Source organism: Erigeron canadensis, chromosome 7, assembly GCF_010389155.1.
Source record: "Erigeron canadensis isolate Cc75 chromosome 7, C_canadensis_v1, whole genome shotgun sequence".
Taxonomy (NCBI): domain Eukaryota; kingdom Viridiplantae; phylum Streptophyta; class Magnoliopsida; order Asterales; family Asteraceae; genus Erigeron; species Erigeron canadensis.
In genome coordinates, this window is record NC_057767.1 from 25,566,575 (window position 1) to 25,638,663 (window position 72,089).

Sequence of the window (72,089 nt, forward strand, 5' to 3'; positions counted from 1 at the left end):
GGATCCAACGTGGAAGGGTATCTGCTTGGACAATGAGTAGGTTAATTGAAATCGCATCACGGACCGGCTTTTTAACACTTGATACACGTGAAGATATGATGAATTCGGTTGAGCAGGAAAACGACAGAGATATTACTAATGAATTCGAAGCTATGGCTGCCGCTTATTTTTTATTTAGAAATGTAGCTAAACCCGGGTACAAGTAAGATTGGTCTAAATTCCATCTGTTTGTTAAAATTTCAGTCTATTATTCTTGATGCATCTCGATCATTATAAATATATTATATAATATATATATATATAGGGGAAAGATAATTTGAGACCAACTAAAAAAAGTCCAAAAAAGGACCATTGATTTTCGTAAGTTACACACCACCATCATGATCTACTATGATATACAAGACTTTTTTGTAAAAACAATAAGACTTTCAAGCGACGGGCCCACAGAAAAATCATGTGTAAGTTAACTTACACACTTACACATGTGTAAGTTACATATGTGTAAGTAACTTACACATGATTTTTTTATGGATCCATCGCCGGAAAGTCTTAGTATTTTTACAAAAAAGTCTTGTATATCGTAGTAGATCATCATGATGGTGTACAAAAATCAATGGTCCTAGTTGGTCCTAAAATAAGAGGTGGTCTCAAATTATCTCACTATATATATATATATATATATATCATATGAATTAGTTACATCGAAGAGGAAGATCTGCTGCGTTTTATGAACCGAGAGGATGTGGATATGGTGCTTCCAATGATAGGAGAAGAGGAAATTGGAAAGGTTAACCGGAAATCCGTTACGAATTGGGTGGTACTAACTCTGTCAAACTTTCACCATTCATTTAAAAATATCAGATTTTGATGTCAAAGTTATTTTATTCCGGCCCTTGATATTCATTCATCTGGGTTTTCAGGTAAGCTTGTATATGAAGGGAAAATATCTGGAGCATTCTCTAAATGACATAAAGGAAGCCATAAAGGAATTAAACAAGTTTGTTACTGGGCTTTTGGTAGTAGTCCTCATAATCCTTTGGGTTATACTCATGGGTATTGTTAAAACAGAGGTGTTGCTGTTCATCTCATCTCAGTTCTTACTCGCCGTTTTCACATTTGGGAGCTCTGCTAAATCAACGTTTGAAGCCATGATATTCGTGTTTGTGAAACACCCATTTGACGTTGGTGATCGTTGTGTCATTGATGGAGTCCAGGTAGGTAACTCACTACTGAACCTAATCCACCTGCAACAATTTAGTCATAAATACAGTGCCAAATTTATTGAATTATATAAACCTCCTATAGGTTGTCGTAGAAGAAGTGAGCATTTTGACTACCGTCTTTCTGAGATATGACAATGAGAAAATGTACTATCCGAATTCAATATTAGCTACAAAATGCATCAGCAATTTTAACCGAAGTCCTGATATGAGGGATACTGTGGAGTTCGATTTGGACATTTCCACTTCAGCTGAGAACATTTCAGCTCTAAAAGCTAAAATTAAAACGTATGTCAACTTATTCTACTTCTCTGATATCTCCCGTTAGTCTTGCTTTCATTCAAATTTGGCTAGTCTCTCTCTTCATCACACTTAATAACCAACTGGGTTGGATCAGTGCTTGGAGCTCATGCCTCTGAAAACAAAGGTCATGAGTTCGATCCTCATGCCCAGCAAGGCTGAAGGTCCTTTTCTACCTATGGTAGAACCTGGAAGCAGCCTCTCTACCTTTGGTAGAGGTAAGGCTGTCTACATATCAACCTCCCCCATACACCGTCGAAGACGGTATTGGGACCCAAAACCCGTGGAAGACGGCATTGGGAGTTACTTACTTACTTACTTTTCTCTCTTCATCACACTTAAATAATGCTGCCATTAATCAGGACTAGCTAGATGTCCAATAACTGTATGTATGTAATTATTATACATGGCCGGGGTGATCAAGGTAGATGTATTGAGAGATGATCATAACGAGGGCGGGGATTTAAACTTAACTTTTCTTGTTATAATATTTCATCATCTGATCGAATGATCTCGATATTAGGCTAGCTTGTTTTAGGTATAACATTATCCTCGATATAATAGTAGTGTGGTTTTATTTCCTATCAGGTACATAGATAGCAAGGATTTCATATGGCAACCACCGCACAGTTTTCAGGTTATGGAGATTGAAGACGCAAACAAGATAAAAATGAGACTGTACGTAACTCATACCATAAACTTTCAGAATTATGAGGAGAAAAGCAATAGAAGATCAAACCTAGTGCTGGAGCTGAAGAACATCTTCCAACAACTTGGAATCAAGTACCATATTCTTCCCCCAACACATGCTAATTAGCCACATACGTCGCGTGTGCATCTTCATCGGCGACACCTGTCGGCTGTCACATCATTGTAGTGAATCTTGATCAAATCTAATCATGTTTGTTAATTATCCCTTGCCTATTAATTTCCATGGTAATCACAATTAGTATTTCCCCTGGACATTTACAATGAATAAAAATTAAAAGTTCAAAACATGTTACTACTAATTAATTTTGCATGAAGAATTACATTGATGATCCTGTGAATTAACGTTGTCAATATTTGATTAGCACTTATATATATTACAACTTTCTAAAATCTTTAAATTAGGATTTCAAGTAGACTTTTCAATAAAATTTTGAATATAGCATTTTTAAATTTTGTTGGACTTGATTGTTCCAAGTCTTGTTAACCCAATGTTAGAAGGGTTATTAATTCGCTTATTTGTTATTAATCAAAAGCTGTACGTATTTAAGATATTTAATTGTTAATATGGTTAAAATAGGTTAAATAGTCATGACTTTTATACACACACAAATAGAAACGATAATTCATTGTTAACTGTCTTTAGAAATCTCTTATATTAATAAAACAAAATTGTTTTCAAAAACTTTTTTTAGAAAAAAAATGAAATGGTAAGTCATCATCTTTTGCTAACACAATATTTAAATAAATATAACATCATAATTTTTGTATTTTTATTTTCTTATTCTTTTTTTTTTACCTTAAACATGTTTACTTTCATTAACTATCTTAAACTTTCATCCATTTTTCTATCCTCATATAAATAATTTTTAAAACATATATACAATGATAAATGAATAGTCATCAACATTAACATTAAACTTTTTAAAGATTCTTTTTTTAAATTTTTTTGAACTTTTCAACTTTTGTCTTCTAATATTGATCTGAACAAAAAATGTCTGGGTCAGAACCGATTTAACTTCAAAAACCCGGGTTTAATTAGCTAGTAGTATAAAATAGATTAGTTTGTGTGTGTCATATATATACAATGTAAACGCTATTTTTAGTTCTTCTTAATATTATTTTTGTTTTGTTTTTTCTTTTAACAGCAAACTTTTACAATTAAATACCTCAGATAATCCTAAAATACCTTATGCCAAGACTAGATACTTGGTCTTTACTCGCAAAAACTTTTAGTAAGTAAGCTTATCCCAACATTGGCTCTTGTTAATCTTGTGAAACTATGATCTTATGGATCAAAGCCTAGGTCTCCAATTTTTCAAGAATTTTGATTCATTTTTTTGATCAAAATGATCAAAAGGCATTGTCAGTTCATACGGTTCTGAAACAAGGGAACAAGGAGTGACGACCTCAGAATTCAAACACCCCGTCTTTAAATTTTACCGAATTCAAATATATAAACAACCCTTTTTTATATAGATAATAACTAACATTATAACAAAAAAATTATATAAACATAATAAAATCATAATTTTAGAATTACATACCATAGTAGTTACATATTTACATTTTAGACGTTAATTAAAATGTAATCAAGTATATATTTACATTACAGTATAACACATCCTTTTAGTATATTATACATTATATTATATTATATTAAAAAAAGTTCAAAAATTTATTCCTCTTTTTAAAATTATGTCCCAATCGAGAATCGATTTGCACATCCTTTAGGCCTCTCCTGGGAACAAGAATGGGGAAAAGACACCAAGGTTCGGTTCCAATTAGGAATGGAATCGATGAATATCATAACGACCGTTTTGGTTCTATATTTCGGTCAGTGGAAGGCATATTCAGGTCAATGAAAAGAAACTATCGCATAGTTTAATTTTTAATCATATATTTGATAGATGATTTACTTTTTAGAGTTAATTACAAGATTGGTCCATGTGGTTTTATCCATTCTAGCAATGGGAGTTCTTTTTTGAGTATTGTTTCAATGGAGGTCTCTATTCTGAGTACTGTTTGCAAGATTGGCCCATTTTCAACCAAACCATTAACGAGTGTCGTCAAGTCCTCACATGGCAATCACGTGCATGGACAATAACGTCATTTCATACAATACAGAAGGGACGATCATTGCTAGTAAACTCGGAGAGGGATCCCCATTGCTAAATAGAAAAATCATAAGGACCAGTTTTGCAATTAACAATTTGAGATCTTTTTTAATTTAATAAAAGAGATTTTAATATACAATTGTTAGTACTTCAGATCCCTAATTAATGAAGATGTACCTTGTATAACTTCTTTTACTTTTTTTTTAAAAAAAACCTAACTGATATATAAACTTCCATTATTATTTATAGTTACGAAATTAGAGGTCTTAGTTTAGGAATTTAATATTACAAAAAATTAAACTTGTTCGAAAAATATAATTTAAATATCAATAATCATGAAAAGTTAAAGTATGTTAATAATTATATTTGGATTAAGTATTTATTAAGATTCATTTTTTATAGAAAAACTAAAAAGTTTAGTTTAATGATGAATTACAAAAGCGTGTAAAATAATAAGACAATTATTAATAGTAATATAACTTTTTTGGGTCCCTAGTTTTTAACGTAGTTTTAACTATGATACATGCAAAATTAACTTTAAGGGTTAATTAATTTTTTCAAATGGTTAATAAATAGTTGTTCAGTAGTTTTTTAGTATATATAAAATAAATGATGATAAGTATTATCAAGAGTTAATTGCAAGATTTATATAAAGAAAAGATAAATATTAATAACGATATGTATTATCAAGAGTTTATTGCAAGATTGTCCCCTATGGTTTTTACATTTTAACAATAGGGTCCCTTTAGCAATGCGGGTCCCTTCTATTTTATGTGAAAAGACGGTATTGCCCCTGTAGATGATGGCCACATAACGATCCTGTCAGAAAGGAACCAATCTTGTAAAAAAGTTTCAAAATAAGGACCCTCAACGATACTTAAAAAAAGGTCCACATTGCTAAAATATGTATATTACAAAGACCAATTTTACAATTAACTCCACATTTTAAGAGAAAATTACATTTTTCGTCTCCGAACTTGGCAGCTTTTGCAAATAATGTACTAAAGTGAAGAAATTACACTATTCGTCCCGGAACTTATCAATTTTTCGCAATTATTACTCCGCGGCAAAAACGCCGTCTATTTGGACCGTTAAATGAGGGGCAAAATCGTCATTTCACCATGTTCTTCTTCTTTAACACTTTTTTCTTCTTCTTGGTTTTCTTTTTCAAATCTAACCCTCTAAAACCAAAAACTAGAGCAAAAAATGTAATTAACTCCAATAATAATAAAAAACTAAATCAAATCTAAATCATAACTTTTCTTTGTTCAGGTGATGTTTGAGTCTATAAGTTTTTTCTTTGTTCATCCTTCCGTATGTTGCTTCCTTCTTTTTTTTTTCAATTACTCACACTATCCATACAAAATTATGTATATGTATATGTATATCTATATGTATAACTCCTATTTATTTTTGGTTTTTTTTGTTCTTCCCACAAGTCGCCAAATTAGAATTCCAAATCTATCTTTGAAGATCCTAATTCTCTCAAACAGGTTAACCTTAGTCCTTATACATCTTTCACCAAATTATATAACTACATTTTTCTTATTCAGTAGAATGAATACGGTTTTTATCCGGTTTTGTATATATTGGTTTAACGGTTTGTTTCCGGTTTTGTATCTGATTATTACGTGATTAATTGACGTATAATTACTTTTGAATTAGACTAGCATAGTACCCGCGCGATGCGGCGGCAGTCATGGCGGCAACGGTGTGATGGTTGGGCGACGATTGGGGATGGAGCGACGTGGAGTTGTGTATATAATTAATGTAAATGGTTAATGGACATATTTTAAAACATAAAGAATTCATAGTATAAATTAATCATTAATGTTAAGTAGGTAGTGTATTTGAAAGTATTTTAAGGGGTGCTAAGTGAAAATATTACATATTTTCAACATTACCAAAAATAAAAAAGGTTATTCTTTTTATAATATAGTATAGATAAATGTAACCTAACCATGTAGGTACTTGTCTTATAAACATGTACTTGTCTTATAAACATAATACTTGTTCAATCACATAATTAATTTAGTATTATTTCTGGCTTTCTATATATATAACAAACTTTTAGTTCATTTGTCACAATTTGCTTGCAGATCGACTACAAAGTCTCTTCCATATAATACTGATACTTCTTTGGCGACTTTTTCGTGTGATAAATCTTGACTTGTTGTAATTCAAGTTTTTCCTGGGAACCCACTTTGTTTTGCTCTTTTATTGTTAGTATTTCATTTTCTTTTCGTTTATTTTACTATAATAGTTTTTATCAATGTAGTATTGTTGTGAACTTAGATTATGTTTTTACAAGAAAAATATCACGGCTCCCAGGAATGTGATTTTTAATTTAGATTTGATTTGGTTTTGTTGTTATTATTATTGTCGTTAATTACATCTCTTGTTTTAATTTTTGGTTTTACTATGTTAGATCTAATAAAGAAAACCATGAAGAAGAAATTAAAAAGGGTTAAAGAAGAAGAATATGGTGAAATGACAAATTTGCCCCTCATTTAACGGTCAAAATAGACAACGTTTGGTCACGGAGTAATATTTGTGAAAAATTGACAAATTCCGAGACAACTAGTGTAATTTCTTCACTTTAGTATATTATTTGTAAAAGATGCCAAGTTCAGGGATGGAAAATGTAATTTTCTCAAATTTTAAATATAAATAAAATATAAACCTTGACAGAGAAGTGTTTCAAGTCAACCTTGCTCCTTTGACCCGTACAGTGATTTCAAACTGTATCATATATAAAGAAGTTTGTACAAAAATGATGTTCCAAAACCACTTGAACAAAATGTGTGTCGTATGTCAAGAATACAGGGAAAATCCCACAATTATTTTCAACCATTTCCCTCGACACCCGTAGATGCTTATTCAAGGAGGTATTAAGAACTCTTATGATGAGGAAAAATGAGGTGGTTAAAAACATTGTTATTAATTAGTATACAAAGATTAATATTCAATGCATCTTATATAGTTTCTTCCATTTTTACTTGAATATGTTGGGGATATGCTGTCAATAACGAACAAAACCGGATATTAAACAATCACTGAAGGCGCAATACACTTTCAGGTTGAATCAATTCGGTGTTATTCAACCGGATATAATCAATGATTAAGAATTTTCGGTATGATTTGTGTTTGAGTATGCGTGTGAAAACGAGAGAGCATTCTCTATGAATTCATAACAATAGAATCAGGATTCCTGGCCCTTAATTGCCTTAAAAGCGGTTGAAATCCGAAATTGCAGAATTGACAAAATTAGTCTCTCAAGTTTTGAAAATTAATTTTTTGAGACGTTTTTGCCATAGCAATTGCCAGGGAGGAGCCCCTTGAACCCCGCTCGACCCTCGTTCCTTACGGGCATCATAATAAATTCATATAAGCGTACACTTCGCACCACCATACTTATATGATGTATTATTATGACTAAAAGTAATAATTAACCTAATTACATTAAAATATCCAACCGAATGTATATTGATGGCTGATCCCCTCGTTCATTGCCTGTAGAATAACAAAAATAAATAAAAATAATCGAATTGTGTAGTCTAATGACTTGATAATAGTAAATTATTTCATTCAGGATGATATGATGCATATATATTACCTTCATATAGTTGTAGAGTGACAACGGGAATGACTATGCCCATATAAGATATTCCCGCTACGTAAAGTGGATATTTTAAAAACTTAGGATGGTCGATAAGAAACTGTGTATCAGAGATATATATATAACACGTAAAAACTGTTTTTGGCTAGCCATAATACTATCACTGCTAACACATGGTTTTTTTTGTTCGTGCATAAGAAAATCCAGTGCCATCAGGTATATATCGATAAATATTATACTCGCGGTCTACAAATGTAGAATGAACTAAACTTTCATTCACCAAGACAAATATAATAATTAGTTTCAAACTATAAAATATATACTAATTATAATTTTTTCGGATTCGGCTATGGGGATAAAAGATTTATGGTTTTCCATCCTCATTCTCATTCTCATCGGGGAATAAAATTACATGCATCATTATTCCCATCCCCATCAGGTCAACTCGAGGATTCCTCGATCAAACCGGATTTGAGTATCGGATTCCTCTCAGATGCGAGTATTTTTGCAATCTAAGGTACCAAGTCTTTTCCAAAGAGAGCCGTGCAGTGTCTCCCAACTTACACACTTGACCAAATTTCATTCAGTTTAGGAATTGACTTGAAGTCGTCTCTATATGAAATCTTAAATTTCCCCAACTACCTCCATCAATAACTATCAAGTTGTGAACATAATAATTCATAAAATCACACGAGATATCATTTTAAGAAAAATTAGCCCAACTTCATGTAATTCTTTTATTTGAGCTAATTACTCTTTTGTGTCGATTATTGGTTCGTTTGGCGAGAAAATGAGATTTTCAACAGCATGCGAGATTCCTTAGACAAGGTTTTCGAAGGCACAAACATATGTTTAGATGTTATTATAATGTTTTTTCTATAACCAAATTAAAATGTCTATATACTTTCACTTTCAAGTTTGAACAACCCAAACATGCAAAACTTAAATGTTAATTGTATATACATTTCTTTATATTTGACCGCAACCTGTCTGGCCATACATCCTTTTCCATCATTTATTTTCTCCTAATAAATGCATTTACCAAATCCTCGAAATTTCTACAAATTGTTTTATAAATTCCGTCATTTCTATTGTCAAAACAATTCACATTTTACTTGCTAAAAATTTCAAACTTTTGCCTCCTCCTTCCGTCATTCTAATTACTTGCTTGTTTTTTTAACAATATTTAGACATCACTTTATAAACTTTTTTTTAACAGCGAGTTAGTAGTTAGCATGGGTTATCCTGAATTAACTGTGTTTTGTAACCAATATCTCCTATCTCAAAATCCTTTTACAGAACTTGTGAACCTCACGAACCTCCATTCCAACTCTTTAACGGATTTCTGTGTTGATGTAAACCGAATTGAAATCGAGGCAGAGGCTGAGAGTGAGTATAGCCCAACTTGACCAAATTTCCAAAGCGAAACCCGACCATACACTTGACCAAATTTCATTCATTTGAGGAATTGACTTGAAGAGTTGAAGTCGTCTTTATATGTAATCTTCAATTTCCCCAACAACCTCCATAATTAACTTTCAACTTGTCAACATAATATTCATAATATCACACGAGCTATCATTCTAAAGCCCAACTTTATGTTATTCTTAAAGAACTGTTCTTTTGTATTTGCTAATTACTCTTTTTTATCGATTTGTTGATTCGTTTGGCGAGCAAATGGGATTTTCAACAGCAAGCAAGATTCCTTAGACAAGGTTTTATGTAATTATAATGTCTTTTTCTAACCAAAAATATATATAAACTTTAAGTTTCAAGTTTCAACAAACCAAATCTGCAAAACTTAAATGTTAATTGTATATACTTTTCTTTATATTTGACTGCAACCTGTCTGGTCATACATCCTTTTCAATCATTTATTTTTTCTTAATCTATGCATGTCTACTAGGTCAAGTGGTCAACTGCATTTGCCAGATCCTTGACATTTCTTCAAATTGTTTTATAAATTCCATTATTTCTATATATTGTCAAAACAATTCACATATTACTTGCTAAAACTTTCAAACTTTTGCCTCCTTTTTCGGTCATTCCACTTACTTGCTTGTTTTCTAAACAATTACTTGACATCACTTTACAATTAATTACATTGCCAAACTTTTTCGGAACAGCGAGTTAGTAGTTAACATTTTGCCAAGTTAACATGGGCTATCCTGAATTAACTGTGTTTTGTAACCAATATCTCCGGCCTCAAAATACTTTTACAGAACTTGTTAACCTCACCAACCTCCATTCGAACTCTTTAACGAATTTCTGTGGTGATGTAAACCGAATTGAAATCGAGGCAGAGGCTGAGAGTGAGTATAGCGAACCCATGGTGTTAATTGGGATGTACATTTCAGTAGCATCCATAATTTGCATATTAGCCATGGCACTCGATTTGTTCAACGGTTTCAGAAACAAAAACTTTTGGTTTCCTACTAAATATTTTCCACTCAACGCCGCCTCCATCACAGTTATAACAGTGGCTATGAAATTGCCCGTTGATATGACTAGTCCAATGCCCGGTCGGTTAGACCAAATTGGCAAGTTTGGAAGTCTTACATTTATGTTCACAATCATGTCTAACTTAATGCCTTCTTTGGCATCTATGGACAATAAGTCACTTGTTTCAAATATCGTAGCGTTATCCATTCTCGTTATCACACTCTCCGTGAATGCCATCATTCAGATTAGGACTCACGTAATCGGTCTTTATGATCTTGTTGGTTGTCGTAGCTGGTTTTCATTCTTCGTGAGTGTTCTCATGATAATCTTACCATACATCTATTTGTGTATGTTACTTTTCTTACTAATAATATTCATCTCTTCTGCTATAACAATTCCAACTTCAAAAAGAATTTTAGAAATCAAGTATCAAGCCATTAGAAAAACAATATTGGTGGATCAAAATCAACAACAAAACCACCTAATATCTAGTGTTGATGAGCTAAGATTACTTGTGAAAAAATATTGGATTATGGCAGAAACTGGTAGCCCTCAATTCGTGATGGCTAGTAATCCGTTATCCTCTGCTTGTAGCGTAATATGTGTTATTAGTTTGGTCTTGTACATCTTTGCGGTGTTGTTTTTAGTCTTGTTCCAAGGTGGTCCATACCTTAGTTTAACTAAAACCACATCAGTGTATAAATGGTCAATGATAGCCATTGTCGTTACACAGTTCATTGGAGTCTTCGTGGGTTCCATTGCCCCAATATTTCGATGTTTTACTTTCTTGAGCTTCAAATCATCTATTGCTAATAAGGAGAAGAGGAACCAGATTTTGGTTTTTAAAGTGGACAAGTATTGGACTCAAACGTTGTTTGAATGGAAAGAAAGTCGTATAATTAGTGTTTTGTCAAGTGGGCGTAGATCAAAAGCTCTGCTTCATAGATTGAAAAACCGTATTCTAAGGTTTTTCATTCGATTTCAAAGGGCAGTTGTAGTATTATGCAAAATAATACGGCTCCTTCCCTTTGGGGTTGCATTCCTTTTCATACACATTTTACGTATCTTCAACTCAGTGAAGAAGATGTTGTCGTTTAATAATACATCTACCAATGCCTCAAGCAGTAGTACTGCCGATTCACATGAAGACGACCTCAGCGAATATGTTTTGTTGCTCGAAGATAATATGCAGCTTGCTAAGAAAACTATGCAAGGAATATCAGATTCCATGAACCGGTTGATTCATAGAGCTGAGAAGAAACAAAATAAAAATCTTCTCAAGCTTCTTGAACAGTCTGCCGAAGAATATAATGCATCCAACGGAGTAGTGACGTTTGATAATGATGATCAAAATTTTCAATCTCAGATTTCCAACAATTGAACATGTTAATAGTTGGAGCTTACCAATAATAAGCTTAACATGCATCACTATTGCTTTACCAAATATTGAAAAAGACAGAGTTGATGATTTGTTCAAAAGTGTTGGTGAAGGTCTTTTGTACACTCACCTAGTGGAAAAAATCCTAAATAAGGAATCTATGTATGTGAATATTAGAAGGGCAACCTTGGAATTATGGCATGAGGTTGAAGTTAACCACAAGTGGTTAAACAACACTTTGGAGAGAAATGCTTATAAAGAAAAAACCCCAAGAGATATTATTACTTCATTTGCTCAAATTGCAGAAAATGTTCTGGATGAATTTATCAACACAAGTAGTACTAATGGAGATCATCTCATGGAGAACGAGAACCTTCCGCCAAAGGTTATCGTTGCCAACTCAATGTATCGTATTGCAAAAACGATTGAAAGCAACAACTCAAACATTGTTGATGAAGAGGAGTTGTTTACACAACTATGTGGCATGATTGCAGACATATTAGCTACATGCTTCACCAACATACCACGCGCCATATCTATGAGATGTCACGAAAGCACAGTAATAGAAGAACGAGAGGCTAGAGTTGCGGCCGCAATTGACTTTCTTGGACGGACTACAGAGATAATAGAAAGACTTGAAAATCGCCGACTACCGAACATGGATCATGAGAAGATGGCATATATCGACGAGTGGCGTCTTCACTTTAAGCGTCCTTAATTAGAAATTATAGTCTATATATCGATCGCATGGAGCAAGCTAAGGTAGTTTTCTTCAACTTAATTCAATATCTTGCGAAAAAAAGGAAAAAAAGTTCCTCCTATGTGTTTACTCTAATCTTTGTTTCTTTTTTCTCTCTTTAAAAGGTAATTTAGGTCAAGAAATGAACTGCTTAATGGACAATCTCAAACATGTGAGCTTCAAGAATAATGATATCCATTACCATATGTTTTTTTTTAGAATGTGTCTGTTACCTCTCTTTCTCCTTTTATTATGTTATATTTGCAAAATGCGTGTGTTATATTTTTAATTTTGTACCATCTTATATACAAATCAAAATACTTGTATTAATTATGCATTCTGGTATCTACAAAATAGTTTCATGTTTCGTTTAATTTGTTCTATGATTAGTTAAATTTACGTTTTTTAATGTAATCAAATCTTTAGATAAAGTAATATGAACCTTAATTTGAGGATTTGATGAAGACAACATTGGTAGATAAAGTACATGTGTCGTACGTCAATTAAAGGCGTATGGATCGATCCTAGAAAAACATTCGACCATTTATAAAGGGGAGAGGTGTAGTGTGGTTAATTTGGTAAATTGGTTAAATTAGTTAAAATTAAACCAATTAGGAGATGTCATGTGTCTTAGCCAAAAACTTGTCAATACTAACCGAAATCTTGCCAATTTTGTGAGTGTAGTGCCAACATTTGCCAATTTGGACCAAAACAAAAAAAAAAACCCCAAAAAACGGCCACTTGGACCAAAACCCAAAAAAAAAGACGCTCCCAACGTTCAAAATCAAGCCCCCAACGTTCACTTGCATCGGCCAAAACTAGCCGATGAAACTAGCCAATCTTGCCGATTAAACTTGTCGAGCCAGATGCTATAGTGTAGCCGATTTGCCGATTCTTGCTGATGGTTTTTGCCGATAAAACTAGCCGACTACACCCTTGTCCCTAAGGGTGAGTGAAATGAGATTGGTGAAAGAAAGTGAAAGCCAATGAACGGTTAAGGATGGTCGGTAAAATCAAACGGTGAAGCCTGCTCGGTGGAATGGTTCACCGACTATTTTTCTCTAACATTCTTGTTATATTCACTTTTGTTGTTTTCTTGGGTTGAAGAAGAGAAACCAAAAGCAAACAAAGTAAAGACTAAAGAGTACGTGTCTACTAGCCAGTGGTGAGGCTTAACTCCATGTCTCCATCCCACTTTAAAAACTTATCTTATCTTTTTTTCTTTTTTTTTTCTTGAAAGTCCCATTCTATATATTTGCTTATTTATAAATTTCTTATCTATCACTTAAACATTAAACTAAATAACTATTTATATTAATATTAAAAAACACAAATAGATTAATAAAATCTAAAAAATATAAAATAAAAATAATAAATTGAATTTAGGGGGTAAATTGATAATTTTTAAAACTTAAAAAAATATTTCATCGATTATTATCATATTAGTATGTTATTTATAATTTAAATATATTGTGTAAATGTATTGTATTTTTAATTGAAAAAAGGTATGGATCAAATATTAGGTGAATGATTAAGGAAAAAAATAGAAGGTGAAAAAGATGAGAAGGTAATGCTGATGTGACAGAAAAAAATTGTAGGTGAAAGAATGGACAGTTATGAATGTTCTAAGGAGTTGGATAACGGGCATGCCATCTCACACTCTCACTGTTTCATACATTTTTCAAAAAAAAGTTGCGGCTCAGCCCAGTAAAAATGGACAGCCCAATCTGAAGAGCCAATCCCATTACAACACTGGTCCAGAGTAGTGCGTTTACAACCCAAATATATTTAACTAATCCAAATATCCAATTACCAAAGTAATCAAGCTTTATATCTCATTTCATTTCGCAACAAAATTTCATTCTACTTAATGCTTAACACTATAAGTCTAAAATATACTAGTACATAGTTGCCTTCTAAATGTCAGTATATGGTTTTGTTAAAGAAAGTGGTCAGTAAATTTCTTGTAATTGACGAATTTAAGTTAGAAGTTGAAAACATATATTATAGATAAACAATTTCATCAAAGTTCCGAACACAATTATTGGGGTCAAGGTTACAAGCCAATTCAACTACCGTGCCAATGTTGAAATCTGAGAGTATTATGATCTCGATGATGGTTCATATCGCCTAGCCCTAGAACACTAATAATAAGTAATAAAAAGTTAATGAAATTTTTTATGTTATGACGCATTCACTATATCCTTTTCTATCACACACTACTACTAATTCCTATCAACATTATATGATCAAGCTACCAACGTTATATCATGAAATCCTCCATCATTATTCAAAAATTCACTAATTTCATACAATGACCTCATCAATACATCACTAACTGCTAGTTCGGAAACCATTTTTTTTTATCTTTAATCTCATAGATCAATGTGATGTGAGAGAGAGAAAAATATAAAATTTTCGCTTACGATTAAAATCACGGATCCAGCATCACGAGTCTCACACAATGGTGTGCACTCGTGATAAAGAAATCGCGAGTCCTGAAAGAACAGCATCACAATGACCCACCAAACTACTTGCCAATGGCATCCAACCAAACTTGTCGGCTACCAATGACCCACCAATTATGAAACAACCGAACACAAACCAAAATTCTTTGACAACCATATTTTCGATATTGTCACAATCAGGAATATAGTTAACGATTAGTATCTTTTCAAAAAGAAATTCGTGTACACAACCTAGAGGTCAAGCTATCGTTTTAAAAGTGATTGTACACGATTGAAAGCAATATTCACTTTATCTTTGGACCGATCTCAAGTAGTACATGTACCCGCAAAATACGTAGGCCCATTAGAGAGACTTCTGGAAGTAGTGTGGGGGATCCAGACTTTTTGACAAGTGAGGGCTAAAAAGAAATTTCTTAGCAAGGGTATATATATATATATATATTTTATATATATATTTTTATATATATCTATACTATATTATAAAGCATATTTTTTCAGATTTTTAACATTGAAGTAAAATTTTTAATATTGATTTTAAGTACATCCTCAAAGTACACCTCTCATCTATTTTATATTTATCTAAAATAACCATAATACCCTTTCTCTCTTCTCAAATCTCAAATTCTCAACCAATCATCTTTTTGCTCTCTCCTCCATAAATCATTTATTCCTCCAATTCATTCAAAATCTTTTATCTAAAATATCATACGTCGATAAATTATAAAAATTGTATGGGTGTTCTTAAAATTTCATGCTCTTTCATTAAAGATGTCATTCGATATACTTTCGACGAATTTTTAAATCCGAGGGCGGAGGGCGTAGGCATTTGACTATCACACTCTCTGACCTAGCTATCACCCCCACCATCTCACCGCCGCAACGCGCAGGTACTTACTCTCGTATTTATTTAAGGTTGAGTTCTTTTTTCAATTTTAACCAAGATCAAGGATAAAATATATGTATATCAAATTCCATTGTCGGACTGCAAATCGTTGGGGTCGTCTCCCCCGCGGCTAATGCTTTGGACCCGCCTATGTCTGGAAGATACAAAAAAGTCTTGGATTCGAGCTCTACTTCCAGCAGCATGTCTTATTGTGCCTAAAGATACATGAGATCATCATGATGTCGCCTCCAATTTACGCCTTTTGGAAATCTCCTTAGACCGTTTTTGGAGATATCAAGCTTGTGGCACGACATTGTTTTACTTCTTAAATGGTCCTTTTAATTTGCGACTAGATCTAACATCTCCGCTCGTAATATTGCTAAGTGGGCTTAGATTTTCTCAAAACTTATTCTATTTCTCAAAATATAATCTGTACGTAAATTTAGTAAATGCTCTAGTGTCTGCAATGCACAATCTAATATAAACCTCCGTGTTTTAATCAAAATAATTCTTTTTTTTTTAAAGATTAGTTCTCATAAGTTCATAATGAACAAATTTTCATATTTTAATAGAAGCTATTAGATATTACAATTATTGTTGTAAAAATTCTTATGATTTTTTTTTTTTTGAACAGCGAGTTGATAATGGTAGTTAACAGTTAACATTCGAGACACCACAGTGACATCCAATTGGGCAGTATGCAGGGTGCGAACCATACATGCCTGGGATGAAACCCATAACTCTCAAAAACCCTCTTAATAATTCAAATCTACAAATGTATGAAGTGTGATTTAAATCATGGTGGATTTATTCAAAGTTAAAGACCGTACTAATCACATGTATCAAATATATCAAAATTAACGACATGTGTCAAAAAAAAATGGACGTGTATCTTTGAACTGTAAAGTTGAAACAACACTAGTTAGCATAATTTGAGATGCAATAGGTAGAAAGTAGAATTGCACATCTACGATTTTTTCCGACTTATATACATTTTTATGAATGTGTATCCAACTTTTTAACACATACATAAGATGCATAAAACAAAATCTAACGATTTATGGTTATACATGTGAATATTTTTAAACGCTAAGTTTAAAAGTATTACTCCGTATTATTATTGATCCAAACTCTTGTGACACGTATATATAAAAGTAACTATGTGAGACTTTTGTAGGATCGAATCTATTGTCTTAATTGGATAGTTTTATGTTCCCTCTGGAACTGGAAAATCACTTCGTGATCTTTGAATATATTATTAAAGGGTCCAATGTCATTGTTTTAACTTTAACCAACAAACAAGGTGAGAGTTCATGAAAAAAATAAGTTTCAATATGTAGATATACGGACAATATTCTTGGTAAAAAGCACTAAAAATAGGTTTGATATAGTCTTTGGGGTTGTTTGAGATACAACAAATACTCCAATATGTTATGTACGTAAAAGTTTTAAATACTAAAGAATGGTGTTCGTTGGTTAACTTGTTATAAAGAAAACAACAAAATAAATGTTCGAGACGTACATAGTAGTTTTATTAACCGGTGATGCATATGAAAGTCAACAATGTATGATGGCTCGAAACAAGAATGAGTTTTTTCAAACAATTGTTTATAACTTTATATCCTTTTAAAATTGGATAAGTTATTTTCTTTTCCTTTTATTTTTTTTGTTCAATAAGACACGGTACCCTTCCGGATTATTGAAAGGTTATGTTTGGTACTTCTTATTATCCTTCCATAATTTTAACATAGTTTTAAATGATCACTATGTCTTCTCTTTATTTTCTTGTTTTTCCATTTTCTGTGGGGTTTTTTTAAATTACATGTAACGGCTCATGATTTACATCTCGAGCCTATTGTGCCTGAGGGACTTCACCAGTTTATAACAAGTTGTCTCCTGATGTCGAATATCGATTGACTGTTTATATATATATATATATATAATACCAAAATACATTAAATAATCCTTAATCACACCGTTGTCAAGAATTGAACTTTGATTTTTATCCTAAAAGACAAAGATCTCTGCCGAATACGCTAACAGTACATTATTATCGTCTTTCTTTAACTAAAAACTATGAGATATAGACATTTAGTGTAGCACATGCTGATAATTTTAGAATAGATAGTGATTTCAAGTGATCAATATTTATCCGAAATTGGAGGCATTAAATTAAAACGTAACTATGACTATGTTATTTCAACTTACTTGATTAAATTTTTTTAAATTATTTTTTACATCAATAACTTACTACTCGTCACCATCATCATCACAACTTATCACCATCACCATCGTCATCGCAACACGCAGAAATATCAATATCAAGTTTGTTAACAACATGTTTTTAATGACGACAATAAGCTAGGAAGACAATTTATATTAGACACATACCGCACGTGGGATATTGGTTCCCGGCTCCACACGGTGACACAGTACCATGTGTTAGAAAAAAAAATACTGTTGACCAAAAGAGAATTGTCCCAGTTCTGTTAATCTGTTGCTTGGTCAACAAAGGGAAAGAAAACCAAACGTATTCATAAAGTTTTAGTCAAGATCACAAACATTTACTGTGTAGAATTCAAGATTATTTGTAACGGTTCTAACTTTTAACTCATTATAACAACATAGCTTAAAAATGAGATTCTTCCTATTCAGACTCGAATAAAAACGTATAAAACCATTGTGAAAAGAAGAGTTTATTGCTACGAGAGTAAACGACCATCACCCCTATTGTTTTATACAGAAAAGCATTTTTCGCGCCTCCAAGATCATCTCCATGCATATAAAATTTGTCATAAAAATAAGACGCAAAAAACTGTGTATTACACAACATTTTCCTTAATACTTTTGTTGACAACTAAGTATCAAACCAATTCTGAGTACTGTAAGTCTGTAAATCATTAGGGGAAATGCTATAACCAATATCTCTCTATCTTTTCAAAAGTTGAATCAGACCCATAAAATGCATGCTTATTGTGTGTTTGCACTTGAAAAGTCTTGTTTTCTGTTTAACTCTACCAACTCTCATTTCTTGATGCTATTTCATCTGATTAACGGCGTCTGTTGTGGTTGCTCCCAGGCCTAACATTCTGATGATTTCTTATGGGTAAACCCTTGGGCTTTGGCAGATCTTGTAGTTCCATCACTTGTATTGTTCTCTGTTTTTTTACTGCTCAAAACAAAGTGGCAAAATAGGCAGGTCATGTAAGTTGGGTAATACTTGAGATGTCAAAACAGGTTGGGTCAGGTCATGCAAACCGGCAAAATACTCTTTTATCCAACTTATAAACTTTGTAGACATTTAATATGCTAAATACGATCACGAAAACTATACCATTACAAAAATAACCTAGACTTTCTCAAACAAAACAGTTTTATCAGGGTTTTTTTTTAACATCAGGTTTTTAGTTTTTATGTCTATGAACACACCTGGAACGACTTTCAGCCTGTATGACTCATTCAACCCATTTGACTATGTGCTTTCGGTACAGATTTAACATAATGCACTTGACTCTCATTAAAGATAAAACATAACCCAATTAGCCTGTTTGGACGGAATTGGTTTGAAACTGCCATCCCTAGTTAATCTTATAGTTCAAAGAAGGAAATACATACCATTCTCCGCTTGTTGATACCGTTCTTGGAGCTTTCTCTTTGCAGCTTCAAATTTGTCTTGAGTTGTGACTTCCCCCGATTGCCTTTGGTTCTGTTCATCAAATAAAAAATCCAATGCTTGAGCTGTGTAATACTAGTAAATTTGGAAGAAATTAATTTCAACTTGTTTTAATTAGTTTGGTATCCGGTCACTTACATTTTGTTGAGGTCTCTTTGGAACATTTTCCAACTTTCTTTCCATGTTAGGTTTGGTCTGTCTTGCTGGTCCAGATTCGGTAGCCAAAGGTTTGATTGGCTTCACAATAGTTGGTTGTTTCTTCTTTAATTTTGTGTTGGGCTCATCCTTACGAACAGTAGTTGGGACATTTGATGGTTTTTGCTGATTCCCTTTCGGCCCATTATAGTTCTTGTTGAATCCCCCACTGTTTCCAGGATCTAAAACAAACGAGAGAACAGTGAGTGGAGAATTCAATAATGAACCAAATAGGAAAAGGTTTACAAGTATCCGTAAATTCAACTCACTTCCGTACTCTTCCACTCCGTCAAAGAACTATAAACCCCAACAGTAAAGAAATGAGCCCACTTAGTCAGAAAAATCCACAACGTAAAAACACATATAAGCAGATATCAAAAAATAAGAGTTGCAGTTGCATATATACCTCAGATAGCTCCATTGACGAGTGAGGATAAAAGAAAGCCAGATCATCAAGAGGAGGAGACGGAAGGCCTTCTTCTTCATCAAGAACAGACGGGTTTAGTGACTCTGGAGTAGCTTCAGAAACCACTGTCTTTTCTGTAGCCCTAACCCATTCATCCACCATATCTTTCCATAATCTGCATTTTTACTTGTTCATCAAATACGCAATAACTAGAAGTATAAATGAAAGCAAACAGAACTTTTGGCGATAGAAGTGAATAAATGGGAACTAAAATAAGCCGACACGCATGAGCTATGAAACTAATGGGGTGTTTATCCAAATACCCATTGGAAAGAGCATTTAACTCGAAATAGGTAAACATTGTATATTATAAGCATAACCATCTACGTCATTATGTGCTAAAACGTTACTAGCATTAAAAGTGGAATCTTTCAGCTATTACATGTGAACAAAAATAAGCATTTGAAGAGCATAAATCAACTTTACGCGCTCTTTCCTTATGGTGTGATTCAAATCAAACTAAATATCCATAAACTAACCGTTACGCATACATTAAATTACATTTATTACTATGAAAGCGAAGTACGAGAAAATCATACTTAATGAGCGTCGTTGCAATGCTGCTAACATCCTTTGATGCATGTTTCCGAAGAACATTGACAGATTTTCCAATCTCAGTTGCCTGAAGTAAGTAACATGCATATTATCAACATATACAAATACGTACGACATCAATAAAACTTTAAATTCTACTGTCATATGCACCAATATAGTAGGGTTATATCCGAACCTTAAGAGTTTCTACAGATATATCCATCAACTGAAGCTTCCTCAACGAGTTATACAACACTGATTCAGACTGTCAACAACAAAGATTACTATCAAACACTTTTCGACCTTTCTATAAACACAAACTATGTCCCCAAAGTACTAAATTTTTCACTTTTATGCAAAATCAAGTTCTATGTACAAGATGATCAAATAATGCATATACACAAATAAATCTAAATTCAAGAAACCAAATTAGAAAAGTAAGAACCTCATCTTGACTGCTATCAACAATCTCTTTGATCCTCAAAACTTCACCAAAAATTTGAGATTCAGCTTCAATTTCATCATTCAAAGCTTCTGCAACTCTATAATTATAATCACCAACTTGATGATCATCACACACATTAACATTTTTACAATTATCATCATCATTTATCGAAAATCCGACACCTATATCGACTTTATCACATCCAATACACTTGATCAATTTACAAGAATACAAAGTTTGTGCAATACAATCTCTCTTAAATCTAAATTCTTTTGGATAATCTGAAGCAGCTACTAAAATTGCTTTGTTTATTATTTCAAATATATCACCATTTGATGACTTAAAATAATCCCTCCAATAATCCATTCTTTCACCAGATTTTGAAGCTGCCATTTTTTACCAAAATTCAAAAAAAGATCAAAAACCCGGATATAATGTTGATTTTTTAACTATACCCACTTATCAAAATCCAATTTTTAAGATAATTTGATAACACCCACAAAATTATAACCACTTTTTATATATAAAAAAAAAACTAAAAACTAAAAATTAAAACAAAAAAAAAAAGTTTTTTTCAAGTATACCCAGTAATTAATATCAAAACTTTTTACCAGCTTGATAACACCCACAAAATTGAAAAGTGAAAATGAAACAGATTGGATTTATTTTTGTGAAAAAAACTGAATATTTATTTGACTTATTATGTATACATTAATAATAATATATTTATGTATATATATATATATATATTTAAATTTAGATATGTATATGTATATATTGACGGGGTTTATGTAAAGAATTGATAAAAGGATGGAACAGATATTGCAAAATCCAAAATCGATGATGAAGAAAAGATTGTTGTGAGATTATGAGAGATTTTTTGTTTGCCCTTATTGGATTTCTTGGAAGAAAGAATAAATATAATATTACGTTATTATATTATATATTATATAAGATTAAAAAATAAGGTATGTTTTGATGGACTTTTTGTTGTTGTTTAACTTTTTATTTTTGAAATATTGATTTTACTCTTTTTGGACAGTTAAGACAGAAATAACGAAAAGTGGTAAAAACTAGAAAGTAGTATCTTTACTTTGAAAACATTTTTACTTTCACTGTCACACTTACCAGACTACCAGTATCCTGTTTTGTAGCTACTTGTTTTGTTGGACTGTTAAAACTTTTTAGTTAAAAATAAATATATTCATTGTCTAGAATTTCAAAGTGACTTTTTGTTTGGGATTTACAATATATCAAATACACCATCAGTAATTTGTCCTTAATAATTAGGCATTTAATCTTCTCATAAAAGTTTTTAAGTTCGAAACATCATGGCATGATCAAAAATCTGTTCAGAAATGATGATAAAAATAATATGGTTGATTTCGTTCATATTAAGTCAATATGAGTATATGACTCATTAAGTAATCCATATAGAAAAAATCGTATTCATTAATCTGTTTACCATTTTAAAGCACCAAATAATTATTTCATGAAACTTTTTTATCTCACGTTGGTTTAATTGGTATTCATCCTACTTATAATAAATGAACTATGAGCATCATATTATGTGCATGATATTTTTGAGGTGAAAGAAATCAACTAATTAAATTATTAAACATAAATGCACCTTTGGTTGTGAATATTTTCTCAAGAAATCAACTTGAGTCAAATTAAAAAAAAAATCATGATCTTTAAATAAAAATCACAAGCTAAAATTTAAAAATGATATTTAAATCTTGATTTTTGATTTTTATCTAAGAGTCAAAGATACACTTGAGGTAATCCCCACCCTTACATCATGGTATTGATTTTTAATTTTGTTAGGTTCTTAATTCACTAGTTTAAGGTGTATATGTAAGCTACTTGTTAATTTTTTAGAATATTGACAGTGAAGCTTTATTATTTTCTGACATTTTCCTTTATCTCATACATATAAAAACCCCATGAAAGATAATAAATAATTTACCATATAAGACAAAAAAAAGTGCTTCTCATCACTCCCTCCACTCACGAGTAAACTTCTACCCGCTTTCATCCCCTCACTCGCACGGTGAGAGAGGAACTTCTCTCCCCGCATTCGTTGCCAACCCCTATATCAATCAAATTCACCGTTGTTGTTAAAAAAGTAAACCGTCTATGCAAATAGGCATGGCTTTTCGAAAAGCTTACTCACAGTGACCATGTAATTTCAAGTTTTATTGATCAAAACATTTTGCATTTAGTTGACATTGTGGATGGTGGATTGGTGGTTGGATTATTTAGTATCGTTTGAAGACATTTCCATTGTGTTTTTCTAGTTGTGTACTTGTGTATATGCCTTGTCAAGTCGTCAAAGTTGTCCTCTTTTATAAGACGGTTAGTCAATATTTGACAAGAGAGGATATTTCATACAATGATAAATCCCTACAAATTCTATAGATTACGCAATATAGATTATGAGCCCTTACACTTGATTCAAGAAAAAAAATAACCCAGTAACTTATCACAAAGTTGTCCTTTTATACTCAAAAATAGATAATCGGTGAACCGAGTATTATAAATTAAACGAAATGTCGATTTAACCTTAAAAACTGCTTATAATTAAATTAATTGACAGACTATAAGGATTAAACTGATGATCAAATTTTAAAACATTGTATATAACGGTTCATTACCTCGAACAAATTTCCATAACAAAACATAAAGTATCGAGCATCGACCATCGCTCACTTCACAAATAAGATAGTAGCGTAAAACTGTGAATGCAATGGAGTATTACGAGCTTCAATAATCCAAAATCATCTCCACCATATAATCCAATAATGGGCCTACTATACCTTCTTACTGGATACCCTACCTAACCCAACATAATCCATTTTCCTTCTGAAAAATGACTAAAAATCAATTAAAACATGCTTCTTGTTCTTATTTTTCTCCGCCACATATTATATAAATTTAATAAAGGTATCATGTTTGATTAATGTATCATTGTATCATAATTGTGTTTTTATGGGCATTTGTATAAAAAAATTACTCTATATACTTTTTAAAAGAGTATCTATAACCCTTTATAAAAGACTAGATGGATGCCCGCACGATGCAGCGGCGATGATGATAACGATGTGACGGTAGAGACAATGGGTGATGGTGACGACGAATAAGATGGGTTATCAATATCAATATGTAAACACACCAATCAAAAATCACCCACTTTTCTTTATTTATCAACATGTAAACAAATTTGTCTACCCGTATTTCAAAAAAAAAAAAATGAATTGTAAGTTATTATATACAAAGCTAAATAATCAACCAACTATCGATAATCTTATTCTAGTTTAGTTGCATCATCATGGAACCTCGCTTTCATTTCTATATATCTATTGACAGCCTCTTTATATCCATTGGTATCTTACCGAGAAAAGCAAAGTTACTTTTAGACATTCTAGATATTTTTGAATATACAATTGTGGAAATAAGTAGTTCTACAGAGGTTTTTTTTTTCCAGTATTAGCCAGGGCATATTTGTCTAAGCAGTTCGTAACAGTTCTTAATGGAAGTATACATGTAATAAGTTGGAGGGTAGATTGGACATTTCAGGTTCTTACTCCTTTAAAGCCAGTTTGTTTTATAAGGGAGTATAGATATATAATTTTCCTATTTTAAGAAAGTTAACAATTTTTTATACCCAAAATACTCTTATTTCTTAATCTTAATTCCCTATACATCTAATCTATACTTTTACACCATCTAATAAAAAACAACCATCTCTTTAAATGTTACATAGGGAAATAATCTAAAATAACATTAATAATTAAATTACACTACCAGTCATTTATATTTTAAAATAACTTCATTGACCATTTAAATCAATTATTTTTAAATCAATTATCAATACCACTTGACGCCGCCTCCACCAACAACAGTTGCTCCCGCCACCACACCATCACCGCTACGACCACCGTCGCATTGCACGGGTACCGTGTTAGTACTATATAAAAAGTATATCAAATTGTAAGGAGGTTCTGTTAAAACTTGTTTTGAAACAAATTGTGTAATTTCATTATTTTCCTAAGTCTAATTACACTATCTAAAATTTCTTTTATCTTTTCTTTCAGATATGTTTGCTTTAATTATTATAGTTTGAGACAAAGAAGAAAATTTATTTTTGGGGATAAAAGCCAAAAGTAAATAATCCACGTATAAAAAGTGAGTTAGTGAGTGGTAGGGGAGCGACCATTCATGGATTGTCGTTTATGTTCTTGTCAATCATCAATCATGTGCCTCATGTGTGGCTGGAAAAGAATCAAAATGTTACATATGAGTGATATGACTAACTAGATTATAATTTTATGTATGCATGTAATTAAACTCGTATAATATCGTTAAAATATTTAAATACATATTTTTGTAGTGATAAAAATCTTCTTAAGAATATATAAAAATTTGAATTCTATAATATAAAAGTGTCAAAGCTTAATATCCAATCAAAACAAACTTTAGTAGTATTGTTATTGCAATAGTTACGCTTATATATGGATTTAATTAAGATTGCTATATGTTAACTATATTTTGATCGATCTTGATTATCTATAGATTGATAAAACTTATTAATAATAAAAAACTAACAGCATTATAATCATAGCAGTTCTCTCAAATACACAGACAAAATAATTAGATCACTCAAAAGAAAAAAAGAAAACATTATTTTCTGTTCTTTTTGACAAAAAAATAATTTTCCAAATTTGAGACCACTAGTATTTGGAGTATTGCGTTAACTAATTGATAGCAATTCCTTTTTCTTTTCTTTATTTTTTTTTTCTTATTTACCTTGTTCACCACATTTTTCACCTCCTAATCTCCTATATTGTTCTAATTCTAAGCTCATTTAACCAGTGGGAAATGTCCACACTAAACAAACATTTGCCCATCTACCATGAAAATCAAGTTACTACAATTCATGAACTAAAGCAACCAATTAATTACCTAACCAAGAAACCAACTACTATTGGATTGGGATACATTCAAATTAAAATAAGCGATCATGCTGTCTCACAATGAGGTTCTTTCTCGTACGAACATGACAAGGTAAGTGAAGTCATTTAGCACAGGAATTGTAGCGCGCACTAAACCAATAAGCTAGCTAGACTTCCTACAATACATTGTACATTTAGAACAACAAATGAAACCTTATTTACAAAAATATCTAGGTACAATTAAAGAAATAAAGGGAGGGCTTGGATCTTATCGTTTACATCAATCAAAACAATAGAAGATATAAATGACATTTGGATAACATGGTAGGCTTAATTACCTTATTGGAAGAAGCTACAACAATTGATGGGTCAAATATGGACATCATCTGGGTTCATTCACAGGGTACAATGATCGAATTTGGTCTGAACTATTGTAACTTGATAATTCTATTGACTCTATATATGGATTTATCGAGTCACCATAAAGGTCTGAATGTTGGCCCTCACTCATTGGAATAGAATCATCTTCGTTACATTGTTTAACCCATGGTTGGCCCGTTGATTTCCTAAAACGCTCTAGCTCCATAGCTACTTCCTTCATTGTTGGTCTGTCGTAGCCATTCATATTGAGGCACCGCTTGACAAGTGAAGCAATAGCTTGGAGTTGCTCTAGAGAACCCTCTCTAACCACTCGTGGATCTAGAATTCGAAATAACTTATTTTCACTCAAAGCATTGAGAAAATATGTTGCTAAGCTTCTTTCCACTTGACTCCGCTCTATGCAAAGTGGCTTCTTACCTGTTAGGAGCTCTAGAAGCACAACTCCGAAGCTATAAACATCACTCTTATCTGTTAATTGACTTGTATGAAAGTATTCCGGATCTAGATAACCCAATGTCCCTTGAACTAATGTAGTCACTTGTGCTTCATCCAAGGGTACCAATCTTGAAGCCCCAAAGTCTGAAATTTTAGTAACTAGGTTTCGATCTAATAATATGTTAGCGGATTTCACATCTCTATGAATGATGGGCTTTGATGCCGCTGAGTGAAGGTAAGCAAGTGCTCCAGCTGACTCAATGGCTATTCTTAAACGGTTATTCCAAGATAACCAACTCATTCCACCATCAGTGTGGATATGATGGAAGAGTGTACCATTGGAAACACACTCATACACTAGTAATGGGACTTCGCTTTCCAAGCAACAACCTAAAAGCTTGACAACATTTCGATGATTAATTTGAGTAAGAATGACCACCTCATTGATGAACTGTTCAATTTGGCTCTCATCCATAACTCGTGATTTCTTGATGGCGACAATACTTCCATCAGGTAAGATCCCTTTATATACCGTTCCATAGCCACCGCGTCCAAGAATCCTATCGTTCGCAAAGTTTTTCGTTGCTTTTTCTAGCTCTTCCGTAGAGAAGATTTTTGTTGACTGGTTGACACTGCCACCCTCATTAGAACTAATTTGCTGGTTCAACAACATACCACCATTTTTTAGAAAGTACTTTTCCCTCAACTTAATAACCTTTCTTTTTTGGTGGCTGAAATACATCCACCCCATTCCTACAAATACAGATAAGAACCCAAACCCCATTCCTGCATAAACATTTAGTTAGTACATATGTTTAGACAAAACTCAATGTTTTCTAGTTAATCATTTATTTGTCTTATGAAAGCATGGATTAGTTCCCTTACCAAGGGACAGCTTAAGTGCCGGAGATTTTGAGTTCCTAGCAATGCAACCTGTACCATTCTTTCTCCCGTCTCCTTCATATCCGTGAGGGCATGAACAGTTAAAACTCCCAAGAAGATTAGTACATGTCCCAGCACACGGATTGTTGTCAGCATCTGAGCACTCATCAATATCTGAGTGATGAAAAAGATATAAATCCAACAACCCTTCAACTTTTAAGACTTAAACTTCTATTTAATTTTTAACAAATACAAAACTAAGTAAACTTAAACATACCATGACAACCAGGAGATAGGTATGGATTGCCTTGAAAACCATTCTTACATTTGCACTTATATCCTCCATTCCCTTTCTTAAAGTCCACACAAACACTGTTTTCTTGGCAGTAGTAATCGCTAGTGTTTTTATAGTCATTACAAGTTCTACTACCAATCGCCCAATTTAGCACCACGGGGACAATCTCTATCGTCCGGTTGACAAAATTTAGGTCTGTTAAATCTGATGAACCTTGAAATGTAAAAGCATTTTCCTCTCCAACAAATGCATAGCCACATTTGTTAAATGACCAGACGTCTGTATGGTTGTTATAATTTGGGTATACATTTGATAGGTAAGTGGTTAAACCCGTGGGCAAACTCATCGCACAACACCCCATTCCTGCAATAAAAAGAGCATAGGAAAATCAGAATAACACTCTTTAATTTTTTCCAACACAATAATAACATCTGCAATATTCTTTCCTAACTAATTTCTCCATAAATGGTAGGAACATTATTCACAAATATATATTCAATTTACATAGAAGAAAATAGAATGCATAATCTAATTTACATAAACTGAAAGTAAATCACTAAGAAAATAACAATGAAATGGGAACTGGGTGAGGGTTTATGTTTAAGAAAGCTCCCTTAAAACATATTTCAGGCCATCCAGGCCGGTGAACGTGTCTGTGTACAACAGTCGAAGTATTATGTAATATATACGTACCAAGGTCATCCAAGTACCAAGAAATAAACTTCGAAACAAGAGAGCGCAAGAAGGACAAAGAAAGGAATGTGTGTTATTGATAGTGTAAAATGATAGATATGATGCTTTTATTGCATGATCAACTAGCCAAAACAAAAGATGGCTCTAAAGCAGCTCGCAGCGATACGAGCATGCTAAGTGAATGTGTGGGACAACACCACCCAACTTAGATGAAAAACCTCTCACATCTTAATTTCTTATTCCATAAAAATTAGAGGCCCCATCATTTATTCATTAATGTTAAAATATTAATATGTGAGAGGTTTTTACCCAACTTAGGTGTGTGATAACCCCACATTCACTTTTCTCTCTCTCTCTCTCTATATATATATATATAAAACATGATCATTTGTTGATACCAGTTACTCACTAGGACGGTTTGAAAATAAGGGTCACTACTATGCGACATCTACCCTAAATTGTTTATGAAATTACTATTTAAGATCCTTTTTCAAAGTTTTGTAGCTAATCCATCGCCAAATGTGTACTTATGTCAACAGTGTGAGATGGATTACTATATATTGATCGATCCCTCTCGCGTGTTTGGAAAACATATGTTTAGGGATAAATTGCTAACACATGTGGTGTTGTAGCCAAGTAGCTTATTCATCTCTAGCACGAATAAAAGACTGAAGTAATTAAATTATCAATAATATTATTTATGTAGATTTGTTTTTTTTTACTTCTCTAGGCAATTGGGCTACCAACTTATGTAGATATAATTTGAACTTATATAGATATAAATTGAACTTATGCAGATATTATTTCGCTCATTTTAGATGGATTGGTGGTACCTAGCTAGATCTAAGAATAGAGTGTTACTTAACTGTGAATGGAATTCAATACCCAAAAGGATGAAGATTCTTTAAAGTTAGATACAAGTTGATAGGTTAAAAGTTCATTGATTAAAATCAAAGGTTAAGATTTAAAGTTGATCATTTATGAGGTCAATAATAGGACACCCTCTCTCATGGAGACCAGGGTTTGAATCTTGAGGCAAGTATATAATTAGCTGTCATGCCTATGAATCTGGAGTAACTTAGGACGCTTAAGAGCTCTGTGTAGTTTTATTGGTCAGCTAAGTGGTGACCTTTTGCCAGAGGGTCACTCCGTACAGAGAACCTGGACGACCTGTTTGTTGACCATTCAGTAAAAAAATTTGAAGTTAATTAGTATAGCACATTATTGGACACTACACCACTATATAGTTCTACTAATTAGTTTGAGTAGTAAATAAATCAAAACCTGTACAAGAACCCGCAGAAACATCTTCAAATTTGGAGCAGATTGTCACACATCCACTGGTAAAGCTCTTTCCATCAATCTTTTTCACGGGGGATACAAACGAGTAGTCGTCGCACCCAATGGCAAACACTTTGTTCAAGTCAGAAAACGTAAAGCAGGAGTCATGCACCGTAAGTCCACTGACTTTGCTACTTATCATAGCACCAGTTTGATTGTAGCACTTGGAAGCAATGGTGTTTTTGACCCTCACATACTCCTCTGATATATGTACCACCTCTACTCGGTGAAGACCATCTTCCGTTCCAGTGTATCCAAATATATCGCCGGGCAAGAAGGCTTTGGGTGGAGTGAATGACGTGTTGCATATGATATCAAAAGTAAGGATTAATGGAGCAACCCGGATTTGATGCTATGCCAAACGGGTATGGTATGGTGAGGTTGCCGCATTTACTTGGGCAGCCCGGAAGGGTAATATTGTTGATGGTTGCAGCCTCCAGCCATAATGGGAGGTTGGATAGATACAGGATTATTAGGAATAGTAGTATATGCATTTTTGCTGTTAATTGGCAAAAGGTGATGATCAAAATGCCAAGTTGTAGCATATATAGAAGTTAATTGGTTCATATATTAATTAATAGTATTAGTTGGTTTTAATGTCCTTTCTTATCATTCTGTTTTTCTCTTTGTTTAATACATATTGAAGTTTGATTTGCTGATTTTTACTAATGTAGAAAATGTTTGGTGTGGCTTGGCATATACGTTGAAAGTTCAAAACACATTTGACATTTAACAAAAGAAAGAAGATGCCCCTCTCTTGTCATATATGCAGTAGACCTATTTTTAAAAAGCATAAAATAGTTAGACTTAGAGGATTAATCATTATTCTTAACTAATCTTCACACCTCCTCTTTCCCTTGGGAGAGACTTGGTCAAACACACCATATTAATCTAATCAATATAATTTCTATGTCACATCGCCGGTTCGTTTTTATACATATATGAGCATGGTACCCGTGCAATGTAACGACAGTAATGGTAAAGGCGGTCTGCTTTATTAGGTATTTTGGGTAGTTACGTAAAGAAAAAAAACAAAAAAGTCCAAAGGCAAATAAGGTATTTCAAAAACAGAAATATTTAATAGAGGGATTTGCTTTATTAGGGAGTAGATTTACTATCTAATAAAACAAATTATCCTTTTTTTTCTCTTTAAACTTTCGGCCTTTAAAAAACCAAAAATACCATTCTCCTTTATTTACTAATTAAAACATCTCTATCTAATATATCTATAATACCATTAATGAAATAATTTATAATATAGATCCCTCAACCCGCAAAAAAACTACACTACCATCTTTAACATCAATTACTTTTACATTCACCATTATCGCCGCCCCCACCGCCATCCCCTGCCGCCCCACCACCGTCACCACCACCACCTCCGCCACCCGTCGTATCCCACCACCGCCGTATTGCGCGGAAATTTGTAGTAGTACAATATTTATCTTTTCAAAAAAAATACGAGTAGCTCTTTAGTTAACTTTTCTAATTTACTAGATATTGTTGATTCCAAAGGTCATATATAGATGACAATTTCTTTATAATATATATAGATATAGATGTGCACTAGTGACTAGTTTATTGTTTTGCAGTAGTATATTACTGTATAATTAATACTTCATTCTTGTTTAATACATATGTCCATAGACTTCTTCCCACATTAGTCGATAAAACATAGATTGGTTTCTCCAACAACAATAACAACGATATTCGATCAATCCTAATAAGAATGGATGACCAATAATAGTATACGCATGATAATCGAACTCATGACCTCTGTCTCCAGAGACAAGGGCTCCAACCACTGATCCAACCTAGTTGGTTCAATAATAGTATACTAAAAACACTAATAATAAATTAAAACTAATTAAAACTCCAAATTAATATACCAATGCTACATTATCCTTCATGACGATGTAGTCATGGAAACATTGAGAGATTGCGACGGTGTTTGTGGTTCGAGGGCAAACAAAAATTTAGTTTTGTGCACGGTTTTGAAATGGCGATGGAGGGACTTGGCTTTGTGAACGAACTAACATCAACATAACCGAAGGACATGGAAGGGGGATTTTTCTTGCGATTTTGTTCATTACCCGGTTTGAACCTCTAATAATGGAGGTTTTGTAAAAGAGGTTCATTATTCAATTCTTTATGTAGCACTAGCTGCTCTAACCTTACCATTATTTCACCAAGTCCATAGAATGTCATATCAAGCATGTTTTTTCAAAGGGAAGTGATATTTGTACCACTAACTTTTATTGAGCATCACAACATACAAGTTTTATAGCTAACTATACAAGTCAGTAATTCATAGTGTGGTAAATCTATTGAAAGAAATGGTATTAATATCACTTTCCTTTTTCAAACCCTGTATTATTCTAAATTAATTTGAATCTCGTTTAAATAATGAGTATGTCCCCACTAAAACAGGCATTTGCCATAATTTCTATCGTGTCAATATTTATGAACTAAAACAAACAACTCATTACCTAAACAAGAAACCAACTACCATTAGAATTGGGATACATGCATTGAAATCAAATCAATATTAGAGGTTCGGTTATGTTGTCTTTGCAAAGAGAGTCTTTCTTGAATGGACATGACAAGATAAGTGAAGTCATTCACAACCAGCAAGCACCGGGAGGTACTTACTAGACCAATAAGCTAGACTTGTACGACGCATTGCACGATTAGAACAATAAATGTAATCTTATTTAGAAAAAATCTTGGTACAAAGAGATAAAAAGGGAGGATTTGGTTCTATCACTTAACATCAATCAAAATGACAAAAGCCATAAAAGACATTTGGATAAAATGGTAGGCTTAGTTACCTTATTACAAAAAAGGTAGGAGAAATGGATATCATCTAGGTTCATTCACAGGGTACAATGATCGAATTTGGTCCGAACTATTGTAACTTGATAATTCTATGGACTCCATATATGGATTTATCGAGTCACCATAAAGGTCAGAATGTTGGCCCTCACTCATTCGAATAGAATCATCTTCGTTACCTTGTTTAACCCATGGTTGTCCCGTTGATTTCCTAAAACGCTCTAGCTCCATAGCTACTTCCTTCATTGTTGGTCTGTCGTAGCCATTCATATTGAGGCACCGCTTGACAAGTGAAGCAATAGCTTGGAGTTGCTCCAGTGAACCCTCTCTAACCACTCGTGGGTCTAGAATTCGAAATAACTTATTTTCACTCAAAGCATTGAGAAAATATGTTGCTAAGCTTCTTTCCACTTGACTCCGCTCTATGCAAAGTGGCTTCTTACCTGTTAGGAGCTCTAGAAGCACAACTCCGAAGCTATAAACATCACTCTTATCTGTTAATTGACTTGTATGAAAGTATTCCGGATCTAGATAACCCAATGTCCCTTGAACTAATGTAGTCACTTGTGCTTGATCCAAGGGTACCAATCTTGAAGCCCCAAAGTCTGAAATTTTGGTAACTAGGTTTTGATCTAATAATATGTTAGCGGATTTCACATCTCTATGAATGATGGGCTTTGATGCCGCTGAGTGAAGGTAAGCAAGTGCTCCAGCTGACTCAACGGCTATTCTTAAACGGTTATTCCAAGATAACCAACTCATTCCCCCATCAGTGTGGATATGATGGAAGAGTGTACCATTGGAAACACACTCATACACTAGTAATGGGACTTCGCTTTCCAAGCAACAACCTAAAAGCTTGACAACATTTCGATGATTAATTTGAGTAAGAATGACCACCTCATTGATGAACTGTTCAATTTGGCTCTCATCCATAACTCGTGATTTCTTGATGGCGACAATACTTCCATCAGGTAAGATCCCTTTATATACCGTTCCATAGCCACCGCGCCCAAGAATCCTATCGTTCGCAAAGTTTTTCGTTGCTTTTTCTAGCTCTTCCGTAGAGAAGATTTTTGTTGACTGGTTGACACTGCCACCCTCATTAGAACTAATTTGCTGGTTCAACAACATACCACCATTTTTTAGAAAGTACTTTTCCCTCAACTTAATAACCTTTCTTTTTGGTGGCTGAAATACATCCACCCCATTCCTACAAATACAGATAAGAACCCAAACCCCATTCCTGCATAAACATTTAGTTAGTACATATGTTTAGACAAAACTCAATGTTTTCAAGTTAATCATTTATTTGTCTTATGAAAGCATGGATTAGTTCCCTTACCAAGAGACAGCTTAAGTGCCGGAGATTTTGAATTCCTAGCAATGCAACCTGTACCATTCTTTCTCCCGTCTCCTTCATATCCGTGAGGGCATGAACAGTTAAAACTCCCAAGAAGATTAGTACATGTCCCAGCACACGGATTGTTGTTAGGATCTGAACACTCGTCGATATCTGAGTGATGAAAAATGTATAAATCGAGCAACTAACCCTTAAACTTTTAATTAAGACTTAAACTTCTATTTAACTTACAACTAAAAAATCAAGTACGTTAAACTTAAACATACCATGACAACCGGGAGATAGATATGGATTGCCTTGATAACCATTCTTACATGAACACTTATATCCTCCGTTCCCTTTCTTAAAGTCCACACAAACACTATTTTCCTGACAATGGTAATCAAGAGTGTTTTTATACTCGCTACAACTTCTACTACCAATCACCCAATTTAGCACCACTGGCACAGTCTCTATAGTCCGGTTGACAAAGTTCGGGTCTGTCAAATCTGATGAACCTTGAAATGTAAAAGCATTTTGCTCTCCGAGGAAAGTATATCCACATTTGTTAAATGACCAGGCGTCCACGTGTTTACTGAGTGAGTATACATTTGATAGGTAAGTGGTTAAACCTATGGGCAAGCTCGTCGCGCAACACCCCATCCCTGGGAAAATCAGATTAACTCTTAATACAATTTTTTTTTTTTAACACAATAACAACATCAGGAGTTTTTTTTGTAAATGATGTATTCATGATTTGAACTTGGTTAATATAATCCCATTAGAAGCAATTAAATGAGAAAGCAATAACATTTTTGAACTTTGTTTTGGAAAAGTAATAGTATATTGCCATTGCATGTGCTAAATATTACTCAGATTTCATAAACTTTTAAAGCTAGATCTATCCACTAACAATCTTATTATATGACTCTAATTTGAAAGTTATATGTTGAACCATGCCTTTTATAAAGTTAATTAGTAGTAAAGAAACACTTATATTATTATACATTACTATTGTAACGTGTAAGTAAGTAACTAAGTTACACCAAATGACCCAATATCATTTTCCATACATTTTGAGTTCAAATACCGTCTTACCGCCACCTAAGGTATGTAGGAGACTGTCCAAGTTCTACTTAAGGTAGAAAAGGGCCTCCGGCCTTGCGAGAAGTAAGGATGGTATCCTTGACCTCTGTCTCCTGAGTCAAAGGTGTTAACCACTTGAGTCAAGCATTGCTAACTTATTTTGAGTATTGAATAAATCATTACCTGTACAAGAACCGGCGGAAACATCTTCGATTTTGGAGCAGATTGTCACACATCCGCTGCTGAAGTTCTTTCCTTCAATCCCTGACACAGGGGAGACAAACGAGTAGTCATCGCACCCAATGGCATACACTTTGTTCAACTCAGACGACAACGTTAAGTAGGATTTATCCACCACAAGCCCACTAGGATTGGAAGTGATCATGCCACCAGTTTGATTGTAGCACTTGGTAGCAATGGTGTTTTTGATCCTCACATGCTCATCTGATATATGTACCACCTCTACTTGGTGAAAGTTATCTTTTCCAGTGTATGTAAATAAATTGCCAGGCAAGAAGGCTTTGGGTGGATTGAAGGATGTGTTGCATGTGATATCGAAGTAGGGATTAATGGAGCAACCCGGATTGGAAGCTATGCCGAACGGGTATGGTATGGTGAGGTTGCCGCATTTACTTGGGCAGCCCGGAAGGGTGATATTGTTGATGGTTGCAGCCTGCCATATTGGGAGGTTGGATAGATACAGGATTATTAGGAATACTAGTATATGCATTTTTGTTGTTAATTGGCAAAGGGACATGATCAAAATGCCAAGTTGTAGCATAGAAGTATAGTAGGACCATATTTTATAGTCTTAATTAGTTGGTGACAGTTTTGTCTTCCTTATCATTCTATTTGTCTAATAGATATCTATCTGAATATATACAATATGAAAGATATCTACTTCTTATTATTATAACATATTGACAATGTTAGCTTTGAGGATTTTGTTTTGTTTTTTTTTTAAGGCTACATTTTATTAAATATAAGCTAGCGAGATAATACAAATGATGAGTAACGTTTTACAATTCAAAATGACAATTATTTATGATGTTTTGAGCCATTGATGTACTGATTTTACTAAAAAAAAATGTTCAAGCTAGGTTGAAATTAATACTTTAATCATTTTTAGATAAACTGATTGTATCATACACCTAGCTAGTTAAGTTAATTACACATACTATACTAAACTTTAATTTGCTGGTACTTATTAATGTAGAGAATGTTAGGTGTGGCATATATGTTAGAAAGTTCAAAACACAGTTGACATTTAACAAAGAAGATGCCCTTCTCTTGCCATATATGCAACAGGCCTATTTTTAAATAACATCAAATAGTTGACTTTAATACGTTTACTTTGGAATCCTAACGACTTTTGTGAGTCTAAGATTGTGTTGTGGACATTACATGCCATATCATATGATAATTCTTAACTAATCCACACACCCCTCTTTCTCTCGGTAGGGAATTGGTCAAATACAATATAATTGTAATAATCAATATAATATATTTGTCACATTAGCCCTTACACGTCCTTAATTACAAGTTACAATACCAATTTTTCCAAAAAATTAGTTTTTTTTAGCTATTAGCATTAATAATTAACTAGATATTCGTGATTCCAAAGATTAAACGAGTAGATGATAATTCCTTTTAGAGAATATATATAGAAGGTCACTAGCATATTAATATATTATTTTAGTATGATAGTACTAATAAAAACTATTGTTTAATACGTACATTTGTTCATAGACTTCTTCCCACACCCATTAATAAAACATAGATTATTTTCTATTATAGTGATATTCGATCCCATTAAAAATGGATGATCAATAATTGTTTACAAAGGAAACTAATAGTAATCAATTAAAACTATAATACATCTTTTATGATAATGTAGTCATGGAAACATTGAGATAGGGATGAGCAAAATGCCAAAATTATCAAAATATTGAAACCAAACTTGTATTCAACCGATACCGATGTCATACTGAAACCATCCAATGATTGACAGATTGCCACAATGAATGTGGTTCTAGAAAAAAAAAAGTTAGGCTTGCTATTTTTAGGATTGCAATGGAGCAATTTGGTTTTGTCACTTTATTTGTGGGCCAACTAATATCAAGTATCAACGTAATCGTAGGACATGGAAATGGTACTTTTATTGAGATTTTGACGATATTCATCCCTTAAAGAACTTCCAACGGAGATTTATAAAAGAGGTTCATTCTTTATGTAGTATTGGTTGCTATAAACTTACCATTATCTTACCAAGTCCATAGAAGTTCGTATTCAAAACGGTTTTTTAATTTCATTGACGTGAACCACATATAGAGAAAGAATATGAGACCACTAACTCTATAAGTTTTAACCTTTCAAATTTTATTTTAGTAAGTAGTCACTATAGTATTTTTATTAAACAGATAAAAATTTAAGTATGTTGGGATAGGACTTCTAGAAAGTTTATATTTTGTAGAAATAAGTTCATATAACTAAAAAAAAATTGGAACGAATTGCATTTTTGGTCCTTGTGTTATCACACCTTTTGCAAGTTTGATACAAAAAAGTGAAAAGTCGCGAAACGTATCCCTGTCATATCACACCTGTTGCAATTTTGGTCCAAAAGTAACGTGCCGTTAGAATTCAGCCGTTAATGCCCCCATGTGTTTGTCACATGGGGGGTAGTTTCGTCCATTTATTGCTCATAGGACCATTTCTACAAAAAGTATGATTTTCTCTGTTTTTCAGCCGCCGGCCATTTTAAGCTAAATCCGGCCATTTTTGGCCGGAATTTGATCTTGTTTTTCACACCATCTTGTTCCTTTTTCAATTCTCTACAAATCCATGTAACATATCATGTCTCAATCACGAAAAAAGAAAGGAAAAAGGAAGAAAACTGATGAAGAAATCTTGGAAGAATTGAGAAATAATATCAAACATATGTACAAGATTTTGAAGCCAATAAAAAATATGTTCAATCAATTTACAATCTTAGATCTTCATCCACACTCTTGAAGCATGTTGATTCAATCCAAACAGCCTCGTTTTCTAATCAATTCGATTAAGCCATTATGTTGCCTCCCAGATTTGCACATCCGCCGCCTGTTACCATTCAGCCGCCACTTATTCCGGCCGTCCATGAATAACTGAAGATAGGGTAGGCTTTAATCGGGGATAGGAGGGCTTCAAGATCGAAATCTGGTGCTAGGTCGATCGAATTTAGGGTTCTTAATAACAAAACCCTAATTGAAAACCCCAATTTTGAAGATGCCGCCGCTGCTGAGCAAGCCCCACCATTTTTGGCCTCCTCTGGGACAAATTCCGATCAAAATAAGAATGGGGAGGGGGCGATTAAAGGTGGGGATGATTCAATATCAGAAACAAATGCTCAATCGATCGATCTTGGGGCTGTGTAAACCGAAACCCCAAATCAAAACAAAAGCTAACTTGCAACCAAAAGAAATTAACCAATTGTTTTTTTATTCATTTAAAAATCATTGTTTATCATGTTTCATTATCAGTAAATCATGAAAATCATCAACTACTTGGTTTTATGACTTGCATTAGTTTTATGGATTATGATCTTTTAAAATTGATTAAATTTTACCTATAAGGTTGGATCAATTTTAGCCATTAGAATCCAATGGTTAAGATTAAAATGTGATGTTAAAATCTTGACCATTGGATTTAATCAATGATTAGAGAATCTCAATCTTTGTTTTATATCAACCTAATTTGTATGCTTAATAATCGACATAATTATAGGATGGTGACATGAAAAAAAATCAAGAGGCAAGATTATGAAAAGATAATTAGTGGAATTCATATGTCAAGTTTTTAAGATTTTAGGTTTACTTAGGCATATGAGTTAGGTTGATTAATGATTTTCTTTTTATCTATGTCATTAGGACATATGAATCTTCATACATCCTTTATAAATTTTTATAAATCAGTTTATCATAATTAAATAATCAAGATCTAGATGTTTATCTAATTTTATTTTTTTACAACAATTTTAGGGATGAAGTAATTTTCATAAAATAATAAATTTGCTTTTTATTGCAAAAACAAAACATTTAAGATTTATCCTGCTTCATTCTTGAGTTTTATTTTGAAGTGATAAGAAAAGAAAGGGCAAGAAACTTTGTGTTTTTACATTTTTGAGTATTTGTTTTAAAAGAAAAGGAAAGGAAAGAAAGAGAAAAAGAGGGTGTTTTGGTCTATAATTTTTCCGGCCACTTTTGGCAAGAATTGTAAGGAAAGTTGGTAAATTTATTATTATACCCCTCAAACTTTTATATGAGTTTTAATTTTAAGGGTATAAATGTAAAATTGTATCTTTTTATCCTTTCTTTTCTTTTTTTTCTAACTCAAGAATACATTGAACTCAACTTTTTTTTCTTTTCTTTGATTTTTCTTTAAACGAATGTCTTTTTTAATATATTTTTTTTTTCATTCCTTATCCAATCTTTTCTTATAAAAAAATCTCGAGAATACAGTTTAAATGTTATGTTTTTTTCCTCTTACAAGTCTTTTAAAAAAAAAAAAATTAGGAACGCCATCATCACCCACACACCAAATCTCCTGTACAAACCATAACATAAACACCAGCAACCATTTTGGCAAAGCTAAAAAACCAAGATGGGAATAGAAATCCCACATCCAAACACTTGCATAAGAGGCTGTTGCACCAGTGACTCAATCCCTCTTCATCTCCCTCCTTCTTCTTTCTCACTCTCACTTCCTCCTATTGCCCGAGGTACATATATATATATATATACACACACACATTCATTACACATATGTATAGATACACACTTAATAATATTAACATATCAAGAAACCCCCATTTTGCAGGAGCTGAAAGTGTTGTTTATGAAGCCACATTAGATGGTGAAAAAGTTGCTGTTAAGAAACCCATTTTGTCTACTTCAGATGACATCAATAAGTTTCATAAAGAATTGCAAATTTTATGGTGAAGTTCTCCCCCTTTTTTATTTTCTTTAAGTCTTTCATATATCTATAATATATGTATAGGTGCATAACTAGATACTAAGTTTATAGACCTTGTTATGAAGTTTCATTAAGTTGGAATCTTATATCTGTTAAAAGGGTTTGGAGAATATGTGTCTATGTACACTAGGATTGGTGGTAAATTTTGAGACCCATAATAAATCTTGTAGCTTTATGCGTGGGTCGCGCTTTAGGTACATCCCCGTAGATGACCCATAATAAATCTTGTAGCTTTATGCGTGGGTCGCGCTTTAGGTACACCCCCGTAGATGCTATTACTCTTGGTGGTAAATTTTGAGACCCATAAAAAATCTGGTAGCTTTATGCGCGGGTCACGCTTTAGGTACACCCTCGTCGATGCTATTAACCTATTACTCTTGGTGGTAAATTTTAAGACAAAAGATTTTGGTAGCTTCACCTTCACACAGGGGTCGCACTTTATGTACACCCTCATAGATGTTGTTACTATTGGTGGTAAACTTTGAGGTCCTAAAATATTTTGAGGCTATCTGCTGCCACACCCTGTAAGACGGCATTATGGTAAAGTTTGAGACTTTGAGGTCCCGAGGCTATGTACAGTCATACTTGTCGCATGTCCTGAATGATCCCCGTAATTGTAAATTTTGAGGTCCAATAAGCTGGATGTTTACCTTTTGTAATTGAAATTTATAAGTAAGTTAAGGTTGTATGGTTAAAACAGAGTTGTAGGCCAACTGTTTGATTTACTTGAAAACAGAATATGTTATAAAAAAGAGTTGCTGGTATACGTTTGTAATATTTTTGTATGATTTGGAATGTGAAGCAAGTTAAATCATCAAAGCATTGCAAGATTAGTGGCAGCACATGCAAGGCCACCAAACTACATGTTTTTCTTTAAGTTATACGAGTGTGGAAGTCTTTCACAGAAGCTACATGTTGAGGAATGGATTCCAAGTATTGACCAAGCGCTCATGATCACCAGAGATCTAGGTAAAATCAAATACTGGAAGTCCATTTTTTTTTTTATATTTGTAATTTACTATTTTGGGCATATTAAAGTTATCAAGACAATGTCTTTTTGTGGCTTGCAAGTAGTATGTTTATAGTCATATAAGATCTTATTTTTCCCCTTTACAAGTTTATTGGATCTTATTCTTAACTCTAATACACTCACATGGTATACTTATTCAACTCCCACAACATTGCGAGATCACTTATTTGATCCCACAAATTGGGAAACGACATCTCTCACTCTTAGCATACACTACAAATAACATGAGTACTTTTACCTTCGTTTTTAATTTGGTAATAATCTGACATTAAGGAACATTACTAGAAACCATTATACTTTCAAAATTGCTTATTTTGGAATATTTACAGAAAAGCCTGTAAAATGATGATATCACTGAATGGGGTCTTGAAAGCAGGATGGTTATAAAGTACTTTTTTAAAAGTTGAATTGGTTTTCACAAAGTTGGATAGTAAGGTTTTTTTGAGGGGGACATCATATAATGCTCTTTATGCTTTCTCTTTTGCAGCAAATGCCTTGCAGTATCTTCACAACATTGGAATTTTACATCGAGATGTGAAGCCAGCGAATGTTCTTGTAAGTTATAATAGCCAACATTATCTTAGATGTTCAATAATCTAGTGACAGTCTAGTTACTTCTTAATGATTCTTGTAAAAGGTTTTATTTTGGTTTAATATAAGTCTGATTTTGTTGCAGCTTGACAACAGTATGAGGCCACATCTTGCGGACTTCGGTTTATCTGAATACAAGCAAGATCTTAAGCAAGTCACGGTAGAGAATTGGAGATCATCAGGCAAGCCAACTGGTGGTTTTCATAAGAAGAACATGGTTGGCACTCTTATTTACATGGCACCTGAAGTATTGAGGAAGGAGATTCATACCGAAAAATCAGATGTATATAGCTTTGGAATATCAGTCAAGTAAGAATCCTATGACAACATGTATCACCTTTTTTAACATAGTAATTCCATTTTGCTCTAGCCATATATTTGAAATTAGTAGTTATGCAAAACCTATTCCGGTATTAATAGCTTTTCTGGACTCTTCTTCGCAGTACTCAAGTATTTGATTATATATTTTTAGTTTCTCAAGATGCAGAACTTGTAATTTTACTGGACATCTTATAAATGGGAATTTTTCAAGTTTCATGGGGCTTTAGAGATATTTTCATATTGTACACAATTAATGGATGATCACAAAGGAAATACTAAGACAAGGCTTTAGAATAACATGTTTTAGGAAAAAGAAGTACAATACGTGTAGATTGCCATCATTTCTTTTAGTAGGTTTACGTCATTGCTTTAAATATATATATATTTAATGTTACCTTAAGATCATGACATATTTGGTGAGCAAAGGCATCCTTCAAAATTAGAGGCTGATCGTTCATTGATCGTATTCATTGGCATCATTTGAATAGGAATATATGTGTAATAAGCTGCAGTTGTGTGGCTACATAACAACAAACAAATTTTCATGGCACTATTTGTTAGTCTGTTGTTTGTATTAATAAAGATTTAAGAAAACATCTTCTAATCTAATACTCTCTTATTCTATTAATTAATTCACCATATTTCATTTTGGACCTGCCTTTATAGAATCAAGTTTTACCAATTTTGGACCGGAACTAAGAACCTGTTTTGCTTCAGGTTAGATCGCACTAATCATAGACATATCACCCCTTTTAAGTTGTAATATCCATGTATCGATTCATAATCTAACGAAGATATGTCTACGTTAACGTTCTGTTTAAATGGAAGGGTTTTTTTTTTTTGGGAAAATCCACTTTTACCCTACTTTATTTACTTCTCTTTATATATATGAGAACTTTATTGGGTAGAAAATAAACTTTAATATCTATCAATTATATGTTACTTTTTGAAGTAAACTACTACTGAGCAATATACTTGAGATTTTAGAGACCATATTAAGTTATCATTCTCTCATATATGAATAGAAATGCAAAACTTCAAGCTTAACCCATTGTAGTGAACTTCTCACAGGTGTTGTCCCATATACGGATCTTCGCACTGAAGCACAGGTTAGTAAGCTAAATTTTACATCATTTTATTGCTGGAACAATCAAATAGGTGCAAGTCACAAATTCCATTTTAATTGCATTCAACTTATATACTCGATTTGTACATAAGTGATTATAATATTTTTTTCTAGTCGTAATTAACCCATTAATTTCTTATAAACCGTTCAGCTACACATCCATCTTTTCGCCTCTTCTATATATACTGAACTGCATATTCAATACTTCAATTTTCTTCTTTTTTTAAGTTATCCTAACGATATGCTTTATAAGCAGGCTCATACTGTTCTGGAAATGAACTATACTGAGCAGCAACTTACCGCAGCTGTCGTGTCTGAAGGGCTTAGACCTGCTCTTGCACGAATTGAATTGGGTGTTTCGGCAAGATTGCTGTCTCTGATTGAAAAATGCTGGGATGCGGACACCGAAAACAGGCCTTCATTTGATGATATAGTCACAGAAATTGATCTCATTATCGGGGATAGTAAGACCTTCACGGTGCAAGATAATGTCATCTCCGAATCATCCACAAACTCAAGTCAATTTTGTCAAGAGGATGTCAACTGGTTTATTAAGGGTGAAAATATTTTGAAGACTGTTAATGATAGTGGCCTAGGTGTCAGAAGCTGGATGGATTATTCAGATAATTCTTCATTATACCTTCCGGTTCTATCCTGGGGTTCTTTTGCAACATGTGGAAGAAGGGAGACGATGGAAGATACACACTTTCTTATGCCTCATGTGTGGAATGAAGAAGATATCCATGTCTTTGGAATCTTTGATGGTCATCGAGGTGCACACAAATAATATGGGTTCAACTATGATTGCTTTTTGAGTATTTGGTGCATATAGATTCAAGGTGACATATTTGACCTATTCATGTATAAATGGGCCAGTTCAGGTTATGTGTAACCTCTAACTAGGTAAAGCGAGTTAAAAAAAGTCATTTAAGAAGGAAAAATGTTAAATGGGTCAAAGTTCACCCAGAAGGCATTGTTAAGGGCTAAACTCACCTAATTATGACGTATTTTTGAAAATTGTTCGTTTTGGATCATGTACTTCTTTATTCTTCATTTGGGTAACCCAAATATTTATAAATGTAAAATAGTAACGGAACTTTTTAAAAGTGCCCATTTAAATCACTGTCACTGTACTCTTGATGATTTTTAAAATGGTACCTGAGTTTTATAAAACCATGCACGTCTATACACAAATGTCACATGCTACGTGAGAATTTAGTGACTCAAAGGAACATAAAGAAGTATATGAGACAAAATGAATGTCCGGGAAGTATATTATACTTTGGTGAGTTTAGCTCTTTTTTAAATCTAAAATTACATGACGTGTTTCGACTTGTATATCAAATTACCAGTCATGACCCAAACTCATTTTGCCCATTCTACAAGCTGCTCAGCCCAATCACTTGCCACCTCCAATATATCTCTTAGTGCTCAATGTGAGGTTAGGCACCTAGGCACTTAGATCTCCTTTTATATGCAAGACCTAGGGTAAATGAGGAAACTAATACAAGTTACTTTAACACTTGAATATTTTTAGACAATAGATATCTCTACATTGGTTATTTCCATTTACTATTACCCTGTGTACTTTGTAGAAGGGGTTAAAAAAAGGGGGTAGTTAAAACATTTCATGTTCCTATATAAATAATGACATTTGATCCTAAATCTGAAATAGATAGCTTTATTGATTTACTTGTCGGGATAGTGTGGCAGAATTAACAACATTAGTTGATATGTATGTGGAACTGTAGGGATTGATAATATGGGCACTGGAGCATGCGTTTTTCATATTATGATGTCATACAGATGGAATCTAAGTAGGAAAAGTTAAGGAACTGCTGTCAAGCTACCAAGTACTAATTGATAACCTTTTTAATTTTTTTGTAGAATTAACTTATTGCTCTCTTTGCTATCTAAATACTAATTAAACATTTGTAATCAATATGGTATTTTATTTCAGCAGAAACAGTTTTGCTTTCTTTATTCTTAGTGAATACTTATGGTAAATATTTCATTGTATAACAAGTGTTCATCTTTATCAACATTGGTCGCCTGCAGAATTAGCAACACATATAGATATGTGCATGGACTTGTAAGGGCCGGAATATGGGCATCAGGTCATGCTTTTTTCATATGATGATGTCATACGTTGAAATCTGTGTAGTGAAACTTCAGGAACTGCATTTGGCTGCTAATTGAGAATACCTTTATAGATAGAATAACTCTAGTTCTTACTCTTCGTTATGTATATTTAAATAATCATCTGAAATTAATTTAGCACCTAAATCTATGTGTTCAACCAATAAGATTTGCTTTCCTTATTTTTTACTTGAATACATATGATAATGATTTGGCTGTATAACAAGTGCTCATAATATTGACATTGGGTGCACGCAGGTGCTGCAGCTGCAGAATTTTCTGTTCGGGCCCTACCAAGACTATTGGAAACTCTGGATTGTGACACCAGGTCTGTATTAGAATGTCAAAATGACAGGTCAGTGTGTCAGTCAGATTGTGTAACAGGTCAAAAATGTCGATTTTTGGCTCAGGTTGATACGGGTCAGTCTTGTTGTTCCAGGCCGGAAAACTATATGTCCAAAATTGTTGGTGTATATATTAGATAGTGACTGCATCAAATATGAGTTCAAAAGTTCATTTGAATATGAATTTAGTTTTTCGAATTAAATGATGCAGGATGTTCACCCATAAAAGTATGCTTTGAGGCAACTTTCTTTTATATCTAATATTGGTTTTCCCTATAAGACATAACACATAACGCATACCTATGTAAAAGGTTTTGTATGGTTATACTCGCATGTTGAGAAGATCTAGTACTTCACTTGTTTCTGGATGAAAATATAGCTCTAACTTGTACTAATGACAACACAGTCCCACTGACGCACTCAAACACGCATTCATCAACACAGATGTCGCATTCAGAGAGGAATTGGATTCTCTGCGTAAACCTAGGGGGGTTATCCAGAGAGACTATCATCCTGGTTGTACTGCAATTGCTGCTCTTTTAATTCAAAATAGGCTTTTGGTTGCTAATGCTGGTGATTGCAGGGCAATCTTATGTCGAGGAGGTTGCCCTTATCCTCTAAGTAAGGTTGTCATTTGTTCCTTCCTAAGTTGTAACTGATGCTAAAAAATCTTGGTTAACATATGCTGCAGATTATAACAATTTAAGTGTTATTTTCTTTTAAGGATCATGTTGCTAGCTGTATTCAAGAAAGAGAACGGATCACAGGTGTAGGTGGTCAAGTCAAATGGCATTTTGATACATGGAGGGTTGGCGCTGCTGCCCTACAGGTTAATTTCCAACCATTTTATTACTTAATCTGTCGATTCAGAACGGGCGAAATAGGTAAAAAGTAAGTTATACATGAATCGAGTCAAAAGTCGTCTAAAGTTTTCTCTTAATTGATATTATTAAAAGTTAGATTATAACGGAAATAATAAAACTTTGATAATCATATTTCACACACTAAAAATTTATTATGGAAATTGAACAATTGGACAAGTGTGCCAAAGCCAACCCTACCTATCTTGCAATATACCAAAAGTTACTCCTTTTGATCCATTACCCAATCATGCGACCCACTCATTTTGCACACCTCTACCTAGTTATGCCGTATTGTTTTTCTTGAATCAGTCTTGATGCATCTGAAATTGCTTTCATTGTCATTAATCTCAAAACTGCTTTGATATTGCTATCCAAATGAAGAATTCTAAAAATCAATAAACCACTTGCTAAATTTCTGATAGACGCTTTTAAGTGAGTGTTGATTTCCTGATCTGGCGATATGCATAGAGTTTATTCATGTTCGATATCTTTAGCATTTAAGTATCGACGCCTACGATCTTGTGATGATGTCCTTTGATTCTCTTTCCTTGTGTGTGATTTTATTTTCTTTCCTTCCACAGCAATGTGCATATAATTCCTAATTTTTATTCATATTATGATACAACTAAACTCTAGCATTTTCATGACATGAGTGTCTCAATGTTAATTATTGAGACAAAAGTTATCTCAATTAATAGGCACTTGGTCATTGACCAAGGGACATTGTAGACGACACAATTTTCTTATAGACTTCAAATATGTTGATTTGGGTTGTCTTATATATCCAACATGCCAAACGGCTTAGATTTATTGCGTAGACTTGAATGAATGGGTAGAATTCATACCTGCGCAAGGTGGATTCCAATGCCCACAGCCTCTTCAATCGCTTTAAATACCAAATGGAACTTAATTACTACTTTAGTAAAAGTTTATTTAGAATCATATTGAATGCATTAACTATATGTATAATTAAAAATTTATGGACAAAAACCCAGCGCACCCATTTTGATCTGTATATAAATTCCATTTAGACCTAACCATGCCATAACCCTATGCAAGTCAAGGTTCTTCCCATTTACAAACACTTGATATCTAGGAATATACTCTTTTATTGTATGGTTGGAACATGCATCTAAAATATTGATGTCAACTTGTCTTAAATAGGTGACACGGTCTATTGGTGATGATGATTTAAAACCTGGGGTAACAGCAGAACCTGAGGTTACTGATACCATGCTTTCTGATGAGGACGAATACCTGGTATAATGGTTTGACTCTCATTGCGTATTATTTCTTAAACTCGTTCATTTTACCATTTGATAGATATGTGGGTTGATTTAAGTTCATTTTTTTCTTTAAGCTAAATATGAAGTATTAATGGGTCAAAGGCCACTCTTAGTAAATAGATTACCCGTTTGACCCATTACCCAAACCCAACTACCTCTCCTGTATTGCCACCTATAGTAATACTAATACCCTTATTCTGTCAAGCAAAAATCTTCAGTCTTTTTGGCACATCTTATCTACTTGGTTTAAGTTCTGATGTGCTTATCTTTGAAAAGTCTCTGTCACAGTTCAGCGTACTTGATGGTTAGGAGTTACATTAAATGGAAACCAAGTGATATAGAATTATAGATGCTTTGTCCATCCCACATAAATGACACCTTTTAATGCAGAAATGGTGTTGGGGTAGTTTTTACTATTTAGCTATCAATTAAGGAATTACCCCAAAGTGAAAACGATGGGACCCAATATCTTAGGATCACAACTTAAACCATGGTGGAAGAGACTAATAGCCCACTGCCATGGGACTTATAAGCAGCTCAAATGTTTTATCTCATACCAATGCGGGACGGGTTGTAACTTGTAACACCTAACTTTGGAAGACTGTCATTAAATGAATTCAAGCTCATCAGTATTTTACAGGTTCCTTGTTTACATTTTCCGGAAATAATCAGTTATGAAATAACCATTTCCGATGTGGCCTAGTGGTAAGGCATCCTAAAGGTCTTAGAAGAGACCCGGGGTCAAACCACACTCCGCCAGGGAATAGGTCGTTAAATGGCCACAGGAATACGATTAGCCTATGTGCGTTAGAGCCAAAGGCTTATAGCATATTCTAAAAACAAAAATTTCATGGATGAGTTTAAAATGTTAAAGGTTAAGAATTATAATGCCTTGTCTTCTAACAATACTTTTGTTTGCAAAGGCTCCTTGAAAGCAAAAAAACATAAGATAAAAATGAAACCTAATGTGATATGTCAGGTAATGGCTAGTGATGGTCTATGGGATGTTGTAAGCAATGCTGAAGTCATTAGCATAATCAAGAACACCGTGAAAGAGCCAGGAATGTGCTCCAAGAGGTTGGCAACCGAGGCTGCAGAGCGCGGCAGCAAAGATAATATAACAGTAATTGTTGTATTTCTTCGTCCCGTATCAACTGCAGAGAGAATATACTAGTGTTACTGTGATTTTAGAGATGCAAATACGTTGTAAAATTGAGAGAAAGTATCACACTATCATAGTATCATGTGACAATTCTTCAGGTTGTTGGTGATGCGGGGTTTGTGTAAACCTTACATCATGCAAAAGTTGATGGAAGTTAAAACCCGTGCTTTGTTATGGTAGTACTTTGTGCTACATTTGTTGTATTTTATAAATGCATGACCTCACTATCGATGTCATGATGTACAATCAGGTAGTAATAATTAAGTGGGAGGGGGTTTAAATAACCCCATCATAATTGGATAGTTAATAAATAGTTAAGTTATGCTGGATGACTTTTTGATTTGATGCCCCAAATACGACATCGTCGGGCATGGTAAAAGTATATATTTACTAACATGATGTTAACTTTAGGATGATGGTAAAAGTATATATTTACAAGTTTTATTTTACAAAGTGAAACAAGTGATTAAAAGCCCTATCTTTTTACTTTTCATTGGTCAGACCTATGAGGCTATGATTAACCTGAACATTCTATAAATTTCTAAAAACCTACATGTTCATTTGCTTAAAAGTTATATTCGGGCCATTTCTAGCCATCGAATTTAATCTTAAAAGTTATATCTATATAAGTTTTGTTATTTATGTTTTTGTGGTTTTATATACACTTTATATAATGTTTTGACCTCTTTAAGTCTCGTTGGGTGAACTATTTGTATTTTGAACTAATGACTTGATTTCTTTAAAATGTGTTGCATATTGTCCAATTGAATGTCATTGTGGTGTTTCGAATGATAATTAGTAATTATTAACTATTAACTCGTTGTTTAAAGAAAAAAATATCTAGTGTCAGTTTTGGATGTGAAACTAATTTGGTCTATTTTCGCCTTAGAAAGTCAATAAAGATATTGACCGTGTGAAGTTAGTGAAAATATAGTCTGCATTTTTTAATTTTTTTTTGGTCACTAGCGCGATGAGTCCATTTATGTTAACCGTAATGACTGTTTGAAGTTTGCTTACTTTCCTAAACGGCTTCCACATACGACGAATCGACGATTATCTTGTAAGCTTGAGAAGTTAAATCAGCATTAAATATGTTTAGACCTCCTCAAGTTTATCACTTCCTACCATTGATAGTGACTCCAAAGGTTTTATGAATTAAAAAATGCACTTTGAACTAAAGTTGATACACTCTAATGAAAATATAATGATCAAAATACAATACCATATATTATAATTAAAAAAAGAAATAAATTTACAGTACACAAACTAATCAAAAGTTACATTGAACAATACAAATCATCATAAGATAATAAAAAAAATATTAGAAACAGCTGGACTATACCAAAAATCTAGTCGGATGAATACATGGATAGTTCTAGGTGTGTGGAAAATAACCAAACCCAAATAACCCGACCCAACCCGAATGGATTTAGGTGAAGCGGGTTGGGTTATACGGTTTACGGGTTGTCATTTGGGTTAACCCGAATAATCTAAAGCTTAATCGGTTTGGGTTACGGGTGAAAATTTTATAGTTTGGGTTAACCCAAATAACCCGAATAATATGTTTATTTGTTTTATACCCATCAAATTTATTTAAAGAGTATATTCTTGAATATTTAATTTTCATATATAAACAAAATCGAAAGCGTTCATAGTTAACTAATAATAAATGTTTAAAAATTTACACATGTATCATATGATAAAAATGTAAATATATGAAAAGTTATAGATCGTCAAATTTTGTTTATTTAGTATCGGTAATCTTTATATTTCTTAATGTACAACCAAATTTTAATTTAAGATTTCAAGAAAAAACTATATCAAAAGTGTTTTAACTTTTTGATATCAAAAGTTTGTTAATATTCATAAATATCACCATTGTTCAACTTTTTGAAATTGAAAGTATATTGTTGCAATTTCGTCGAACTAACAAAACTTTTTAAATTGCACGCATATTCATCAATCATGTTTTATTTGGGTCACCCAAGACCCGAACCCGAACAACCCAAACCCGAACAACTCAAATCTTATTCGGTTTGGGTTACGGGTTAAATTATATTTCTTCAAAACCCGAATAACCCGAAACCCAAATAACCTAACCCATCAACACCCCTAGATAGTTCGATTAAAAATAAGAGGCCTAAAAACCAGCCACCGTTAAAAAAGCCGGCTCAAACAAGTTTTCAAATTTAAATCTTAATCTTAATTTTAATCATAAAATAACTTACATTTTTTAGCCCTAAGTACTTAATTTATATTTATTTTTAGTCATCAAATTGAGAGGATTTTTTTTAACACTTACAAAAGTATTTATATTTAAATTTTTAAAGTTACAATTGTCACTCAAATCAAAAGTCCTAATTGTTATCAAAGAATATGAAAACAATCCTAATTGTTATCTAATTATCATTGCACATGTGTTTGAAAATAAAGCTATTTGTGTTATGGGTTCGCATCATGATCAAATACATATACCTGTAAGTAAGTACATGATCACAAGTGTGTTTATACAATATTTTATTTTCCATCAATAATTTACATTTTTTAGCCCTGGATACTTAATTTATATTTATTTTTAGCCATCAAATTGAGAGGATTTTCTAAAAGTTTTTTAAAAAGTTACAAAAGTATTTATATTTAATTTTTTAAAGTTACAATTGTCACTCAAATCAAGAATCCTAATTGTTATCAAAGAATATGATAAGAATCCTAATTGTTATCTAACTATCATAGGACAGGTGTTTATGGATCCACATCATGATCAAATACATATATTTGAATATCAAGTACATGATCACAAGTATGTTTATACTTTAATTCTTAATTATCTTTCATAATAATATCACATTATGAGTACAATTGGTTTCAAAAAAAATTCTATAATGGAGAAATTATTGTAGATAGTGACTTGTGTAATGCCTAATAATGACAGTGACGAACTTGTGATTATTGTACTACAACTTGTAAAGTCTAACACTTAGAACCGTATAGCTTCAAAATTATAAGCTTTCATGAATTAAATGTATGAAGCTCTAATATTGATACTATCGTAAACCTTGTGTCTAGTGTTGGACACGAGTCTAAAATCTAATATATACTAAAAGGCAGTAAACCTAACTTCAATTGACTAATCACAACCTTCAATTTCTTAAAATTAATTAAATCAACACATGTCTAAATTAATTTACACTTTTTAAATTTTTATCACTAATTTTTACTTTTAACCCAATTCAAAAATAATTAATATAATTTACACTTTTTTGGTTTTCTATCAGTATTTTACACTTTTAACCCAATTCAAAAATAATTGATATTTTATTGCATAATGTCTTTCTAATAACAAAATATACCTATAAGTTAGATAAGTTACACCATTTGGATTAATACAAATTAATATGTATATCAATATTTTATTTTATATTGTTAGGTTCTAGATTAAAATTCACTAAACATATGTCCGCGACGGCAACGGTGGCAACGACGGTAGTGTGGTGGGGGTGATGGATGGCGGCGTTGGTGTTGGCAACGAGGGAAATTATGATAGTGAATGTAAAAATAATTAATGTTAAAAATGTCGTTCAAAAAATAAACTTTTTGATGTTAAAGGTGATAGTTATTTTACATGTTTGGATCTATATTGTAAATTATTTCATTAAGGGCATTATAGGTAAATTAAGTGAAGATGTTTAAATTAGTGAATAAAGAATAAAGTTATTTTGATTAGTTCAAAGTTGTAATTTGAGGGGAAAAAAAAAGAACTGATGTTTTATATAGTAGTATAGATATGTTCTTGCGTAGAAATAGTTTTTTAGTTCATAAATAAATAAGGTTACTGATAACAAATGCTTATCTTGAGGCCTCTCACAATAGGCACCTCATCTACACTTATTTCACACTGTCACATCAGCTTTTATCTCTCTTCATCCACCTCTTCCACACTCCCTCACAATAACACCTCTTCCGCACTCCCTCACAATAACACCTCTTCCATATCTCTTTCATAACTTTTATTTATTTTATTTTATATTTACCTAAAAAAAATTAAACATACTTCTATTTAAATAAAATTTGTATTAATGAAATTTATCTGAGCTTATAGAATACTTAAAATTTTTAAGAAACCTTTTTATAAATATGTTAATAGTTAAAGGATTAAACTGAAAAGCATTCAAATATATAAGTACATAAGAATAACATTTAATTTTAAAAAGACTAAACATGTCAAATCTTTAAAGATCTATTTTCTTCCTTTTTTCAAGATCTGCAAATATATATAGGGAAGTCTCATTTTGAGAACCCATTTTTTTAAGAATCTTGAGAACTCTTAAATTATGTATTGGATCACATGGTTTTTTTTGTTCATTCAGATGTGAAACGTTATAAAAATACATGTTGTAGAAAAAAGTTTTTTTCAAAACCTTATTTAAGAGTTCTCATGGTTATTATAAAAAAAATAGTTCTCAAAATAAGGAAACTATATATATATATATATGCACACACTATATAGATGTATGTAGAAAACAAAGAAAAAAATATATAATTTATACTCAAAAACACTGTGTGACCCACTCTCTCTCTCTTTTTTCTCGTCTTTGTTCTTCTATGGGACGAAATGGGCGGACGACATGCATGGTCGACGAGCCACTCACAATAGGCTCGTGGTCGATGAGCCCATCAACGTGCGGTCGACACGCCTATTGTGAGAGGCCTAAAGGATTCAAACATGTCATTGACCTTTTAAAAAGTTAAACATGACATCATCAAAATAATTTAAGAGTTATAAATCAAGCATTCACAATTATAAAAAGTTTTCTCCTTTTGAGAATTTTTAGCAAGCTTAAATTCTAATCGGGTATAAAAAGGGTAAAAAGGAACATGTGTCGTGTGAGGTAATGTGGGATGGGAGATACAGAAATATCCGCGGTGGTCATCGCATGCACACTTGATGACATCCTTTAACGGATCCGTCAAATTAGGGACCAAGGTTGCTAAAAAAACTTAAAAATATGAACCTTCATTGCAGCGATACTCAAAAAGAGACACCTATTACTAAAGTGGCAAATCACAGAGATCAATCTTGCAATTAACTCCCTTTATTTAAGAATAAAATTTGGTTTTTATTTATTATATACTAGTTAATCAACTCGCATATTATGCAGGCAGCTGTTTGGAATTTGATTTTTGTAAGGTACAACACAATGAACGTGTTTAACTTTTTATTATGTTGAACACTTTTGCATTGTATATTTGAGTAAGCGATGTTAAGATTACAGTTTGTTTAAAAATCATAACATATACATCACATTAGTTATGTTAAAAAAATCTAATGATAATTTAAATCTCATACCTCTAACTCCAAATTTGTATTACAATAATCATTTTTGATCTGCAAATTTGTTTCATATTTCAATATCGAAACCTTTCATGATTATTTACTAAAGTTATTTAAAAATCATAATATCTTGATATATGCTTCTATTTTATTTTGCCTACTTTTATATTATTTTTGGATGATATGATAAAAATATCAAGATTATATATTAACATGTCATGAAAGCCTCTTTTAAAATAAAATGACATCATTACATATTTTATTATTAATATAAAAGATTAAAAATATATGTAAAAAAAATTGAGATAGAGATTTATTTATGAGCGTAAATCCATTGATCAATAAATTGTAGGACTTTTTTTTTAATATAGATTAATTTATACGAGAGAAATTACATGCGCGTTGTAGCGGTGAGATGGTGGGGTGATAGGTCATGGAGTGTAATAGGTCATAGGAGGTGATATCCAAATTCCTTAGCCGTTCGTGCTCCGCCTTCGGATTTAAAAATTCGTCGAAAGTATATCGAATTCCATCTCTAATGAAGGAGCATGAAATTTTAAGAACACCCATATGATTTTTATAATTTATCGATGTATGGTTTTTGAGATAAATTTTTTTGAATGAATTAGAGAAATTAAATGATTTATGGGGGAGAAGGAAAAATGAATAGTTGATATTTAAGGATAGAGAACAAAATGAGTTGTTGAGATTTCTTTTAATGATATTTGAATAATTAACAAAGGTATTTTGGAGTTTTTAGTTACTTAATGTTGAAAAAATAGAAGCAACAAATGTTTTATATAATATAGTAAAGATTAATCTTCAATAAATATTTCTAACTGCTAGCAATTAATATACCACTATATATTAATATATGCACATGTCCAAAAAATATTAAATTACTACGTTGAAGTTGCGTATTTAAACCAACATCTTAACCTCAAACTTGTAGACTATAACATATCTTTTGAAAAAAACAATTAAAAAATAAAAAACACTAGAATCAAATGGCATTCAAGTTTAACATGCTTCTTTGTATGGCCATGGTTGCATCCATGGCATTCCATAGCTCGGCACAGGTATTTACGCATGTGGTAGGAGATACCGCGGGATGGAATAAACCTTCCATCCCGACCCTGTATGCTGACTGGGCGGGCTCGCAAATCTTTGAAGTAAATGACATATTGAAGTTTAACTTTAAAACCGGAGAAGAGGATCTTGGAGAAGTCTCTAAGCAAGGATATGATCAATGCAACAACCACGGCCTTGTCAACTACATCAAAGAAGGTCCTGCTAACATCACTTTGACCGAACCTGGACCACATTACTTCGTTTGTTTGGTTGGAGATCATTGTGAAGCTGGTCAGAAATTAAATCAAATGAAACGTTTTGCCAACAAAGCTAAAATATATAACAACTAGCTAATCAACCCGGGTTTAACCCAGACATTTTAACTAAAATTTAAAAGCAAAAAAAATCTTTAAAAGTGTATATAATTTTTGTTATTGATATATTATAACTCGGCTTGAAAATATTAAATTGATTAACACAATAGCTTATAAATATTAGTACCTCGCTATAAAAGCGTGAACAAATGAGGTGTTACAAAATAATTATCAAAGTCCATACTAAAAAGTGTGAACTTTTAGTTCTACACACTTTTTTGTGTGTAGAAATTTATACACACTTTTATTTCTATATATTTTTACACACAAAAAAACATGACAAAATTTTTAATTTGTTCACACTCATTAAAAGTGTGAACAAATGCAGTATTGTTTGTAGTGTCTGTTGCATTAACAAAACATAAAAAGACATTTCATGATATTATATTAAAAAGAATTTACTTTGTTTCTTATAAAAGAATAAATTTGTAGACATCATAATATTTTAAAACATTTTAAAAATATTTAATGGGATATTTACTTTTTTGTGTGAAAAAATTTATACACACTATTATTTTTATATATTTTTACACACAAAAAAGCGTGACAAAATTTTTAATTTATTCATACTCATTGAACAAATGCAGTATTGTTTGTAGTGCATATTGCATTAACAAAACATAAAAAGACATTTCATGATATTATATTAAAAATAATTTACTTTGTTTTTAATAAAAGAACAAATTGTAGACATCATAAATAAAATAAAACATTTTGAAGATATTTAATGGGCTATTTATCTTTAAAAAGATTATTAACTAAATATGACATCATAAATAGAATAAAAATATTTTGAAAAAATTTATTAACATGACACATTATAATTGTTTCTAAAAATAGTTTAAAAAACAATCCTTTTTTATTATATATAAAGATATGCCAATATGTTATACCAAACAAAAACTAAAAAATCAAAAAGTAGTCACAACTTTTACAAGCCATTACATTACATTTTGTAAATTCTGAAGCATTACATTTTTTTTTATTTAAATTCATTTTGACACATCAACTTTTTTTTTCTTTTCTATTTTTCATAAAATTATATGTTTTCATCCCATGAACTCAGATTACCTATATGGGAGGGTGGGGACGTGGGGTTTCAATATGTTACCGTATTCACGAATGCGATGAATGCAAATACTTCATAAATCAAATTAAACACTATGTCTAATATCTAATACTATCTTATAAAGCATTTTGCCATTTTTTTAAATCTCTTTAAGTAATTGAACTACCTAAATTACCCACCTTCTTTATTCACTGATTTAAACATCTCTACCTAATATACATATAATACCCTTAAATCTCAATCATTCATTTTTTCTCTCTCCTCAAATCTCAACCACTCATTTTTTTTTCTCTCCTCCAGAAATCATTTTATTCCTCTAATTCATTCAAAATTTTTTATCTCAAAAACCATATATCGATAAATTATAACATTTGTACGAGTGTTCTTAACATTTCACACTCTTTCATTAGAGATGTCATTCGATATACTTTCAACGAATTTATAAATTTGAGGGCAGAGCCCATACGGTTAAGGCATTTGACTTTCATACTCCATGACTTGACCTATCACCCTCACCATTTCACCGCGCAACGCGCGGACACTATCTCTCGTATTAATATAAGGGAAGGATGCTATATGAAAAATACAAATTTAAGGGTGCGTTTGGTGGCGGAAAACACCATTGTTTTACATTTTTGTTTTCCAATAAAACATGGAAATCAGAAAACGCATACTAATCATAGTTTTCCAGAAAAAATTCTAATGAAAATAGAAACAATGTTTTTTACTTGTTAATGGAAACTTGAAAACATATATATATATATATATTTTTAATTGTTTTCTATTTTTCATTTCCATCTTTTCTCTTAACCCCCCCCCCCCCCCCCCCCCACCCACCACACACACAACTCTAACATGTTTTCTAGTATGATGAAATGTAAAATGAAAATAGCATTTTCTAATAGTTACGGAAGACACCGTTGTTTTCCATGAAAACATGAAAAACAGAAAATGCATTCAAATTATAGTTTTCCAAAAATATTTTCTAAGAAACTAGGATACGCCAATTTTCATTTTTCTATGAAAAATTAGAAAACAATTTTTTATTGTTTTTCACTTTTCATTTTTTATTTTCTAAATTTTAAAAACCTCTAATTATATTAACTTTTTCCCTACGCCCTCGTCCATATCCCCGTCACCCCTTGCCCCACCCCCGTCACCCTCTGCCCCACCCCACTCTCAACCTCCCACTTAACCAAGTATATCATAACATGTTATTTAATATGGAAAATGAAAATGACATTTTTTAGGTTTTGAACGCGTTTATAAAATTTACATTTGTTTTTTAGAGATGGAAAAGTTATTCCATTTTCTAAAAAGTTAGAAAGAAACTAGAAAATATTTTTTACAAATAAACACGCCCTGAAAGTCTTATTTTTCATATATACTTGCTGAAGTTAATTGATGCAAATTTTTACACATGCACAAAGGGAATGACATAGGATATGATAAGTAAAGACTTATAAAGAACCTACTTAAACACCGCTATAACGTGAATATTACATAATAAAAAATGGATAAATGGGTGGGAACCCTTTGGTCCCATGTACCATTTTGGTATCAGAGCGCACACCGCATTGAACTCATACCCGGTGACTCACTATTCTCACACATAGGTCACTAAATATAGTTTCTCTTCTTGTTTCTGACAAGATTTGAACTTGTAACTTGCAGTCATGTAATGAAACTATTTAGTCCAAAATTAATATTTCAAAGAATAGTTATAAAACATATATATTATAAGAATGTGGTATGGTTCTTAAACATTAACAGTTAACAGTATCATGCTTTACAATCATAGAGTAGTGTATGATAGTCTCAATGGATTAGGCCTTTATCTAAAAGAGATGGCATGCTTATAGAGATTTATACCATACATATGCAAATGTACATCATTTACAAAGGCTTTCGCTGCCTGATTTTAGGTCGGCTTATAATGAAAGTTGTCATTCAGAAGTACAAAAACATGACAATGGCTCAATAGTTATGCGATTACACAAGCATGAAATCTAGCACAAAGCTCCATGAAAAGAAAAGGAGTCCCAGAAACTCTTTGCCAATCTAAAACATACGAATCTGCATTGGCTCTGTATAGCTGATCAGGAAACCACGAATTAAAATGTCAAAACCAAATTTTACAAAAAAATTATAATGAGATATGAGTTCTGCGGAATCTTTTGGTAAATTTTGGCTGTATGGTATTTGGTATAAATTGGATTTCTATGAAAAAAATATTTTATAAATGAGGTAAATGATGTTGTCCCGGCAGATTTTAGATTCAACAAAGCTTAATAAACTAACAGGAAAGGGTTAAGGGATTAGTTTCCTGGAATGTAGGAAACTTTAAACGAATGTCTATAGTAGGAAATAACTAAAGTTGTGTGTACTGTATGTAAACAACTCGAAATAATGTTTATTGTATGTAAGAATTTTGTTTCAACCAATTAAAATCTGACAAGTGGCACCTGTATATGGTTGCCACGTATGTTTTCTTACATACAATAAACATTTTTTCGAGTTGGTTACATATAATACACACAACTTTAGTTTTTTCCTACTATAGATATTCGGTCAAAGATAGTTACATTCCAAGAAACTAATCCTAAGGGTTAAACATGACCTGACCCGTTTTAGGTGTACAAAAACTACACAGTTTGACATCAACCCGTTTTACCCAGTCACCCAACCAACCCAACACCTGCCATTTTGTTACGTCTAATTGTTACTAGTGCTTTTTAACATTTTCAATCTAATCTTCTTGTCACAGTTTGAAAGCCAGTTTTGGATTTGAGACAATTCGTAATGCATCAGTGTTCCTGACCTGAATTTCAAACTTGACATCTTCATACAAGCTGAATTTTTCCTTAAGCGAACTCTTGATCGGTGCATTCCAAGTGGTGTCTTCTCTTAGAGTAAGTTTATGGACACGCATAGGAACGGTATAGCTTCTAACTGCTGGTTTCCACATACATTTTATGTTGTAGGATCCGATCTTCTTCCACCTTACATTTAAGAACTTAAGGAGGGCAAAAACATGTCTCATAGTTTCATGTGGAGATGCACTAGACTGCATTAGTGTAAGATGGGGTAATACGAAAACATCAATGGCATGAATGTCATGGTAATTGGAAATACATAAAATGGATACAGACAATAATCACCTTGAATCCCAGCACCCAGTTGCCATGAACAGGAGGAATTGGCCTTACATAAACTTCGCGACGCTCCATACTTTTGGGTGACTAAAATAATCACATATAACATAAGAGCTATGCAATTAGCACAAATTTTAAAGGTGTTGACTAGAAATGAAAAATTGGGTGTGCCCGGATAATTTGGTAACATCTGAAAACAGGTTTTGTTTTAAATTTAGGGCCAAAATAAGTAAGGTCAGATCGGGCAAACTAGCAGACACATTTTCCCTTGTCTTTTCTTGAACTTTATATATAAAAAATGTGTTAAAATTAGTCAAGAACTATATTACTGCTATGACAATCAAATCTTTATAGAAGAACAGATACTGAAAAGGTTATGTATTATGAATGCTATGGCTTATGGATGACGTTTGAGACCCATGACACATTCACTCCATTTACATTTAAATAACTTCATATTTACCCATTTTACTTGCTAGAGACAAGATTTAACTGAAATCAACCCGTTATAAAGGGGATTAAATCGGCAACTATAGTGTTTGAAACTGATTTGCCATCTTCTCAGAGGATCATGACAGTTAACCAAAACATAACACCGTGCAGAATGTTCAAACATTTTGCTACGGTCTCAAAACGGACATATAACTTTCAGTTTATGATTGCGAAAGAATGGTTTAAGTTACCAAAGATTCTTGAAGATTGTCGTTGTCATAACCATGGCTATTTAAGCTCCTAGTCAACAACATAGAATATGTAACTGTTGCCTGAAGGAAAAATAGAAGAGGCTCATCTTTGTAGTTCAGATGTATCTACTAAAATCAAAATAATCATTTGAGATAGTTTGGTACCTGATTCTGCAACGACTTATTCAACGATGCAATCACTTCTTGAACATTAAAGCCTAAGACACCCATCTCTTCTAGAACTGGAATGTCAATCTTATCAAGTAGATACACATGATTAGATTCATGAAAATGTTTTCCTTAACAATCATATTTCATTGGGTCAATGGGATAGAGTAACAACCTAGTTGTAACAATATATAATTTTATTTTCCAAAAGCACAACCAAATATTGCATAACACTCAGCACAAAACCGTATTGTTGAACCAAGAAAATCCTATATAGCATTTCCTGAATTTGATGACTTTATTACCTCTTTTTCACACCATGGAGTATTGACCAAGTTGACAGCAATGTACTTTGGAAGATCTATTTGAAACCATGGGTGCTTGTATATTTCAGGAATAGATATACGTTTAACTTGATCAACGATGAGCATACGCTTAATTAAATCACGTGCTCCAAGAGACAAGTAACTTGGGCATGCAAATATTCCACTCTGATACCAAGTGAAGTGATATCATGTCAGTATAAGCTTCATTTCTAACTCAATGTATAGTACTATCTTACATACCTTTATCTTTGAATGTAAAACGGACACAATTCCATCATCAAAAGGAAGCGTTCCAGATAAAAGAGCATATAAAACAACCCCACAGCTCCAAATATCAATTTCAGGACCAGCATAAAGGCTTCCCGAGATAACCTACATTAAACATTCATTGTATATTTTCAAAACACTTGACAGATATGTTGGATATTTTAGTATAATTGGGTTAACTTGTTTGATCAGTATTGTCATAATAATACATCATATAGGATTGGTGGTGCGGAGTGCACGCCTATTTGAATTTATTATGACCTTAGGGGCGAAGCCCTTAAGGTACGGGGGTCCGGGGGCAGCGCCCCTGGGAGCGGGGTCCAAGGGGCGGCAGCCCCTGGCGGGGTCCAAGGGGCAGAGCCACTGGCTGGGGTCGAGCTGAGGGACTAAAAATGGCAATTTCGAAACCTTGCAAATAACTGCCTTCTGATGGATTTATACAACCCGTAACAAGATTTCTGATCATTCTTTTTCTTCTTTCTTTCTGGTTCTTTTCTCTCAAATAATAAACACACAGAACGTTCTTAATTCTCTGAATTGTATCCGATTGAATAGTTTGGGTGAACCGCCAAATTGATTCAATCTGAAAGTGATTACACGCCTTTCAGAGTTTGATTATATCCGGTTATCTGTTCGTTATTCACGAATTTCCCCAACAAGATAATGTAAGAGCTGGCCATTTGGAATCATTTACTTAATAGGTTGATATGTTTTGTGCTCTATTTCACATGGGTCAAATCAAAGAGTTAAGCTAAAAGGAGCATGGGTCAAATGGGAAAACATTTTCAAATTTGCTAATATCTATTTTTGATGCATATATGATACAACCTCTTAAGTTGTTTTCTTCAAAGATTTAGATTCTTATTATACTAATGTTGTTTTAGTAAGTATAATCAACGTGTTAATTTTTGTAATCATTATTGTACTAATAATGTTATTATACCGAAACTAAAGGAGCTAGAGGGCCAACCCAAAGAGCCCGTTTAGAGTACTAGGAATGACTTGAATCAGCATTAAACTTTTTGACCCATTACCCAATATGCCCGATCCACCCATCTTCCCACTCCAGTTATATAGAAATCTCACATACCTCTGGAGCAGCATAATTATGGCTTCCACAGCTAGTCTGATGAAAGTGGCCATCTCGCATAATATTAGCTAGTCCAAAATCAGCAACTTTGACATTGCCCTTTGAGTCAAGAAGTAGATTCTCTGGCTTAATATCTCGGTGAACCACCTTGTGAAGGTGGCAACTTTCAACACCTGAAATAATCTACATGGAGTAAAAGGAACAATTCAGCTGCATTCTTTTATAGTTTCTACAGATTTCATGGTTTTAGTCTAGTCATAATTCAAAATACCAGAGGCTACCATTTCAAATAAACTTTTTATGAAAGGGTTGATTTTGGGTTAGATTATCTCTTAGATACAGATAACACAAAAACCATTTGCTTAAAAGAAAGGTGTCAAGGAGGTTAAACGGGTCAAAAGTGTTCCATAGTGTACTTTTAGTACATAGAACCTGTAAATGATCTTCGAATTAATAGAGGACTACTGAAATAATACAAGATTTGTGACTATTTGATACTAATTATATACAAATAAAGGTGTTGAACTTTGGGTGAAAGTGTTCTGGGTCAACCTTGCTTAATATGTACTAAAATCATTTTAGCATTAAAGAGTGACTATTCCTTGCGAGCTGTAGAAAGTTAAATCATCGAGATACCTGCTGAATGAAATGGAGAGCCTCAGCTTCCTCAAGTCTACCTTTTTCAGTAATATGATAAAATAGTTCACCTGAATCCATATACTCCATAATTACAAATATGGCTGGACGAGTCTCTATGACCTCATAAAGGCGAACAATATGTGGATGTGAAAGGAGCCGCATTATATTTATCTCTCGTTTCACTGAAAAACCATTCACAACACCTCAGAGAAAATAAAGTATCAACCAGAATCATCCATCGAATGCCTTTTAACTTTTAAGTATATATTCGAGACAAATGTATGAATAGTTGCCTCAAAAGATGACGTTTGAGGCAAGTCAGTCAACGGAAATGAACAAGAATACCTTTCTCGTCATCTAAATCATTTATAAAATGACGTTCAAGGATTTTGATAGCAACTTTGATCCCACTAAATTTATGTCGGCCTTCTTTAACTATGCCAAATGCTCCAAAACCAAGTGTTCTTCCTAATTTGTAGTTGGATAGAGCTGCTGCTAAGCTTTCCCAGCCACTTGTTCCCTCCATTTTACGACTGCCCATGCTTAATCCAACAAGTTATTTCTACATAACAGAACAATACATGTTTACACTACACTACACAAAGCAGAATATATCATATCATATATGTATAGGCATAAATAATCAAACTAAAAGTACCTTGCAAAATAATGAATTCTTTGATGATGAAGAGTTGACCGAAATGCGCACTGAATACTTTTTCAAGAGATCTCTAACAAATCACTGGTGGAGTGTTACACTTCTATGAACTTGATTTTTCATGAAGCCTCATAGATCTTAAACATTCTATAATTCATCAAAAACAGAGACGAAACCAGAATATTTGTCGAGTGGGCCAAAATAATCAGAATTATTTACACTTTTGATTAAAATCAGAGGTTCAAATACAACTTATACTAAGCTAGAGTTACGAAGAAAAAATTAATCCAACGGTTCAAATAGACCGACTATAGTGTATGTAGCTCCCCCCCTGAACAGAAACATATAAAGTAGCAAGGGAGTATCGATTTCTCATATCTTTAACATAGGAGTTGTAGACCAATATATACAAAAAAGTACAGGAAAAATCATGGGAAAATCCGGTAAAAGAAAAAGGTGCCATGCACAGTACAATACAACATTCAGAATATAAAGACAATAAAATCATATTCTCTGCTTTTTCCTAAAGTTATTATATATATAATTTCTGTCAAAGTCTACTACTAATAAAGCTTATCATGTTCTTTTTTAGCAAATGACAAAGAATCTGTTTTGTTTGGTCGTCCCATCAAATGATGATAACAAAGGTCTTTTATTGTCCCATGTCCTATATTAAACTAATAATGTGGAGCAAAATATTGTTAAAAAGGTTATCTGTTGTATTAATTGATTTTAACTTTTTAGAAAATGATAAACATAGTCCGGGAGTAAATTAAATAGCTTATTATGCGCATAAAATGATGGACATTAGATCATAATCCTAATGTTCAAAAAAAAGATCATAATCCATAAATCTAGTAATTGGTAGAATGTTAAATGTGTATATCATTTACAAATGTAATATCTTTTAAACGCGGTAATGTACGCAAAAAGAATTTCCATTCCTTTACTCCCGTCTCATTGCCTATGTATGTAAGTATGTTCGCATGAATTTACATGAAACTTTATTATTCTACACGCAAATTTGACAATAAAATTTAAAAATATGAAACTGTTTTAATAGAACCTTTTAGATAATCCTTCTTTGTAAATGAGAATTACTAGAAAATGCTGAGACCATTAGTGGAAGGACCGACGGCAATTATATCCTATGTAAGAGTACGTTTACTTGGAAATTTGAGGACTCTTTCGCATCATGCTAACTTAGTACCAGGCCTGTGTAAAAAAAGAACTTCAAATCTCAACTACCTCGTTGGGTGATAGCTTGATGGGGATGGTGTCAAAATAGCCACATAACAAGTTAATACTATTGAAGTAAAAAAGTACATAACAAGTTAATACTATAGAAGTACACTACATCAACCAGACTGTTAAAAAATTAGAGAACAAAGCGACAAACTGAATTGCCCGTTTAGCAATATTTTACCCATCGAATTGTAATTAGAATATGATGTCGCTCATAATGAGCCCTGTTCAGAATAGCAAGTTATGCATTCATCAATGACTTGGCAAAAGCTTCAAAGCATCGAGCTAACATGTAAGCTAAAACTACAATGCAATTCCATATGGGAGTGTTGCATTTGCATTTGATTAAACTTAAAAGAGCAGAATTTAAGTTCAAAATACACATTCTGAAAGTCAAGTTAAAGATGAGGTAAACAGAGATCTTCCAACAATTAGTTAATTACAATCACCAACCACCACTACGTCCACCACCGCGACCACTATCACGGCCACCACCAGACCATCCACCACGGCCACGGCCACCATCACGACCACCACCAGACCATCCACCACGGCCACGACCACCATCACGGCCACCGCCACGGCCACCACTGGACCATCCTGAATTATCTGCATCGCCATCACCTGAACCAAAAGCATTGTTATTCTTCTGCCCCCAACTGCCACCACCGCCACCAGACCATCCACCACTAGCTCCTCCTTCAGACTGTGTTGTGTTTTTCTGGCTACTTCCCCAACCACTTTTATCTGCATCCTTATTGGCATCACCAAAACCAGAAGTGTTACCAGTTTTTTGCCCCCAACTGCCACCACCAGACCATCCACCACTTCCTCCCGATTCAGGTTGCTCTGTGCTTTTCTTGTTGCCGCCCCATCCACTACTATCTCCTTCCCTGTTAGCATCACCAAAACCAGAAGCACCACTATTCTTCTGACCCCAACTGCTACCGCCTCCACCACTTGCACCACCACCCGACCATCCACCACTTCCTCCAGTTTCACTGGTCTTCTTGCCACCCCACCCACCACTACCTGCATCCACGTCAGCATTACCTGAATCGGAAGCACCAATATTTTTCTTTCCCCAACTTCCACCACCTCCTCCACCTCCTCCACCTGCACCACCACTAGACCACCCACCACTTCCACCTGCTTCGGTCTTCTTACCACCACCCCAACCCGTGTTACCTGCATCCACATTGGCGTCACCCGAACAAGTAACAGTATCCTCCTTCCCCCAACCTCCTCCACCAGCACCGCCAGCAGACCATCCGCCACTCCCTCCGGCTTCACTTGTCTTTTTACTAGCACCCCACCCGTCACTACCTGCATCCAAATTGGCATCACCTGAACCAGAAGCGTCACTATTCTTCTTCCCCCAGCTTCCACCGCCACCACCACCAGCAGACCATCCACCAGTTCCTCCTGCATCAGCGCTCTTCTTACTGCCACCCCACCCAGAATTATCATCTGCTTTGGTATCATCTGAACCAGAAGCTTCACTGTTTTTCTTCCCCCAACTTCCACCACCGCCACTAGACCATCCACCGCCACCTTCAGCTTCAGTACTCTTCTTACTACCACCCCACCCACCACTACCTGGATCCACATTATCATCAGCATCGCTATTCTTCTTGCCCCAACTGCTACCACCTCCTCCACCACTTCCACCACCACCCCAGCTGCTACCCCCACCAGCATCACCACTGCCACCACCACCCCAGCTGCTACCACCACCGCCGCCACTCCCCCAGCCACCAGCAGAAGCATCTTGTGAATCATCTTTAGAACCCCACGTTTGACCACCTCCATAACCCGAATCCTGATTTTCACTGTCATCATCATTGCCTCTTCCTCTTCCTCGCCCCCTTCCTCTTCCTCTTCCCCGTCCTCTTCCTCGCCCACGACCACCGCTATCTTGATTGTCAGATCCACCCCAACCACCAGTCGCCTCAGAACGAATCGTTTCACGGGGATCATCAATGTGCTTTTGGAAATACGCTACTAACCGATCAACTTCCTCGAACATATTCTTCCGGAATCTAAACCCTTTTGGGTACAGCCCAATATACTCGTGATGTGTATTGGAAGTCCGTATGTATGTTAAGATGAATGTGCCCGGATGTTCGTGAGATACACCAAAAGAATAAACAATTCTCGAAGGGTGTTCAGATTTTTCCTTCCTCAAAATCTCATCTACCTCAGCTTTTGTCCCATGCTTAAACATTCTGTAACCTAGCATTTTCTTCAGATTAGCTACCAAAGGATCACGATATCGAGAAATTACCTGCAGACAGAAATGTTTAATGAAATAATGTATATAGAAACTTAGAAACTTATATTGCATATCAGTAATTCAGTATATAAATTTTAGAAACTGACCTCATCAAGATCTGCAAATACATCCTCTCCTATTTTTAGTGTTTTCCCAAGGCGAAGCAAGCTTGTGATATCCTTGTGATCTTTTTCACCTTCTAGGATGTCCTTGTGAGCATACACCCCATTGTTAACTTTGAGAGTCAATGTTAAATATGACGGTCCACGAGAGCTAGGACGGAGGAGACTCTCACCAGGTTCTTTCTCGGACAACAACTATAAAAACAAGTGTATATATATATATATCAGCAACAAAAAGTAATTATAATGACACAGTTATACGAGTAAAGAATGATTACACTAACCTCTATTGCCTCATCTATAGTAACATTTTTGAAGTGAGGATGAACAATCATTCTTGGTTTAAAAAGTTTCTTTGTTATATCTTTCAATTTATTAGGCTTTTCATTTCCAGTTACTGAAGTTTCACGAGCTTCATTAAAATAAGGATCCACGGGTTTATCATTCTCAGAAGACCAATTCCTCCTCATGTGACTTTCCTTACAGCTAAGAAAAACCTGGTATCTATCTTTCATGATTGACTTGATTTTACAAGTCAAAGTTTGACCTTCCTTCAACTTATCAGTCAACTCATCATCCTGACAATCATCACTAAAATCTTCCTTGTTAAGCATACCACTCAACCCCGAATCAAGACTACATATTGCCCTCTGGGGTAGCACCCGGCGAACTGTGACCCTCACAATTCTTCCTTCAGAAAGAGTGTTATCTGTCTCTCCTGAAATCATGGAAAACTCTTCATCTTGGCTCGGTTCCACGAATTCTCTTCGACATTCCTGAAAACCATGCATCAGCTCAAGTTTTATAAGACCAATTGTGTCTTTCTTATTTTCCAGTTTCTTGGATTTGGCGTATGTATCTACTTCGAGACTCTTCAATAGATTAGGGTTTTGTCTCACATGCTCCAAAGCCATCTCGATCGTATCATCATCCTCATCATCGATGACATCTTCATTTACATCTGCACGATAAATATCTTTAGCTAACTCCTGTGCATGACAATATGCTTCTGGGTGGATTCTTGTATCGTCCAATAACTCAATCAACTGACTGCTACTCACAGCATTTCCGATTCGCCGAACACGTAAGAAACCAACAACATTTATGAAAACTTTCCTACCAAGACCATGGTTTAATAAGTCCTTTCGAGTGTATATAGAGCCAGACCGCACCAACGAACGTTGTAAAGAAGCCGCCTTTGTGGGTCCCAGCCCGGAAATGAACTGTAGGGGAGCAAATAACCATTCGTGACATATAGCCAAATTAATATCAAGCCCAACTTGGTTAGTGACATCCACCATAACTTGTTCAACTATCCTATACTTCTCATCAGAAGTAAGAAAGCTTTCTAAAGCAGTAAGTTTCCAGGAGAGTATTTCCTTCCCTTGCCCACAAAGAGTTGCAGCCATTGCTGATGGATTTTGAAGATAACGTCCAAGGGCAGCAGCACGCTTAACAATCCCTAAAAATGTTAACTCTCAAAAGTTAGAGATACACTGATAAGATCCAAAAGTAGCAGTGAGTAACAGATTACTAATGGGTTCAGTTTAAAATAGGTGACCTGTTATGCAGGTCAAAGTTGGGTGGACATGTTTTGTGGTAAACTATAGTAAAGAATTTTATAGCTAGTGTGTAAGATATGATTACAAATACTATATTATATCAGTGAAGATCCATTATTGACTGACTTGGAAGGGATTGTGGATTAAAAAAAACCTTTTGGTGGCCTTCAACCTCTTTGGTTTTTAACTATTTGTTACATCATATTGATGTTACCAAAAACAAAAAAATCCAGCCCAAAATTAACCCAAGGATCAGTAAATGTGTTAAATTTGGCGCCTCAATAAGATTTCATCAAAGATAAAAACTTAAGGTACTTGCCAGATTGAGATTGAAGCTGCTCTGATGCTATTTCTGAATTTTCATACAAGCGAGGAAGAGACTCGTCACCATATACAATGTTTAGACCATCCATGCCAGAGTCAGCATCAATCACCTTCAGAATAATCTGATAAATAATAACAGAATTAAGTAAATGAGATAAAAACAATCAAATCATAACTGTATATAAGAAGCAACTAGATTAAATCATCAAATGTAACCAGAGGTTGCAATGTCGGTGGGTAGATTATTTTTGTCAAGGATTTAAAAGCTTTTAACATATAATCGATGCGTTCTATAAGATATTAAGATAACAAAGTTATATCCACTCCATGACCTGTTTACCTTCAAGTCAAGTTCCTTAAAGACTAATGTCTTAAAATACCAGCGTACTCAGTTTAGTTGTTAGGCTTGATAAAAGTGATCCATTTTTTTCATTTTATTATTCCATGTTGGTTTATGATTATATAGCAAAATGGAACATGTACACAAGCTTAACGGACTAAATTGGTACCTATCAAAAGTATAATATGTTGAACACTAAAATAAGTGTGTTGCTATTTTAAGACAGTTTCTTAAATGTACCCCCACATGACCTGCTAAATATAATATGACCACAATTTAAGTATCAATATTACCACAACTCATAAAAAGACTTTAAAATATGACTTAAAACAGCTACCTCATATATATCCTCCTTCAGCCGGCTACACGGCACACTCACAGCTCCCAGAACGACAACACTGGGTTTGTGATCTGCCATGAACTTCCAAATGCGTTGTTGATCGTTTTTCTTGCGTTGCTGGTCATTAACACTTTGGCCCCGTACGCTTAAAGATCCAGCAGATAATACATCAAGAACTTCCCCAAAAGAATCCAACATCACAAAGGTGGTTGCTGGCCTGCCAGGACCCCAACAGCATGCCATAACCCTAGGTGGATTTTCAGATGAATTACCATCAAGTCCCTGCTTCTTATACGGTGCTACAGAGACTTTGTTCCAGAGTAATCTTCCATATTCCATCAGCAACCAACTTTTCGCCTTACTGGTTAATAAGGCCCGTGCCTCTTTCTCCATAGAAGGTAAAAGTAAACCATCAAACGAATCTTTAATTATCTGCTTCCGTTGTTCATTCCACAACTGAGAATACTTGTTCACGCCATTATTAAGGTAAGAAACATGGGCATCACTGATCAATTTGTCGTGAATAGGTGTAGGAAGCTTTAAAGAAACTTGGATAAGTTTCTCCTCCTCAGCTTTCTGAATAAGAAGCCATTGTGCATCCTCAAACTTTGTCAGAGGTTTGTCCTTCAACCACTTGATCCCTGCAAATTGATGATGAGCATCTATGGCCAACTTTCCATCAGCAGTTGGACTTGTTGATAATGTTGCATTATCCATAAAGATGCTACGAACATGCTTCCTAACAAACGGCTCACAACTAATCTCAACTGCAGCCTGTAATGAGAAGTAAACATACGCATGTCAAATTAAACAGCTGCAGGTCATGGTGTATATCTTACAGTTGAACTGTAAATTTAAATAGATAGAAAAAAAGAAAGAAAAGAGAGAGAGAGAGAGAGAGAGAGCAGGAAAAATATGTCCAGTGGCCAGAAAAGTAAACACAGGTCAAAAGTCGCCAGAAGTGTAATTTCGCAGCATACAACCTACTGCATTGTGTAATAGAAAAATTATTATTGTAACAAAGAAAAAATTTCCGTAATCATAATTAACAGACACTTGCAAAAATTTGAGTGGGTACTTCGGATCAACCTGACCATCCATCACCAGAAAAAATTTCCGTAATCATAATTAGCAGAAACTTGCAAAAAATTGAGTGGGTGGTTCGGATAAACCTGACCATCCATCACCATATTACTACCCATCATTCATACCATGTGCCTAGCACCTCCAAGCACAACTTGCATCAGTAACCCAACCCACCCGACCCACCCATTTTTCCACCTCAAACTTGTAGCTATCATACCATATGCTTAGCACCTCCAAGCACGGCTTGCGGATTCTCAAAACTTGAGCATGTAAACCTTGATGCCACATCTTCTGGTGTTTCAGTGTCATCCTCTAAATCATCTCTCTGCATACAAGAGTGCATCAGAATAAAATTTCATTCATTATATGACTTAGGTTGAGAAAATTACATACTTACCATTTGTTCAAGGGAAATGAATAATCCAAATTCCTCAGGGGTATAACCAAACTTGTTAACAACTTGCCGCAGTCCAGCTTCACTGCACATGTCATACCTTGATTTTCTCTTTGGTCTTTTATATTCTCCTTCATCCACAACATCACCTGGGGGGAAGTGAAGGTTAAATTTTGAGTCAACATCATCAACTTCCTTTTCAGTCTCGGCTACTTTGAGAGACTTGATAATTGACTCAAAAAACTTCTGATCCAAGTGATTGCGC

At 33.6% G+C, this 72,089-nt stretch overlaps 8 protein-coding genes and 1 pseudogene across 10 annotated transcripts in view; 5 read left to right on the plus strand and 4 right to left on the minus strand.

Moving 5' to 3' along the window:
* LOC122609165 (mechanosensitive ion channel protein 10-like) overlaps positions 1-2,433 on the plus strand; it is a 3,364-nt gene extending 931 nt beyond the window's left edge. Inside the window, exons 1-5 of the mRNA XM_043782224.1 lie at positions 1-202; positions 697-817; positions 921-1,214; positions 1,306-1,508; positions 2,109-2,433. The exon at positions 1-202 is cut by the window's left edge and continues 931 nt beyond it. Coding sequence (XP_043638159.1) covers positions 1-202; positions 697-817; positions 921-1,214; positions 1,306-1,508; positions 2,109-2,337 — 1,049 coding nt within the window. The 3' untranslated portion in view covers positions 2,338-2,433. The remainder of the gene's footprint in view (positions 203-696; positions 818-920; positions 1,215-1,305; positions 1,509-2,108) is intronic.
* A 7,689-nt stretch (positions 2,434-10,122) lies between these two features.
* Positions 10,123-11,504, plus strand: LOC122609166. The gene is made up of 2 exons (XM_043782225.1): positions 10,123-11,372; positions 11,483-11,504. The coding sequence occupies exons 1-2, from the start codon at positions 10,123-10,125 to the stop codon at positions 11,502-11,504; spliced, it is 1,272 nt and encodes a 423-aa protein (XP_043638160.1).
* Positions 11,505-11,517: 13 nt separating this feature from the next.
* Positions 11,518-12,860, plus strand: LOC122608306. The gene is made up of 2 exons (XM_043781397.1): positions 11,518-12,546; positions 12,649-12,860. Exon 1 carries the CDS (start codon positions 11,747-11,749, stop codon positions 12,500-12,502), a length of 756 nt encoding a protein of 251 aa, XP_043637332.1. The 5' UTR covers positions 11,518-11,746; the 3' UTR covers positions 12,503-12,546; positions 12,649-12,860.
* A 5,694-nt stretch (positions 12,861-18,554) lies between these two features.
* LOC122607293 (probable mediator of RNA polymerase II transcription subunit 26b) lies at positions 18,555-21,860 on the minus strand. The gene is made up of 8 exons (XM_043780233.1): positions 21,188-21,860; positions 20,939-21,007; positions 20,748-20,830; positions 20,149-20,323; positions 20,012-20,039; positions 19,686-19,924; positions 19,490-19,580; positions 18,555-19,043 (listed from the first exon to the last, which is right to left on the minus strand). The coding sequence occupies exons 1-8, from the start codon at positions 21,578-21,580 to the stop codon at positions 18,925-18,927; spliced, it is 1,197 nt and encodes a 398-aa protein (XP_043636168.1). The 5' UTR covers positions 21,581-21,860; the 3' UTR covers positions 18,555-18,924.
* A 4,664-nt stretch (positions 21,861-26,524) lies between these two features.
* Positions 26,525-36,162, minus strand: LOC122609167 (annotated as a pseudogene).
* Positions 36,163-39,987: 3,825 nt separating this feature from the next.
* On the plus strand, positions 39,988-49,535 carry LOC122608395 (protein kinase and PP2C-like domain-containing protein). 3 transcript variants are annotated; one of them, XM_043781494.1, is made up of 12 exons: positions 39,999-40,188; positions 40,287-40,404; positions 41,245-41,411; positions 41,960-42,027; positions 42,149-42,372; positions 43,442-43,493; positions 43,767-44,283; positions 45,908-46,004; positions 46,400-46,619; positions 46,718-46,822; positions 48,021-48,116; positions 49,122-49,535. In XM_043781494.1, exons 1-12 carry the CDS (start codon positions 40,071-40,073, stop codon positions 49,314-49,316), a joined length of 1,977 nt encoding a protein of 658 aa, XP_043637429.1. In that variant the 5' UTR covers positions 39,999-40,070; the 3' UTR covers positions 49,317-49,535. The 3 variants fall into 3 exon arrangements, with proteins under 3 accessions (XP_043637431.1, XP_043637429.1, XP_043637430.1); XM_043781495.1 differs by having other exon boundaries at positions 40,000-40,188; positions 45,908-45,977; XM_043781496.1 differs by lacking the exons at positions 48,021-48,116; positions 49,122-49,535 and having other exon boundaries at positions 39,988-40,188; positions 46,400-46,614; positions 46,718-46,816.
* A 6,108-nt stretch (positions 49,536-55,643) lies between these two features.
* Positions 55,644-56,057, plus strand: LOC122609168 (umecyanin-like). Its single transcript, XM_043782226.1, has one exon. It carries the CDS (start codon positions 55,644-55,646, stop codon positions 56,055-56,057), a length of 414 nt encoding a protein of 137 aa, XP_043638161.1.
* A 3,024-nt stretch (positions 56,058-59,081) lies between these two features.
* On the minus strand, positions 59,082-64,012 carry LOC122608083 (SNF1-related protein kinase catalytic subunit alpha KIN10-like). Its single transcript, XM_043781170.1, has 10 exons — positions 63,824-64,012; positions 63,476-63,660; positions 62,840-63,022; positions 61,723-61,854; positions 61,462-61,647; positions 61,154-61,243; positions 60,989-61,069; positions 60,312-60,392; positions 59,972-60,217; positions 59,082-59,245 (listed from the first exon to the last, which is right to left on the minus strand). The coding sequence occupies exons 1-10, from the start codon at positions 64,002-64,004 to the stop codon at positions 59,135-59,137; spliced, it is 1,476 nt and encodes a 491-aa protein (XP_043637105.1). The 5' UTR covers positions 64,005-64,012; the 3' UTR covers positions 59,082-59,134.
* A 1,683-nt stretch (positions 64,013-65,695) lies between these two features.
* LOC122606842 (transcription elongation factor SPT6-like) overlaps positions 65,696-72,089 on the minus strand; it is a 10,223-nt gene continuing 3,829 nt past the window's right edge. The window contains exons 10-16 of the mRNA XM_043779720.1: positions 71,828-72,089; positions 71,648-71,755; positions 70,342-71,118; positions 69,660-69,786; positions 68,063-69,240; positions 67,764-67,973; positions 65,696-67,668 (exon numbers count right to left, since the gene is read on the minus strand). The exon at positions 71,828-72,089 is cut by the window's right edge and continues 119 nt beyond it. Coding sequence (XP_043635655.1) covers positions 65,827-67,668; positions 67,764-67,973; positions 68,063-69,240; positions 69,660-69,786; positions 70,342-71,118; positions 71,648-71,755; positions 71,828-72,089 — 4,504 coding nt within the window. The 3' untranslated portion in view covers positions 65,696-65,826. The remainder of the gene's footprint in view (positions 67,669-67,763; positions 67,974-68,062; positions 69,241-69,659; positions 69,787-70,341; positions 71,119-71,647; positions 71,756-71,827) is intronic.

Coding starts and splice junctions, on each gene's coding strand:
- LOC122609166 (XM_043782225.1), top strand. CDS start 10,123: ATGGGCTATCCTGAATTAACTGTGTTTTGTAACCAATATCTCCGGCCT. Junction 11,373..11,482: donor TTGAAAAACCGTATTCTAAG/GTTTTTCATTCG, acceptor TCTTCAACTCAG/TGAAGAAGATGTTGTCGTTT.
- LOC122607293 (XM_043780233.1), bottom strand. CDS start 21,580: ATGGCAGCTTCAAAATCTGGTGAAAGAATGGATTATTGGAGGGATTAT. Junction 21,008..21,187: donor TTGATAGCAGTCAAGATGAG/GTTCTTACTTTT, acceptor TGTTGTTGACAG/TCTGAATCAGTGTTGTATAA. Junction 19,581..19,685: donor CAAAGAGACCTCAACAAAAT/GTAAGTGACCGG, acceptor TTTGATGAACAG/AACCAAAGGCAATCGGGGGA.
- LOC122609168 (XM_043782226.1), top strand. CDS start 55,644: ATGGCATTCAAGTTTAACATGCTTCTTTGTATGGCCATGGTTGCATCC.
- LOC122608306 (XM_043781397.1), top strand. CDS start 11,747: ATGATGATCAAAATTTTCAATCTCAGATTTCCAACAATTGAACATGTT.
- LOC122608083 (XM_043781170.1), bottom strand. CDS start 64,004: ATGGAGGGAACAAGTGGCTGGGAAAGCTTAGCAGCAGCTCTATCCAAC. Junction 63,023..63,475: donor CTCTCCATTTCATTCAGCAG/GTATCTCGATGA, acceptor TACTCCATGTAG/ATTATTTCAGGTGTTGAAAG. Junction 61,855..62,839: donor ATAATTATGCTGCTCCAGAG/GTATGTGAGATT, acceptor TGTTTAATGTAG/GTTATCTCGGGAAGCCTTTA.
- LOC122608395 (XM_043781494.1), top strand. CDS start 40,071: ATGGGAATAGAAATCCCACATCCAAACACTTGCATAAGAGGCTGTTGC. Junction 40,189..40,286: donor ACTTCCTCCTATTGCCCGAG/GTACATATATAT, acceptor CCCATTTTGCAG/GAGCTGAAAGTGTTGTTTAT. Junction 48,117..49,121: donor CTGATGAGGACGAATACCTG/GTATAATGGTTT, acceptor GTGATATGTCAG/GTAATGGCTAGTGATGGTCT.